The sequence below is a fragment of the Ahaetulla prasina genome, chromosome 6, assembly GCF_028640845.1.
Source record: "Ahaetulla prasina isolate Xishuangbanna chromosome 6, ASM2864084v1, whole genome shotgun sequence".
Classification (NCBI taxonomy): domain Eukaryota; kingdom Metazoa; phylum Chordata; class Lepidosauria; order Squamata; family Colubridae; genus Ahaetulla; species Ahaetulla prasina.
The window spans coordinates 91,652,922-91,725,010 of record NC_080544.1 but is presented as its reverse complement, the minus strand read 5'-3'; the positions used below and the strand labels follow the sequence as shown (position 1 = coordinate 91,725,010).

General features: G+C 38.0%; 1 protein-coding gene across 1 annotated transcript; it reads left to right on the top strand.

The window, feature by feature from the left end:
- Positions 1-26,292: 26,292 nt before the first annotated feature.
- Positions 26,293-69,040, top strand: ZBBX (zinc finger B-box domain containing). Its single transcript, XM_058189032.1, has 19 exons — positions 26,293-26,391; positions 26,871-26,984; positions 32,354-32,441; positions 34,443-34,491; positions 36,972-37,087; positions 37,529-37,624; positions 43,063-43,233; positions 45,091-45,265; positions 46,742-46,862; positions 50,316-50,488; positions 52,323-52,426; positions 53,749-53,831; positions 55,780-55,928; positions 57,869-58,128; positions 61,808-61,967; positions 64,216-64,368; positions 65,407-65,655; positions 67,743-67,863; positions 68,850-69,040. Exons 1-19 carry the CDS (start codon positions 26,324-26,326, stop codon positions 68,920-68,922), a joined length of 2,523 nt encoding a protein of 840 aa, XP_058045015.1. The 5' UTR covers positions 26,293-26,323; the 3' UTR covers positions 68,923-69,040.
- The last annotated feature ends 3,049 nt before the right edge of the window (positions 69,041-72,089 follow it).

Below are 72,089 nucleotides of genomic sequence, written 5' to 3'. Positions count from 1 at the left end.
GAGCAGTGAAGAAACTTACATCATTCATCTAACTTTGAGGGACAGTAAGGAACACTGTTGTTTTCTACTGTTGAATATTAATGAGGGAGAAGTCGTGACGTACGATTTCCCCCTCATTGGTCCAGGCTCCAAGGCGGGAGTGGCTGAAATGCTGGACAGCTCCAGGGATTTAAAAGGAGCTGCTGGTGCATCTGCTGCTTGCTTTTTAAACTGCAAAAATAAACTATTTTACTGCACCGTGCCGTGTCTTGCCTCCTCACTCTGATCCCACATCTAACATCTACTATCAGTCGTTCTTTTTGTCTTTGAATTATTGTTTCTCTGGTTTCACTTGCCTTATGACAGAGCCTACTATAAACAGCCTATCTATTCTTCAAAGTTAGATCATCAACAAATTTCTCTAAATTAATTTGGCCTTTCCCAATCTGGGGCCATCTAGATATTTAGCTCCCACAATTGTTTACCACCAACAAGGAAGAACACTGGGTTGTGCCAAGGGCTTGGCATGGCTTGAAATATCAATGACTAAGTTCTTGTATCATACAAATCCACATGGTGATTAGCTTGCTTTTAATTTGGATTGGTGTGAATTCAGTTATTGTGGTTTCTTCAATAAATCATAACTATGCAATGAAATGGAAACCCAAGCAAGAAGCAGCAGGATTTGCAAGTGAGGAACTATGGGCAATTCCGAAACACAGTACTCAGATATTTTTCTCCTGAATTCCTGTAATATGGATTCCAGGATATAACTTCCATGGAATAAAAATAACTGCAAAAGCAATAGAGGTGAAACATAGATGTGGGTTATAACCAGTGGTGGGATTCAGCCAGTTCGCACCACTTCGGCAGAACCGGTTGTTAACTTTCTGAGCAGTTTGATAAACTGGTTGTTGGAAGAAATCATTAGGCCAGAGAACCGGTTGTTAAATTATTTGAATCCCACCACTGGTTATAACTATGAGGACCCCACTTGCATATTGTGGAAGATTTGATTTTTTAAAAAAATATTTCTTTATAGAGTTTAATAAAACTTTAAACAACCAAGTTGATGTGGGGTCTTTGGTGCTCTCTGAGCTTGGTAATTTTCCTGCAGACATTTCATTACTAAACTTGGTAACATCATCAGTGCTAAGTAATTCACTGATGATGTCACTTTCTTTGTAATGAAACGTCTGCAAGAAAACCACCAGGCTCAGAGAGTACCAAGGACCCCACAGTTCAACCCTGTGCTACAACTATTCTCTTCTATCAGAATCAAATTGATGGCAGCACCTAATTAACCTTCATTGTTTTTCAAAAGTTTAGCAGGGATAGACTTATCTTTAGCACGGATGAATCAGATTGAGAGCTTCACTTGGAGATCAAAAAAACACATTGAAGGAGGTCAAGAAAACAAAGCTCCAAATTGTCGCTATAAAAATACATGGACACATTACTGAAGTCAACAAGCTTCTAGATCCACTTAAGAGGTTTTACATTTAGTACTTAAAACTGGATGTGCTATAATAGTTCAGTTCTTAATCTTCCTGGCTGAATTTATTTGATACAAGATTCTCCACACTTTAATATTTTTGGTTGCCTTATTTTTTCAATAAAGGAACACCAGATAACTTACAGGTTTATTTATAAGGAATGAGGAAGATTAAAAGAAGATGGTAGGATTTTTTTTTAAAGCATTGGTTTTAATGCAGGAGGGTGGTTTTTTTTTTTTTTAAATAAAGGATATACAGTTAGAACTGAATGCTTTGAGCAAACTCTTTATTTCTACACTTTATAATCCTTATCATGAAACCCAATTAAACTACCCCAGCAGGGGAAATTTATAGGAAGCCATAAAGAAAATGTTACTTAACATTGTATGTTGATTAGGCCACCTCTTCTCCAATTGATTTCCAGATAGCCTTATGTTTAATTCTTTCAGATAAGACAGAACTGTACAAAAATATAGATAGTTATCACATGTATATGCCAAGCAGGAATAACTCTTAAAGAAGGAAGATATGTTTAGGAGCAGACATAATATCTTAGCTCTTGCAGCACAGGAAATATTTTATGACCAACTGCTGTGAATGCAGCTCTTTCAGGATATTTGAATTATAGCCTTGCTTTAGGAGATAATCATTTTGCTCTTTCAAATCTGTGTTTGCAAACTAAGCTGGAAAAATCTTTAAAACATACTTAGGAACCCCAGATTCCTGTCTAAAAAGCTGTACATTTCTTTCCTTTCTCCGATGTCATGATATAAAATACCTTGCTAAGCATTTACCATAGCTTCCTGACTGGATTGCATAATGCAAACTTAATCTGAGTGAATTCAAAACACAGAATAATTTATTTATTTTTTATTTTATTTATTTATTTTGTCACAACAGTATATATAACTCTAAGCATGAAAGTAACTATTTAATATATAAGCATATATATAAGCATAAGTATGTAATAACTATATTAATTGGATATAATGAAAGGAAACAATAGGACAGGAACGGAAGGCACGTTTGTGCACTTATGCACGCCCCTTACAGACCTCTTAGGAATGGGGTGAGGTCAAGGGTAGACAGTTTTTGGTTGAAGCTTTGGGAATTTTGAGAAGGGACCACAGAGTCAGGTAGTGTGTTCCAAGCATTAACAACTCTGTTACAGAAGTCATATTTTCTGCAATCAAGATTGAAGCGGCTAACATTAAGTTTAAATCTATTGTTTGCTCTTGTATTGTTGTGATTGAAGCTGAAGTAGTCTTTAACAGGAAGGACATTGCAATAGATGATTCTATGAGTTAAACACAGGTCCTGTCGAAGGAGGCGGAGTTGGATAATAGAGTTGGAAGATACCTTGGAGATCTTTTAGTCCAACCTCCTGCTGGAGCAGGAGATTTTATATAGTTTCAGATAAATGGTTATCTGCATGCTTTTTTTGAAAGCATTCAGTGAGGAAGCACCCACAATTTCTGAAGATAAGCTGTTCCATTAGTCGATTGCTCTCACCATTTGGAAATTTCTCCTTAGTTCTAAATTGCTTCTTTCCTTGGTTAATTTCTAGCCATTGTTTCTCACCTTGCTTTTTGTGCTTGGGAAAATAGTTTGACCTTCTCATCTTTGTAGAAGCCCCTCAAATATTGGAATGTCTGTCATTTGCACCTCTATAACTGTCTGGTTTGGTTCTGCAAGCCAACAAGAAAGACACAGACTTCAGAGGATCATTAGAACTGCAGAAAAAATAATTGCTACTAACCTGCCTTCCATTGAGGTCCTGTATACTGCACGAATCAAGAAGACGGCCGTGAAAATATTTACAGACCCCTCACATCCAGGACATAAACTGTTTAACTCCTACCCTCAAAACGACGCTATAGAGCACTGCACACCGGAACAACTAGACACAAGAACAGTTTTTCCCCGAAGGCCATCACTCTGCTAAACAAATAATTCCCTCAACACTGTCAAACTATTTACTAAATCTGCACTACTATTAATCTTCTCATAGTTCCCATCACCAATCTCTTTCCACTTATGACTGTATGACTGTAACTTTTTGTTGCTATCACTAAGGGTTAAATTGCAACCTATGACCATCATTTGTGTTGTAAATGTTGTACCTTTGATGAAGGTATTTTTTTTCCTTTTCTTTTATGTACACTGAGAGCATATGCACCAAAACAAATTCCTTGTGTGTCCAATCACACTTGGCCAATAAATTCTACTCTATTCTATTCTATTCTAGTCCTTCTTTTCATTAGACTAAAAAGGTAAAGGTTTCCCTCGCACATATGTGCTAGTCGTTGCCAACTCTAGGGGGCGGTGCTCATCTCCGTTTCAAAGCCGAAGAGCCAGCGCCGTCCGAAGACGTCTCCATGGTCATGTGGCCGGCATGACTCAATGCCAACGGCGCACGGAACGCTGTTACCTTCCCACCTAAGGTGATCCCTATTTTTTCTACTTGCATTTTTACATACTCAATTCTTGTAACTTTTCTTTGTATGTTTTAGCCTTCAGCCTCCTAATCATTCTTGTTGCTCTTCTCTGCACTCTTTCCAGAGTCTCAACATATTTTTTATTTTGTGGTGACCAGAATTGGATGCAGTATTCAAAGTGTGGTCTTTGCAAAACAGCACTAGAACTTCACGTCATCTTGATTCTATCCTTCTATTAATGCAGCCTAGAATTGCATTAGCTTTTTTGGCTGCTGCCACACACTCTTAACTCATAAGTATAAGTTATTTAAGAAACATTCAGACAACCACTAAACATCAGTTAAGCACTACATTTTTCCGTACCACTTTGTTGCCATCTAGGATCATCTGGGTTGTTGAAGGGCAAACGGAGATGGTCTAAGAAAATATTTTAAGAATTTTGTAAATAAGTGATATTGATATTTTATATAAATGTCCAATAGAAGATAAAGCAAAGTAAGATCTTTTTTTAAAAAAATATTTTTTATTAAACAGTTTGTCTTTAAAAACAACACAAAAAACAATCACACATGTATAAAAACAAGACATGTCAAGACATAACGTATTAAACATTACATAACATTAATGGTAATTTTACAGTATTTCGTATCAACTACAAAAGCAACGTATTTTGCTTTTGTAGTTCTCTATTCTTTCATTTCTATTTACTATTCAATAGTAGGACAATCATGTTATTCCAACATATATACTGTATATACACATAATATTCATTGTTCTTATCTACACATTTATATTCATTTATATTTACAGCTCTTTATTTAATGTTGTTCAGTTCAAGTAAGCTCTATCAGTGGGTATGAAGCATGTGATTTAAGCATTAGATGTGGGTTGTAATGAAAAAAATAATTTTTTTTCTAGTTTACTTTTATTGCACTTTGCTAAGTGGCAGCCTCTTGCTAACTTTATTTAATAGACTTCTATACCACCCACATTGCTGAGGCAACTAGACGACTTACAGTTATGCAATTAAAATAACATATAAAACATTGCAACAATAAATAACAACCATATATTTAAAAATAAGATAACCTTGGCTAATCTAAAACATTAAGCAACGTCAGCCTTGGTCTCCATAGGATAAGAGTCCTTTAGAAAAATCTAGCCTTGTGGTATAATCTGGGAAGAAAATATTGGAAGAAGACAATGGCAAACTATATTTATAGTTTTAAAAATTGCATAGTTATGTCCTTGTAAGGCAGCAAGAGTTAAACCTGAAACAAAATTTTAATTGTATTGGGAGAGAAGGAACTATTCTAAGATATTTTTATAGTAAAAATAGTTAAGATGGCCTTATGAACTTATAAACTTTGATACATAATATCAAAGAATACTTGGGTATCAGATACAATTGAACAAAGTCATGATTTTCATAGAGATTTCAGACTTTAGTTCCCAGAATTTTGCAATCAGGATGCCAGGGGAAATTTTGGAGTTGAAGTCCACCCATCTTAACCCATAACCATAGACCTACGGTCATAGTGACCGCAACAGTTTTCCAAAATGTTCAGAACACCCCTATTTTTAGAAATGGACCATTCCGGTTGCGAATAGTTTTTGTTTTCCCACCAATAAGAGTGTATGCAGCATCACGCTTATGTCAGTTATTTGGCATTTTGTATTGCGGTATTTGAATTTGAATTTTGGTCATTTTGACTGCAGATCTTTGTTAACGTATTTTTTTTTTATAATGTCAGGGCCAAGTTTTCTGCAAAAAAGAGTGTGATTTGGTGATCCAAACTTCAAAGAAACTGTTCTAAAATGGTATGGAGAAGCAGAGAGTGATATGAGTGAAGTGGAATCAGATTTTGATGAAAATTTTATAATGGACGATGAGGAACCCGAATGGTTGCACAACAGTTGCCCCAGTACCTGGATGAAACTGTCTATCTTGATCCATTCCAGTCCGGTTTCCGGCCTGGTCACAGCACGGAAACAGCCTTGGTCGCGCTGGTTGATGATCTCTTGAGGGCTCGGGACAGAGGTTGTTCCTCTGTCTTGGTCCTATTAGATCTCTCAGCGGCTTTTGATACCATCGATCATGGTATCCTGCTGCGCCGACTCGAGGGACTTGGAGTGAGGGGCACTGTTCATCGGTGGTTCTCCTCCTACCTCTCCGACCGGTCGCAGACGGTGTTGATGGGGGGGACAGAGATCGACCCCAAGGTGCCTCTTATGTGGGGTGCCGCAAGGGTCGGTTCTCTCGCCTCTTCTGTTCAACATCTATATGAAGCCGCTGGGTGAGATCATCCGTGGTCTTGGGGTGAGTTGTCATCTATACGCTGATGATACTCAGCTCTATATTTCCACCCCTAACCACCCCAATGAGGCTGTTGAAGTGATGTTCCAGTACCTGGAGGCCGTACGGGTCTGGATGGGGAGGAACAGACTCAGACTCAATCCCACCAAGACCGAGTGGCTGTGGATGCCGGCGGCCCGGTACAGTCAGCTAATTCCATCACTGACCATTGGGGGCGAACTATTGGCCCCCACGGAAAGGGCTCGTAATCTGGGCGTCCTCCTGGATGCACGGCTGTCTTTAGAAGAACATATGATAGCCGTCACCAGGGGAGCCTTTCATCAGGTTCGCCTGATACGCCAATTACGCCCCTTTCTGGATCGGGCTTCCTTATGCACAGTCGCTCATGCCCTTGTTACATCCCGCCTGGACTACTGTAATGCTCTCTACATGGGGCTCCCCTTGAAGTGTACCCGGAGACTCCAACTGGTCCAGAATGCGGCTGCGCGGGTGATAGAGGGAACACCTTTTGGCTCCCATGTAACACCCCTCCTGCGTAATCTGCACTGGCTCCCAGTGGTCTTCCGGGTTCACTTCAAGGTACTTGTCATCACCTTTAAAACGCTCCATGGCCTAGGGCCGGGATATTTACGGGACCGCCTACTGCCACCATTAGCCTCTCACCGACCAGTGCACTCTCACAGAGAGGGCCTCCTCCGGATACCGTCAGCTAAACAATGTCGGCTGACAACCTCTAGGGGGAGGGCCTTCTCTGTGGGGGCCCCTACCCTCTGGAACGAGCTCTCTCTGGGGCTTCGTCAACTCCCCGATCTCAAGTCCTTCTGCCGCGAGCTGAAGACGTTGCTGTTTCGAAGAGCAGGACTAGCTTGAATGTAGTTTTAAATTGGGATTTTTAAAAAGGGGGTTTAAATGAGGTTTTAAATTTGTATTTAAAAGTTAGAGCATTAATTGAATTTAACTATCTATTCTTTAGCTGTTTTTTATCTATTATATGTTTTCTGTTGTTTTTTGACTGTGAACCGCCCTGAGTCCTTCGGGAGATGGGCGGTATACAAATATAATAAATAAATAAATAAATAAATAAATAAATAAATAAATAAATAAATAAATAAATAAATAAATAAATAAATAAATAAATAAATAAATAAATAAATAAATAAACCCAAAGCTGCCGCCATTTCTGACATCAGCAATGATGAAGCTCCCAATGAAATTGATGACCAAGTACAATCTACACCGTGCATACAAATTCAGATGGTCTTCTGCACTTTTTGGAAGCAATAGATCCAGAACAGAATAGTCACAATATTGTTGTGCAATTACCTGGACTACGGCCAGCAGCTAGAAATCTCCTGCACGATGTGGATTTGATAAAGATCAATACATTTCTTTGGTTTACTCCTTTATACATCAATTTTTAGATCCAACCATGAAAACATTGAATGCCTTTTTGCTACTGAGGTCATTATGACCTCATGTCTGTAATAGCATAGCTGAAATACTACGTCTGTGGTTAAGGGTCAAAGTTGCCAAGGATGAGAAACATTGTGTCAATATTACAAGAAAAATTGTTATGCACATGTGTTGTAATTATCTAGTCCAGACCTCAAGGCCTTTCCTTACTGACAGTTGAGGTTCAAAGCTAGAAGAGTAAGATGTCAGATCCAGTCAGGGTTCATAAATTCCAGGAGGACAGACAAGGCTATGAGTCAAACAAGAGAAGAGTTAGACTGCTGCAGAAGTTGTTAGATGAAACCCAAATTAACCTAGAAATTGTTTCAGCATATAAATGCTAAAAGGAAGAAGCTTACGTCCTGGAAATTTTTACCTCCACCTAAATACAAGCAGCGTTGATCATAGCTATCTAGAGAAACTTGGCTATAAACTTGAGAATGCTAAGTTACTCTAGAACCTTGGACCATTGATTGGACCATTACTTCCAAGTTGATGACTGTTCCCAGGCTACTCTTTTATGGGGCTTATCATCAGGGGTGTGATTCTACCAGTTCAGACCGGTTTGGGTGAACCGGTATCTCTGATAATCAGCTGGGAGTGAACCAGTTCGCTCCGACGATCAGCTGGGCCCGCCTGCCCCTGCACTTTACTTAACTTTATTTCCTTTGTTGGAACCCAGCTGATCGGCACGGCAGAGCGGATTGCCATGCCTCCACTGTTTTACTCACCGGGGCTGCAGTAGAAGGTAAGTTTTAGAGCTTAATTCAAATGCACCACGCACATGGAGCACCTGTGTGGTACGAATGTGCTCAGCGAACTGCTTCTTACACTGGTTGAATCCCACCACTGCTTATCATCTATCTTTCTGTTCTTTGGATCTGTATTCATTAATGACAACATGTCCACAGGTGGGATAGAAAGACCTGAAGGATCATCTTGGTGTGAAAGATTATCCCAAACAAAATCTATGTGGTTGCTAAAAGTTGACACCAAGTTGATGGCACATCACTAATCAATCAATGCTAAAGTATTTTTCATTTTAATATATCTTCTCTGAAATAGTTATTTGTCTGATATATAGAATTTTGTGTTCCGTACCAGGGAATGTAAATATGCATATATGGCTGCACAGAAGGGATACAGCTCCAAGTCCTGCTGTTACAATGAACAAAAATCTCCCACCATAATGTTCCCAATTGACAAGCCAGCAGAAAGCAAATATGAAACATTACATCCCACATGCAGATAAACTGTCAGGCAGGAAGTTTCAAGGACAACTTAGGAAAGGATGCCCTTGTAAGAGGCTTGCCACTGACTGAAAAACAACAACAACAAAATGGCTTTTCATCATGTTGGTTCAATATAGGATGCAGATCCCTTTTATAAAGATCATTTGTGTTGACTTCAAACAGCGTGAAATGGTTATATGAGCCAGCCATCTGTTTGCTGGTTGCAAGCAGGTCAGTAAGTACGAGGTGCAGTGATACTTCCGTTTGCAAGCTTGATGACTTAACTACTCTTTGCCAGAACAGCTTTCAAAGTCTGACATCCATCAGTGCTTGAACATATAATTTTCCAAATAGCTGTCTGCCAGCATTCATGACCATAGCTCTCCATTATTTCAGTAGCTGCACATTTTCCTTTCCTGACTAACAATAAAATGTGATTCATTTCATTGCAAAGCCTGTAACTGTGTGAGGGAGGGGGAACCCACTAATGAAGTAACTGGGAAAATGAAGGACCCAGTGATTATCCTGTATCCTTGAGAACAATGATGGGAAGCCGCCTTTTTTCAACGCATTGATTTCAGCAAATTGAATAAAACATAATAGGCTTGGTTCCTCAACCATGATTTACAAACAGCTGTGACAGGTTTGTATCTCATGCTAAACCATGATATCATTTATCTGACTTTGGGTTATGAATAAACTCAGATGCTGTGGCTTGCTTATGCTTATGCCAGTGTTGACTGAGAAGGCGGTGAAAGAGAAGTTGGGAGCTAGTATCTCCCAGAATAGGAATGCTAAAAATGTAAATAATTACTTATCCCCAGAGCATTAAGTATAAGAAACACAAAAGCAGGGTTTTCTGTTGGGTGGGAAGGGTGAAGGAAAGTGGCACCAAGGTTAAATGTAAAAGGGTATCAGAAGAAGACTTAAACACCTCTGTCAGAGGTCAAGCAACTGTTTGTGATGAGTTCTGTCTGTATAATGAAATGATTTCAGCAACATCTGGGTATGTGCATCTGTATGTGGGAAGGGGGGAAGAAGAGCCAAAATAGCAATAGCACCTAGACTTATATACTGCTTTATGGTGCTTTACAGCCCTCTATAAGAGGTTTACAGAGGCAGCTATGACCTCCAACAATCTGGGTCCTCATTCTATCCACCTTGGAAGGATGGAAGGCTGAGTTGACTTTGAGCCTGGTGAGATTCGAACTGCCAAATTGCAGTCAGCTGGCAGCCAGCAGAAGTAGCCTGCAGTACTGCACTCTAACCACTGTGCCACCGTGGCTCATGGGTGAGATAGTGGAAGGCAGCATTGTGGTCCAAACCATGGATGCTATATCCACTGTAGGAAGCTTCAATCAAATTTAGGTCAGCTAAGAGAGAGGAAGCTTATGACTGTATGTCAGTCATAATTAAAACAAACTATAGCCAGGAATGATGTGAAAATCACAGTTTTTTTTTGGGGGGGGTGTCCTGTTGGAGTTTGCATGGACAATAAGACCTGTAAGTACTTATAGATCTCTCCAGCATCTAATTTTATTATTTTCTATATTCCCCTTCAAGTGGCGATCTGCATATAGAACTATTTTTTTCTGAAGTATAACATACATCTTTCCATTAAATCATTTTTAGAGGCAAAAGCACATATGCCAAGTATAGGACAGTACTTGAGGCTGGGTAGTAACACATAGGGATAAACATTTATTGTCAAAATCACTTCATTAGTTCACCTTGGCTGATCACAAAAACAAGTACAGGTTCGTATGTAGATGGGAGCTGGGAAAATCCAAGACTATGCAAGAGTCTAAAGAAAAGAAGGACCAGAGTGGACATGATAGCAGTATTCCAGTATTTGAGAGGCTGCCACAAAGAAGAGGGGAGAGGGGTCAACTTATTTTCCAAAGCACCAGATGGCAGGACAAGAAACAATGGAAGGAAACTCATCAAGGAAAGAAGCTACCTGAAATTAAGGAGAAAATTCCTAACAGTGAGGATAATTAACCAACGGAACAGCTTGCCATCAGAAGTTGTGGATGCTTTTTAAGAAGAGACTGGACAGTGACTTGCCTGAAATGGTATAGGGTCTCCTGCTTTAGCAGGGGGTTGGACTAGAAGACTTCCAAGGTCCCTTCCAGCTCTATTCTGACTGATTGATTGAAGTAATGTCAAGAAATGCATGTATCCATAAAGTAACTAGTAGTTGAGCTCAGTTTGAGATGTTTTTGCATGACACAATTTTGAGTCAGTCTTCTAGTGAAGACTGTTTTCAATCAGTGCAAAATTTTGGAAGGAGTTTAATGAAGACTGATAGAATTTCTCATTCTATGCACCATTTCTAGATATGTATAAACAATCATTGCATCATAGGAATTCTATGATGCAATGATTGTTTATACATATCTAGAAATGGTGCATAGAATGAGAAATTTGTAGGATTAACAACATTTCAATGGTGTCCTGTTCCCATCACATCTCCTAATGTCTGCCATCATGGGTTTTCTTGAAAAGAACAGAAGCATTACCTCTCCGCACAGCACAATCTAACTAAGGTAATCAGTCTACCCTAATCAGTTCCCCCAGGGATGAAAATCCTCATTCAAACCAACCCAGCTCCTATTATAAACACATTACTGTTGTGTTGCATTGGCTCCCTTCTGGGATCATTAAAAGACAATCATAGTTATCAAAACCTTGGATAGGTTTCAAGGGGTATTATTCCAGGACAACCAAGTTATTAATTTAAAGAAATCTTAAAAGTTAAAACTGAGGGAAACTTGAAAAAACAACAATAACAAAAAAAACCAATCTGCAACCTTTGTATTTTCTCATGGTTTCCTACATAAATATTATCTAGGGGTGATCCTTGCTCATCACCTGAGCTCTGTCACTCCTCATCTCCACTGCCTGCCCTCTCTTCCCTCCTCTCGGTTGTCCTGCCCACATTTTTCCCTGCTGGCAAGCTGTCCCAAGCCTGAGGAACTCGGGGCTGCCTCGTCCTGCTCCTCCCCACATTCCTCCAAAGCCAATGAGGCTGTACCCTCGACCTGCATTGGCCCCAGCTCTGGCTTGTCCTCCTCTGCGGACTCAGGCTCCAATGGGGCCATGACACAACCTTTCACTTTACTAGGGTAAAATGAGAAAAAACATGTTCAAACTTATGATGTAGGCCAATGCCTTATCATGCTGCCTTTGATCTGCAGATCATAATGGTGCCTGGGGCGGATTAATAACAATATCCCAGAGCTCCTTAGCCTTCAGAAAACATTCCATTTTTGCAGCCCAAATAATATAATTCTTCTGTCCCAATCGAGGCAGAGAGATCTCCTTGAAATCAATAGCCATCCTGCAAGTCTTCTAAGCCTTGTTCTCTTTTCCATATAACACAGGCTGTCCTTCAGCTTGATTACAGTTCAGTCTTACTGTGTGTTTGGACTGGCTGGGTGTGCTCTGGGCCCATAAGCTGTCACAGTTTGTAGAGATCCAGCCAGCACACAAGCAAATAATTCAGCAGGATTCATTTATAGAAGAAACTTCTTTAGATACAATAATATAAAACATGATGCATATATACAATACAATACAAGAGAGAAGAAGAAGTAGCAAGTACAAGGACAAGAACAAAAAGCAATCAAGCAAAGACAAACAAACTCTTATATAGAGAGAACAGTTAAGTCACTGCCATGCTCCGAGGCATCTCGCATGGCATCTCACATATCACAGCAAATCCTATGTCTCAGTCACCAAACATTGGCTGACTTGTTATGGCTATTCCAGATCATAAATTCTTATACACTGACAAAACATCTGTGAGATGAGCCCTGTTTTTGTACAGAAATACATCCATATGGTATTTTTGCTTACAGCAGGCAAGTGGTTAATTATACTATTATCTTCTTCTAAGATGTTTTCTGATTTGAACCCTGATGTTTTCTTATAGCTTTCCATAAGTATTAGCAATGTTAATGTGCTTCTCAATTCAGATAAAGTTGGCACAGATCTATCTCCTTTACTACTAGATAACAGAATAATAGAGTTGGAAGGGGCCTTGGAGGTTTCCTGCTCAAGCAGGAGACCCTATACCATTCCAGACAAGTAGTTGTCTAGTCTTTTCTTTACAACCACCAGTGTTGGAGCACCACAACTTCTGGAGGCAAGTTGTTGCACTGATTAATTTTTCTAACTGTCAGGAAATTTCTCCTTATTTCTAGGTTGCTTCTCTTCTTGATTAGTTCATTTTAAAATTTTATTTATTTATTTAATATATATACGGTAAAATGCAAAGAAAAATAGAAATAAGAAATTAAGGGAAGGAAAAAGAGAGGGGTAAAAGAAAATGTGAGGTACAAGGGGAGTGTTGTGACCCAGGTTCCTGGACTCGGACTCCTGGACTCGGATGATTCAGAAAGTGAGGGAGAAGACCTGGCAAGCCCTGCTTCTCTTTAGCCCTCTCCCTCCCTGGCACCCACTCAAAGGGGGGAGGAGGGGCCGGCAAGGCCTGATTCTCTGGAGCCTTCTTCTGATTTGGCAACGCCCCAAGAACAGTTTTGGAGTGATGCAAGACTGCGCAGATGTGACCGGCGCGCGCAGCAGAAGCAGCGTTGGGATAAAGCCAAGTAATGATTGTCATGCAGTGACATCTGCAGAGACTATAAATAGGAGGCGGGACTTCCTGGTTTTTTGTCTTGGACAAAGCAATGAATTTGCGCGGGCAAACAGTATCAATGGAGGGAAGAATATATTCGTGAGTAATTCTGGCCTTATCTGTAATTTCCTCGTTATCTCCAGAAACTTGGCAGGCCCGTGGGTAGACGTGGCCAGGACATTTATCTATGTAAATAAATTAGAAAAGGAGGCCTCTGACTGACTCTTTGCTGGGAGTATTGGGGGGAGGGAAACAGAGCAGGGAGGGAAAAAGGTGTTGACATCTGACTCTTTAGCACAGTACAAGATACAAACACTCCAGCCTCAACTTTTTGCTTTTACACATTAGTATAGAACTATCCATTTCTATAATGACAAATCTATCTAATCGACAAAACCAAAGTCAAAATTTCATTTATTTTCATCCCAAGCACAAAATCCAGAAGTGATATCCAAGTGAAAAATGTAGTTAGATATATTCTCTTCTTTGAATAAAATTAGTTCGCATCCATTGTTTCTAGGTCTGCCTTCAGGTGTTTTCGAGAATAGGTTGAGCCCCACTTCTTTGGGGCAGCTTCTTAAATTTTGGAACACTGCTAGCATGTCACCAATAGTCCTTCTTTTCATTAAAAGAGACATATCCAGCTCCTGCAATCAATATTCATATATTTTAGCCTCCAGTCTCCTAATCATTTTTGTTGCTCTTCTCTGTGTTTGTGCACATGATTGGTTAACATAGTTTTTCTATTGTAAGCTCTGTAAGAAATAGGCTCTGAAAATGCACAGGGATTTGGAACATATTAGAAACAAAAAAAATGGATCTTGCCAGCTTCAAGTCCTAGAAAGGGTAAAATACTTATAAGTTATGGCACAACTCCACCGAATGGATTTCAGCTGAATTTCAAGTCTTTCTTCTTTTGCTAAATGCACTTAACAGGGGGGAGGGGGGGAAAGGAGAACAGCATACGAAGTTTTCAGTAATACAAATACTGTAATAAAATAGGATTGCAGTTGTGAATAAAATGGTGCATAGAATGGGATGGGGCCTGGATCTTAAAGCACAAATCCAGAGTCCTACTGCCCACAAAGCAGTAGAGCAGGGATGTCAAACCCGATTTCATTGAGGGCTGCATCAGGGTTGTGTTTGACCTTGGGGGACTGGGATGGGTGTGGCCAGGGTGGGCATGGCCAGCTCGACATCACTGGTGTCAGGGGGGCCTGTGGTGGCCCGAGCGCTCTGCCAGTGAAAAGGGGCTCCCGAGCTCTGTTTTCAGCTGCAATGGCTTCCTGCAACCTTCTGCCAGTGAAAATAGCATTGGGAGTGCCTTGTGCAGCCCTTGTGAGTTCCATTTTCAGTTGCACTGGCCTCCTGCAATCCTCTGCCAGCAAAAATGGCAGAGGCACTGCGGGCCGGTCCTTCATTATTTCCAGAGCAGCCCCATGGGCGAGATCTAAGCATCCTGTGGACCAGATCTGGGTTTGGCACCCCTGCAGTGGAGGAATAACAGACAGTCAGAGTATCATATTCTAGATTGACATATACTTTGTGATCCATTCTGACTGCCCTGCAGGATCCTTATCAGAATCAAGGAATAATTAACTGTGGATGTACAAAGTTATATTCATAAAGTTACTAAGTTATTGCTTCGACTGCAAAATGTAACTTCTTTTTTGCAACAAGTTACTGTAATTCCCAAAGAGGAAGCCATGGACACTTAGTCAATTCACATTCCAAAACAACCTACTTCACAAGTCAGATCAGAGATTGTTACCAAGGTATAAAAAGGAAAGAAAGAACTGAAATAACCTTATAAACATCTTTCCTACTGCAAAGGTAGACATTTTCAGAGGATTCAGAGATTTTTATTAGAACTGATTATTGATATTCAAAGTGAATAGAAAATGGGAAAGAAAGAAGGAAAGAAAAAGCAAGCAAGCAAACTTCCTGTACGGGCATGCACCTAGAGTTTTTATAGTTTTATAGAGTACTTTTCCCATAATGCTGGGGAAATTGGCAGGAAAGAGGACAAGCTAATCAGAAGCAAAGTTGATTGATTTGAATACAAAAGCAATAGATATACCATGGAAAGACTTAAAAATCCAAGTTGAAAATAGATCAGAATCTATTGGTCGTCAACAATCAAAATTGACTGCGGCATTTAATAATTGAATAATGTGGTGATAAATAATCCTATATATTTTATGTTCTTGAATGTACTAGGGAGGCCCTTGAATGTGTTGAGGTCATCTAGGAAGTTTGCTAACAAAAAGAAATAACATTAAATATGGCACTGGGAGATTCCAAGGTTGGATTGCACCAAGACTTTAAATGTTTCTTAAGGTCACACCAAATAAAGCTGCAGAAGATTATGAATGAAAGATGCATAAGCAAAATTAAAGGGAAATCAGAGTATCAGTTTGCTTTACCAGGAAATGTATACTCTTTATATCTGTAGATGTTTCTGTGTGTGCCCAAACCCAGTTTTTCCCACTTACTGTGGAATAAGGTCCTATGAACAGAAATCACTATAAAAAGAAATGCTTAAAACGTTCTCCTAAACCATAGCCTAAACCATAGCTATTCTCATGTTAAGTTTACTTTTTTTCTGAAACGCACCATTGCTGAGATTTTTTCGGAGTATAATATAAAAGTGGCTTGCCATTACTTTATTCTGGAATTCTTCTTCAACTGCACAATCTAATCTAGAGTCATAGATGATCCAGATGGATACTCTCCTCCCACTGCCTAGATTTAAGATGAGAGAAGACCTGTGCTTACCGATGAATGAGTAGGCTTGTTTTTCTTTGGTTGGATCATTTTGCCTAATACAGTAAGAAGAGTGCAGGGTGCAGAAAAAATAGTTGGGGAAGTAGAATATAGGGAGTCTGGAACACAATCTAACAACCAGCCTGAGCCTCAGTTATAACTGAAACATTAAGGACATGCAGTTTAAAATTTGATGTTTTGAATTTCACAGTTCTAGCTTTCTGTGTGGAAAAAAAGGTACTATAGAAGTTTATTTGTGAACTCTTACTCACACCAACTAAGATGTGTCTCATTTAATATGATTGGCCATCTCAGCAACTGGGCAGCAAACTGCAGCGTAAATCTCTCTGGGTTTCTTTTGACTATAGAAATGTTCTGGGAAAGCTGTCTGCTTGTATTGTTTGGTATAAAAAAGTGTAGTTATTGCTGCTACAATTCATAGGGTTTTTATTCATGCCTTTCATACTCAAGCTCAAGGTGTTTAGCAAAGATATAAACAGAGAGCTTTAAACAAAACCTTTTCTTTTATACGGTGTACATCATATCAGATGCATTGCTATTTTTTATTTTTTTTTGCAAGAGGTGTTCAGGAACTGGAGCTAAAGGGGACAACTCTATATGGAAAGTTTCCAAGCTTTCCCATTTCAAATGAGGTCCCCATCCTGAAAATTACAGTGACACAAGGATGATGATAAAGAAGATTATGATTACAACAAGAACTATCATCTTGTTCCAAAGAATGTATAATCTAAAATGTGATACAGCGCATGGGAAGGAAGCTGAAATCAGAAAAAAAAATCATTAGCCCAGGATAATGTTCATTATAATATAAAATGTGAATGACAGATTTCAGCCAAAGAAAATATATTTATTTGTACATTTTATATGCTAACAGATTTGACATGAAGCAGACTCTAAAGCTTTGCTTTGGCCTATTGTCTAAATATTCTCCAGATGTCTTCTATTGCGGCTTGTTCCAGATTACCAAAGAATGCAATTCTCATGCTTAAGCCTATATTGATTATTTTTTGCATATAGTGGGCACATTACTTGCTGAGTGAAAAAGTATCCAGCTGCTTCCATGCATCCAGCCAAGTAATTACCAGACACAAAATAAATGAGTCAAGTAGACCTTTGTTTAGACCAAAATCTGTTCATGAAAACAAATATATACAGCTAGCACTGTCTTCTTAAGAGATGTCCCTTCATGGGGAATATTGCAGAAAGCAGAGGAAACAAGATTGTACAAAATGAATTTCAGTGAACAGCCTTACGTTAAGAGTAAACAATGTACTTTTCAGTGATATGAAGTCTATTTCTTATTTTAAAATAAAATAAAATGAAAGATACCTTGAATGATATTTACCTTGACTTAGAAAGATGAGCGCTGCAGGAAAAATCCTTCTCACCAATAGTCTTCCTTACACCCAACATCTTAAAGACACTCTGAGATTATATTAAAAAGCAAATAAAAGTTTTTGAAATGATAACTTTTCCTTTGGGAAAAAAAGAAGGCAGCTGAAAGGTAAGTGAATATATTGGTGCATTCACACACTAGAGCCATTTATTAAACTGTGGTTTTCTGAACAAGCATAGGGGGCTGATCTACACAAACTACTTAGCTATAATGGATGGGTTCATATGTTGCTATATCAACAATAAACCACATTGTATTTTAGTGCTGTCGGAAAGAAATATCCATCTGGTTCAGTTCCAAACTGGGAGAAAGACACTGGAAACATGGAGGCTGATGAGAGATGTTTTATTGATGAAGCAGAACCACATGTGATTCTGGGCAGCTGACAAAATGGAGTTGAGAGTGGGGCTTTTTTTACACCTTCTCTGAGTTTTTGAGCTTCCTGTTCCTGTGCAAGAACATATTTTCTATTGGCTGTTGTCAGACTCCCATGGGGGCATGTAGGAGTTATGTAGGGGTCATAGCTGGCTCTATAGGCAAAATACAAATCCTAGGTGTTTGTCTGAGCTAAGTTTGGTTGAAGTTTGAGGTGATGCAATGAAGGGACTTGTGTTCTGAAAGGGTGTTGGGGCAATCCCAACTGTAGCTTAATGACTTTTTCTTGTGTTGGATCTTGGGTGATGGCTGCTTCTAATCCTACCATTCTGCCTTTGTTACAAAATATCCTGCCTTGAATGGACTACCAAAGTTACGACTGTAACTTTGTTGCTGGCAATCCTTATGATTTATATTGATATACCATCAATTGTGTTGTAAATGTTGTACCTTGATGAACGTATCTTTTCTTTTATGTACACTGAGAGCATATGCACCAAGACAAATTCCTGGTGTATCCAATCACACTTGGCCAATAAAATTCTATTCTATTCTAAAAAATCTGTATTTCTAAAAACTACCCCAGTATCTGCTGGGGCTATTAAAAAAAGACTGCTTCCTGCCTCTAAAAATAACATGTTTCTCCATTTCTCCCTTTGGGGAAATACAATACTCTGCCTTTTTTAATATTCCTCAAAATATTTCATTCTTCTAGGAGGGTGGGTGCTGACTTTCTACAGTGCAATATGCAGAGAGGGATTATAAAGACTATGAAATAAATAAATGTACATGTACTTTATAACAAAGTTGAGGATGGGGGAAGACTTGCCTTCCACTCCCCCACCCCCATAGGGCAATTCCTGTTTCATTACAGGAGATTTTGCGTAGTATGAAAGCTGAGAGTGCATTAGGATCAGAAATAGGAGCGTGATTTACACATAAACTTTTATTGGTTTTTATTCTTCTACCGATGCATGCATTGGCAGCCTTCCATGAAATATAAACACCGAATTTCCCAACTGAACAACATCTAGATATTTGGACCAACTTCCAGAATTTTCAGTAATAACTATGGTTATGTTGATGGGAAATTTTGGAGTTCAGTTGCTGCATCTGGAATGTGCTCAATTTGAGAGCATTGCCCTCTTAGAACAATACATAGCGATGAATAGGTACTCAAGGGACATTTTGAGCTATTTGAAGAGTCTTTTCTGAAGAACTAGGTCTCCCAATTGCAGCATATGTTTTTTTTTTCTGCAAAGATTGTCAGTCATGTGTCAGTGTACACTGATATTATAATGAAACTGTGAAAAATATATGTTGTTCCTTTTCTGGGTGGTTTTTACAAGACCCTGGCTTCTGTACAATATAAGAAAACAAAAATTAGTTGCATTGTGTTTTTGTTTGGATTCTTATTTGAACACAGTGCAGAAATCACATTTATTGATAAGAAAATAAAACTCTACATCAGAAATGCCTGCAACTAGAACAATAAACAGCTTTTGAAATTAAAAACTTTCATCTCTTACAAAGAACCCCTGTACTGGAGTAATAAACAGCTACTGGCAGAACACACCAACTCCCTTGTATATTGAGAACTTACATAACAGAGCAGTCATCAGCTTCAGAAAATGAAATAATATTGATCAGAAGCCCTTAACTTTACGGTTTCATCTCCGCAACCACTATCAAATTCCACAGCCCACCTTCCTTGTGACCAGCACTCCTATAAAACACATCCTCTCAAAAAGGCTGTTTCAGATCTTGCCTCACCCTTAATACCAGGGGTGAAATGCTCCCGGTTCGGACTGGATCACCTGATCCGATAGCAATCTTGGCAGGTAGTTTGGAGAACTGGTAGCAATCGCAGTGAGAGGCTTTGCCCACCTGCCCAGCTGTTGTTTTAACCAGGAAGTAATGTGTTTTGTACTCTCTGCACATGCGCAGAAAGATTTTGAAGAGGGTGTGCACATGGGGACACTTCTGAACCAATAAGGAAGGTAAGTAGATTTCACCCTTGCTTAATACTCCTTTGAGTATTTGGGTTTCTTAGCATTTGGTAAGAAATTATTAGAGGTGATTTATATTTAAATATGTGTCTATAAATTGGTATTGATTCCTGGTGACTATCTGGAAACATTCCTGCAGTTTTCAAGTAAAGTTTCAGACATGATTAGCCACCACTTGCTTCCTAGGATTGATAGAGTCTGGCTCAAATAACCCAGCTATCTTTGCGTTCAATGTGGGACTAGAAGTCCCAGTTTCTAGCCTGATGCTTTATCCACTATACCAAACTGGCTCTCACTTAGAGGGTGTTGGAGTTTCTTGCATAAATCAAATCCAGAAGCGCACAAAGAAAACTGAATCATCTGGATTCATTAATTTCTTTATATTCATAATAACACATAAAGTATATTTACAATACCAACAGTTGATTGTTCAGCTCAGATCAGCAGACACATTCACACACAGAGTACAGCAGAGAGACCTAGTTTCACTTTAGCTCTGCACAGACTCAGAAGCTCCAGACTAAGATACACCCTGGCTCCAGTCTGTCTCAGCTCCCAATTGGCTGACTTTGTTACTATGTCCTATTCCAGTTGATGAATATACTCTGACAGAGGGATTTTGCTGGTTTTAAATTAGTAGGAAAATTCACAGCTTGTATCATCATATCAATAATAATATTTATTAATAGTACTTACTAATGCATGTTCAGAGCTCTTAGTTTGTGGCTGGTATTTGTGAAAGGCAGATAGATTAGTCCTTTGACTATATACCTTTCAGCAACCAGACTGCAGTTAGGGATACCAGGTTTATAGCTGTACTTAATCCTCTCCCAACCTGGCACCCTACTGATATGTTAGAATTGTTTTGCTTAGAATTTCCATATAGTATTATTTATGGGAACTGCTAGCTTGGAATCTGGGAATTAAAGCCTCAACACATCTGGAGGGCAACTGGTTGGAGAAAGTTACTGTATTATACCATAGCTTGATATACAGGTATTTGCAAGTTATTTGTATTAAAAAAACACAATACTTCTCTCTCTGTCTTGACCCTCTTCTTTTGAGAAAGTAATACACATGACTCTATTCTTTATTTTATGCTGTAGCTTTCATTCACACCAAAGTTTCATTCAACTTTCAAAGAGTCAACCTAGAAATAAGCAGAAATTTTCTGACAGTGAGAACAATCAACCAATGGAGCAACTTGCCTTCGGAAGTTGTGAAAACCTTCATCACTGGAGGCTTTCAGGAAGAGATTGGACCATCAGAAATGGTATAGGGTCTTCTGCATGGGCAGTGGAGTTGAATTAGATAACCTACAAGGTTCCTTCTAACTTTGTTATTTTCAACTGAAGGCTAAGTAGAAACATAAATGTAGATTGCTAGCATCCTGAGTTTTGAACTCTTTAATTATTTGTTATTCTTATAAAGAAAAACCTTTATTCTCTATACCTCTTTACTGCTTTCTTTGTTAAACTACTAATGAGAAAACAACTTTTCTGAGCTGTAATTTACTTCACTTTAAGGGATGGAGCTCCTGAAAAACATAGCTATTTAGTCAGATGCAGAAACATTTATCTTCTTCTTCTTGTGCCATATTCATCATAGAATAGAATAGAATAGAATTTTATTGGCCAAGTGTGATTGGACACACAAGGAATTTGTTTTGGTGCATATGCTTTCAGTGTACATAAAAGAAAAGAAAAAGAAAAAGAAAGGAAAAAATAAAAAAGAAAAGATACCTTCATCAAGGTACAACATCGGATGTTGGCGATCCTACTGTATAGAAACATCTATACATCTTTCCTATTTCTTCAGTCTGATTCCTTCCAGCTGAGCTGACCCGCAATCTCAGCCATTCTAGTACTGTCTAAATCTCTAAGACAGGGGTCTCCAAACTTGGTCCCTTTAAGACATGTGGACTTCAACTCCCAGAGTTCCTCAGCCAGCAAAGCTGGCTCAGGGACTCTGGGAGTTGAAGTCCACAAGTCTTAAAGGGACCAAGCAGTGGTGGGATTCAGCCAGTTCGCACCACTTCGGGAGAACCGGTTGTTAACTTTCTGAGCAGTTTGGCAAACTGGTTGTTGGAAGAACTCATTAGGGCAGAGAACCGGTTGTTAAATTACTTGAATCCCACCACTGGGACCAAGGTTGGAGACCCCTGCTCTAAAGCAAGGGTATCCATCCAACCTTGACAACTTTAAGACCTGTGGATTTCAACTCCCATAATTTCCCAGTCAGCCAGCTTCCCAACTTTGAGAAATTCTGTATTCTTAGCTGCCATCTAGTGATCCCTTGGATATATGGCGCCCAGCTCCCGAAACAGTTCTGCGCCTGCTGGAAATCAACTCCCGCTGAGCTGGAAAAAGGAGCAAATGCTCGATTTTTTTTTTTAAGGAGAGTAAAAAGAAAAACAAAACCCGCGGTCAGACCCAGGCTGCTTCCCCTACGGTCTCCTAGAATGGAACCTTCCGAGATGGAACGCTCCTGGCGCCGCCCACCCCCACCCCGCTTTTGAAGATGGAAGAGGCCTAAGCGACCGGTTGCCGTGGGAACGGCTAGTTTGTTTTGGCGGGAGCGCGGCTTCGGGAGGCAGAAGGAAGCCAGCTGGGGAAGCCTCCAGGTTCTCGCAGTCCTCGGGATAATTGAGCCGGTGAGGGAAGAGGAAGAGAAGCAGCAGGTGCTGCTCAGGGACCGGCGGGGAAGGGGTTAATTTAAATCAGGGGTCTCCAACCTTGGTCCCTTTAAGACTTGTGGACTTCAACTCCCAGAGTTCCTCAGCCAGCAAAGCTGGCTGAGGAACTCTGGGAGTTGAAGTCCACAAGTCTTAAAGGGACCAAGGTTGGAGACCCCTGATTTAAAGGGCTCTTAGGTAGAGCAGTTAGACCTACCTGTGCTCACCTGCACAAACTGGCTCCTGGATCTGTCATAAAACTTCACCTTTTATCTAGGCTAGGATCGGGTCCTGGGTTATTTGCAGTGCACTTACAGGGGGCATAATACTTTTTTTTTTTTGTGGGTGGGTGGGGGGTGTCCCAATATCCTCACTCCTTTTGTATGCAGGGGCTTCCAACGATGCACAAATCCAGGCGTTGATATTTTCCATCTCACTTTGTTTTTGTATCTCTGCATCATTTATTATTATTACTACTTTTTTTAAAAAAGTGGCTTTCCCCGTTGAATGCATGCCTGTCAGGAAGTCCTCAAGATGCTATCCAGCGCTAGATTTGGTGGCAAAGGGCTTGCTTGTTTTGAATGAAATTGCTAGGGACAGCAGGGAGTTCTAGTTTTGGGGAGATTGGCAGGACTGGGTTGCAATTGGCTTTATAAAAAGTTGTTTGTTTTTTTCTACTGTGGCATAAAAGTCCTGGAACATCTGAGTGGCTTCCTAATCCTATTGCTAACTAGATAGATATAACTGGTGGAAACAGCCAAGTTTGTTTAGGTTCTAGTATTTGTTGGATGGAATTGGGAGTAAAGTATTTTTTTAATATCTTGACTAGAAATGTGCTGTTGGGGTTATATTTTGCAAATTGAAAAGTAGGTAAGATATGGCTTTTCAGAGCAGGTTTCACACCTCTCTTGCTTAACTAAGTACAACATAATCTAATTTTCTTGTTTGAATAATAGATTAACCCTAAGCAAGCTGGGCTAAAATATGGTTAATTGTGTCGGTTAAATATGAACCAGGTATGGGAATCTATCCCGATATCACTTAATTGGAGAATTTTTCTAATCTGTTTGAATAGAATAGAATAGAATAGAATAGAATAGAATAGAATTTTTTATTGGCCAAGTGTGATTGGACACACAAGGAATTTGTCTTGGTGCATATGCTCTCAGTGTATATAAAAGAAAAGATACGTTCATCAAGGTACAACATTTACAACACAATTTATGGTCAGTATATCAATATAAATCATAAGGATTGCCAGCAACAAAGTTACAGTCATACAGTCGTAAGTGGAAAGAGATTGGTGATGGGAACGATGAGAAGATTAATAGTAGTGCAGATTCAGTAAATAGTTTAACAGTGTTAATAGAATTATTTGTTTAGCAGAGTGATGGCCTTCGGGAAAAAACTGTTCTTGTGTCTAGTTGTTCTGGTGTGCAGTGCTCTATAGCGTAGCTGATCCTTTTATGGTGAAAATATTAGGATCTGAGCTGCTGATCTTCCAATTGCAAAGGATACATTTTCCTACTGAATTCATCCCATTCCTCCACCTTCATTTCCCCCTTTAATGAAAAATTCTGTTCAATAAGAAATCCAACGTAATGTCAGTAAGTTTGTATTGATATGGTTAAATCGGTGGTCCTATTCATGTGTAAAGTAATAGCTAGCAAATATTCTTTATAGAATGACTCTGTGATAAAACACCAGTGTGCAAAATTGACTCCAGGCAATATTTCTGCTCTGAGTAATTTCTAGCTACTTTAATGAGTGCTTGGTGCACTGAGGCTGAATATTGTAAACTTCTCCTTGGGGAAAAACAAATATAGTGATTCAACTATGCTTGGAGCATAATATATTTACATAATCTTATTCATAGACTAAATATAAACGTTTTGTTAGGTCAAGTCATCTGGGTTTATCCTGTTGCCCTCCATATGTTTTCAAATTTGCCTGTCAAAAGGTCTGATTTGTACCACCCAGAAAGTAGTAATATGCTTAAACTTATTGTTGGGACAGTTATATTAGTATTAGGGCTATCCTAATTATATTAGTATTAGGGCTATAATAGTATTAGGACAATTATATTAGTATTATGGCTGTAAGACTACTGGATTTGTGTTAAGAACTCCCTACCAATGGAATGAAAGTACAGGGCTGAAAGAATGTGGATTTATTCTTTAAAATGCTTGAGGGCAGGAAAAGGACTAGTGTGTAGAAGCTTTATAGAGGGAAAGCCAAACTTGAGATAATGAAGAATAGAAAACTACAAATAACACTAAACATAAAAACCCTGACTCCTTAATTTTACAACAGAACTTAATGAAAAATAATCCAAATGCTATTTTTTTCCAAAATGCCAAGATGAATATTTAATTCAAGCCTTCACCTCCAGCCAGTCCCAACATCAGTGTAGATTTTAACACTGCAACATATACAATTCAGTGCAATGTTCTCATACTAATTTTATTAGAAACCCCAGAGAAGCCTCTTTTGCTGATTTTTCTACAATTACATATCAAACATCTAGTCTTCATACTCGGTTTTAGACTAATGTAAAACATACTATTAATTATGAAAATTTACCATAATGCTTGTTCTCAGAGTAATTTTTACAGGAAACCTCAAATGTTGATGGTAATATTTAGTGTGTGGATTAGAATCATGGTCAGATTTTAGGTACGGTGATTGTTTTGACTATATTTTAGGGTTAAAATAGAGTCTACTGAAGCCCACTGTGAATTTATCAGAGGGTTGCCAAGTTGGTATTCACTCACTTCACTGTTGAGTTTCAACCTTAATCTGCACCCATGATTACTACAAAACATTTTATATTCCTCCTGAATCCAACCCACAAGCATCACAAAACCTTAGCTTGAAGTTTCCTAAAAGTCCAATACAAATGCTAATAATTAAGAGTCATTTCAAACTTGAATTCCAGATGAAATCTAAGCCAAGGTTGCTATTAAACGTAAGAACTCTCATTGATTCTAACTCATAAGCATAGTATTTATATTGAATTTAAGCATCTGGCTTTTAACTTCCAAGTTGCTAATATAATTATAGTGACCATCATGATGCATTCCTTCTGAACACAAATAGATGGTTAAATTATTCTGTAAACATCAACAATCTGCTATTTTGTAACACATTGCTTGCATCTAGACTTCATTATGCTTAAAATAAGGTATTTGAAATTAAAAGAAGTTAGCCAAGATCTACTTAAATCTCACTGATTTAAATATTTGGAAGCTAAGTCCAAGCCTTTATTTCCAAGCCTTTTACACATAATAATATCCTTGTGTAAAGGTTAGTATTCAGTATTGTTACATCCATTGTCTAATTAATTAACTGGTGAAACTTAACAGTACCTTTAGCTGTCCTTCAGTACTTATTTTCTCTTCTTCCATTTCTAAATATAGATGGAATTGTTAAAGAAACTGTTTTAATATATGTTTTTTTGTCTTGCAAACAGGTTTCAAAACTGTATGATTTGAACACGTCTTTAAACTTTTCTGAATTTGCAATCATGAACATCAATGATTTTGTGATACTCCCTGGTTCGAAAACTGGAGTTTCTGTAAAACTGAAGGAAAAGTAAGTTTCTTTCTCTAATTGACTTTGAAATGCTTGGATAATCTATTGCCTTTTTATATGCATAATTAAATGCAAACTCTTTCTATCCACTAAAGCTGCAATCCTAAAATCACTTACTTGTAGTTAATTTTATTGAAACAAATGAGAGCTTCCACCATGTAAATGTGTTTAGAATTGGGAGCGCTGTTCACATTTATAACGGTTCTTTCTGATGTCCTTTTTCTGTTTTCTGTTTCTTTTCTTTTCTTTATCTTTGTCCTGAATTGGTGGCCTATTCTTAAATAATTCCTTTATCTGCAATGGCACAAACAGAATATCTTTTTTTTAAATTAAAAAGCTAAGCTGTAAATGTACAGTCCAGTTTCAAAAAACTCCATCAAAATACCAATCTGCCATTTTCTGCTGCATTGCATATACTTTAAATAGAGAAAGAAAGTACAGTTTGGTGCCAGTTTTAGAGCTGAATTTAATCTCTCTAGAAGTGTACGGGACCTGCAATTGGAAAAAGTTCAGCTAGAACTTGAAAATAATGAAATGGAGAAGAAACTGAAGCAACTACAATCAAATATGAGCCGAGAGAAACAAGACAGAGGGTAGGTAGAACTTTAATGGCTCTAGTTATTATTTGAAGAGTAGAAGAGCAAACCTTTGGAGGTTACCCAACCAGGGAAAAGTAGTATTCTTTCAGTGTTCAGTGTACTATTTGTTTATATAGTTTTATATATAGTTTTATGTATATAACACACACACAACATATAAACGCATAAAGTATCTCTACTGTATATCATTGTATCTCATCATATCTCTACTGTAGCATGCTTTCTCAATATTCAAGCATATTTTCTCATATTCTCTAGCATACTTTCTCAGGATTCATATATAGTCAACATATCGTACTTTTTGGAGTATAAGACACACTTTTCTTATACACCAAATACAGCCATTTTTGGCCTCTCGAAACCCTACCCCGCATGTCCCATTTTTGCCAAAAACAGGCCCGTTTTTTGCAAAAATGGGGCGTGCAGGAGGCCAGTAGAGTGATCCTGCAGGCTGGGGAGGGCAAAAACACGATGTGGGGGGGGGGTTTGGGAGGTCCATTTTTTGTGAAAACAGGCCCATTTTTTTGCAAAAATGGGGGCATTTTTGCTCTCCCCAGCCCCCAGGAGCACTCTGCAGCCCTCCCAAACACTTTGTAGGCCCCATTTTTTGCAAAAAAAGGGACTGCGGAGGGTTTGGGAGGCCTGCAGAGTGCTCCTAGAGGCTGGGGAGGGCAAAAACTTTTTTTTTCTTGTTTACTTCTTCAAAATCTTGGTGCGTCTTACACTCCGGTGCATCTTATAGTCCGAAAAATACGGTACCTAAAATAATGCACATATATTGTCCCTCCCTCATCTACAGCCATAATAGCTAAGAGCAATATGCAGTAAATATAGACAGAAAATACCATCACTGTCATACTGAAACTTGCATGATTTAAAAAAAAAACAAATGAAAGATACGGTGGTACATATGGGGATTTATGACAATGCTCAAAGTTTTACCCATCACAATGTCCCTTGATCATGTAATTGTAATCTCGGTATTTAGCAGCTGGCCTGTGATTATGATGTTTCAGTGAACTGCAATCATAGGATTGTGATTTCTGATGTTCTGTTCTGGCTTTGGGTCTCTCTTAGAGACCTGAAAGGAACCATATCATGGCTTCTATCATCCGCTGTAAGAGTTCTTATCTATTAACCAGAGGGGCAGAAGTCATGTATGATAAATTGCCACTGCAGGAAGGGAATACCAACCTTTTCTTTTATTTGTGACAAATTGTCTGAAGTGGGCGTACAGGTAATTAATAAATGATATGCATAGACAGGAATATAAATGGATAGAAAGTTCTGACGAGACACTTTTGCCTTAAAAGCAAGAAGGGCTTGAATATTTTAAGGCTGGCAGCACAAGGAAATCTCATCTTATTAGACTAGATATAATGGACTTTGAATGCAAAGGACCACATTTCTTCAGTGATTTATGTAATTTGTAATAATATCATTACACAAATGAGACAAATTATGCTGTTTCATGTCAAGTGACAGAAACGACACACAATTTGTATTGTTGATGTTGTTTTGCAAATAATGATAGAAATTGATGCCAAGTTATGTAATTTTCATTTGCATAATGTCTTTTGTGTCATTTGCTTAATGATGTTTCACCAGTGATGTCAATTAATACAAATGATGTGAATCGCTGCAGTTGAATTTATTGAATATTTAGAAATAACAGACAACTCTCTTACCATTAGTCTGTTAAAGTGAGATTTTGCTGTATTGTAGCAAATTTCGCATTATATTAAAATTGAGTTTAATGACTTCTGAAGTACCTGCCAGTTTTTTTAACCATAAAATAGTACAAAGTAATAATGAAACTGTTTAAAATGACTAATTGTAAGAAAGTGACATTTTCCTCCAGTGAGAATAATAAAAGTTTGTAAGGTTATATTCGTGCACACCCTCTTTCAGAATAATCTTTACATTCCATAATTAAGTTCATAGCAATAGCTCTGTCTAACCACGGTTGGATAATGGCTCTAAGATTGTATATTTTCATTTTCTGTCAATTCTGTATTGTTTTTCCATCCCCAATTAGTGGAAAGCTGCAATGTGTAAGTCATCTGTCTCTCCGCTCCCTTATCTCACTCTACCACCCCACCCGAATTCAGCATGTTCTACCAATTGCTATGTTGATAGAAACTAAGTGTTGTGTCTCTCAATCCAAGCTAGAAAAATGATTTTTAATAGAAAACTACTGTAGCTGGATTTTTATCCCAGTGCCTTCAGCGGAAGCTTCAGAACATTTCTGGATTAGTATATGCTGTATCTTTGCACTAGGCCAAAATATCTAAAAAGGTTAAATTACGGGAACTGGACCAAAGTTCATTAAACTGAGACGTTTCATCCAAGTAACTTCTTCAGTCAAAATGAAAAATTAAAAGTTAGGCAGAGAATCATTGGAATGTACCAACTCTTGCCATATCAATTGCAGGGGTTTCTCCCCAAAATGTACTGCAAATGTAAATGAAGACTCAATCATCCAGGCCAAAAGCATCTAAAAATGGTTAAATCAGGCAATTGGACCAAAGTTTAAGAAATGTCTCAGTTTAATAAACTTTGGTCTAGTTGCCATGATTTAAACTTTTTATATGCTTTTGGCGTGGATGATTGACTCTTCATTTGCATTTACACTCTAGGCCAAAACTTTCTCTGTAGCATTGGAATCTTTTGTGTTTATTTGTTTATTTGTTTTGTTTTCTTCCATTGGGCTTTTGTTGTCAGATTTCAATTTCAAGTGCTGTCAGCTCCTCAACTTCACTTCAATTCCTTGAGAGGTCTTTATTATTTATAAAGTTCTTCTTATATTTTAGTAAAAATTCAGTCCTTATGAACTTTAAGTGCATATGGCTGCATTATAAAAAGCACCATTTGTAATCATTCTTTATTTGAGAGAATCCATTTCAGATGTTGAAATATTCTGCAGACAAAGCACAATCCTTTTATTTGTAACTTTTTTTGGTATAAATTTGAAAACTACTTTATTAACCACTTTGTATTTGTTTTCCTTTCTCAGCGATGTGAGTAATAACCCTAACTTTCTTTCCCAGGATCAGCTTTTTAAGGATATGTGGTCATTAGTGTTCCAGTGTACTTAACAAGATATATAGTTCTGTTTAAGTTTTAAGCGTTACTAATGATCTTGGACCATAGTCATTAATTTTTGTATCTTTTCCCCACAGTCTTTAATACTGCATTCTACTTTCAAACAAGTTTGTGATCTCTCCCTCCCTCCCTTTCTTTTACAGTAAATGATGGCTCTTCAATTTGTCAGTTTGTAATGATTGGTTTTGCTGTTTGCTTGCAAAACAGTGAAGTATCACTAGAACTGGAAGCAGTTATTATTTATTATGGTCATTTTGCCACTACTTAATTGAAAGTACCTGGCAAATGATGCTGTGGGTTTGGTCTATCTAACCTGTAACATTTGGTCCGTAACATTTAGTCTGTTTTTTTAAAAAACAAACTGCAGGTAAGAAATATTAAATATTTGTTCCAGAAAAGAAGCCTAAACTAAGCCTTTACATTAGATTCAAAGTGCTGTAGCTGTTCTTTAATCCTGGGTTACAAAACAAGCAAGAGCTAAGTGGCTGATTGACCATTATTTTTACTTATACTAAACATGATGGAAGCAGATGGCAGGCCCTATTCCTTCTCATTCCCAAACAGCAAGAAGAGGAAAAGTAACAAAATAGGCAGTTAGAGATATTCTTGTTCTAGAACATAGAATACAAAATTATAGGACTGGAAGGCACCTCAAAGGTCTTCTAGTCCAACCTCATGCTCCACGCAGAACAATTTATAATATCCCAATCAAATGGTTGTCCAGTCTATTTTTGAAAACCTCCAGTCATGGAGCACCCACAGCTTCAGGAAGCAAGTTATTCGATTGATTAATTGTTCTTACTGTCAGAAAATTTCTCCTTACTTCTAGGTTGGATCAGCCTTTAACAAGCTTCCACCCATTATTTCTTATCCTGAAAATAATCTGGTGCTTTGGAAAATAATCCTCTCTTCTCTGTAACAACCCCCCCAGTACTGGAAGTTATCATGTCCTCCCTAATCCTTCTCTTCAATAGGCTAGACATACCTATCTTCCTCAACTGTTCATCATATGATTTAGCTTTTTTTTTTTTTTTGCATTTATATCCGGCCCTTCTCCGAAGACTCAGGGTGGCTTACACTATGTCAAGCAATAGTCTTCATCCATTTGTATATTATATACAAAGTCAACTTATTGCCCCCAACAATCTGGGTCCTCATTTTACCTACCTTATAAAGGATGGAAGGCTGAGTCAACCTTGGGCCTGGTGGGACTTGAACCTGCAGTAATTGCAAGCAGCTGCTGTTAATAGCAGACTGTCTTACCAGCCTGAGCCACCAGAGGCCCTTCCAGACCATTTATCATCTTTGTTGCTCTACTCTGCACACTGCCTAGAGTTTGTGTCCAAGAGTATTGTAAATGCTCAGAGTTTCCAGATGTTCTAAAAGATGCTTCAGAATATAGTGGCGGGCACTTGTTTGCAGCATCTTAAAAGAGCCATGACTTTTTGTGGGACGGATTAGGGGACTGGAGGCTAAAACATGAAGAACAATTGCAGGAATTGGATATGTTTAGTTTAATAAAATGAAAGACTAGGGCTGATATGATAGCAGTGTTCCAATATCTAAAGGGCTGCCACAAAGAAGAGAAGGGTCAGCCTATTTTCCAGTGCACCTGAAAACAGAACAAGAAGCAATAAAGGGAAACTAATCAAGGACAGAACCAACATAGAAAAAAGGAGAAATTTCCTATCATGTAGAACAATTAATCAGTGGAACTTCTTGCCTTCAGAAATTCTGGGAGCTCCATCACTAGAGGTTTTTAAGGAGAGATTAGACAGCCATTTGTCTGAAATTGCATAAGGTCTCCTGCTTAAATAGGGGGCTGGATTAGAAGATCTCTAATATCCCTTCCAACTATTATTCTGTTATATTTCTGGGCTTGCAGAGATGCCCCTGGCAGCTGCCTCTAATTCTGGGGGAAAGCGTTGTATTTAATGTGTTGCAAACAGGGGTTATATCCATGGTCTTGTATACTCTAAAGCTCCTTCTTGTGAGGGAATTAACAGTGCTGTATAGTCTTAATAAATGTGTCAAAAATACCAAATTTTCATGTGCTTATGAGAGTTCTTTATTGGGGATTTTATTTAAATGAAAACATTTGAATTATCCTATCTGCAAGTTGGCTGGAATATAAATTTAATAAATAAATTTGTATGTTTGTTTAGCTTTTAGTAAGTGGAAAATGGAGAGCAGAGGCTGCCATATTCCTTATATTTGTTTATGAATGCTCATAAAAAGATTTTTTGATCTCCCTTTAGGCGAACAAATGGGTATCGATGGAAATCAGGTCACGCTAGTCTAAATACACAACCACAAATCTTACAAGACAAAGAAAATGCTATAAAGGTAAGACACTAGGATGTTTAAATAGATTTTATTTAAATGTCTGCAGTAAAGAAGTCTTTTTGTAGGATATCACTGTGGTCAAATTTTTGAAAGTGATCATTGAAACTTTTCTCTGGCTTTTTGATACTACTGTTACAAAGTGGGCCTGAATGGCAGATTTGTCCATATAGAAAAGCTTGTTTTGGATGAATGTGGCATGCCAACTGGTCCTCCAGCTATCTAGGGCAGGGGTCACCAACCTTTCGGACCTCAGGGACCATTAAATTCATAATTTTTAATCCCGTGATCTGATATGATCTGCCTAATGACCGGCTGGGTGGGCATGGCTAGGTGGTCATGTGACTGCGTGGGTGTGGCCAACTTGATATCACTCACACTGAGGGGCACCTCAACAGCCTCTATTCGCACCTCCCCTCCCAGCCACTCCTCTCCTACCCACCTGGGCTCCTTAGGGCCCCAACAGGAAGCAGTTGTTGGAGCTAAGCAGCCACCATGAGAAAGAGTTGGCAAAACAGCTGGCTTAGTTCAAATTGGATCTGACTAAGAAGGAGGCTCAGCAGAAGCATCTCACTGAGGACTATGAGCATAGGCTTTCCAAGCAGAGGGAAGACCTGAGGGAATGCAAGGCCAGGTACCGGCTCCTGGAAGCTCAGCGGGCTGAGATGGTCAGCCAGTTCCAGGCCATGATGCAGTCCCACTGGAATGAGGCCCTCCGGCTTTTTGCCATCAGCTGTGCTTCCCTCCAGCATTCACCCAAAGCCCTACACCAGGAGGCCGAAGCAGACCCTGAGTCAGAATTTCTGCCCCCCTCCGACCCTCACAAAAAGACCCCGAAGGGGGAGATTCTCTGCAGCAGCACAAACATTCATTGCACGTACCTGTCCCAGGGGCCATAGTTTGAGGACCCCTGATTTAGTGCAATATAAAAAATGTAAATGATTTTTCTGCGGACCACCCAAATTTTCTCATGGACCACCAGTGGTCCATGGACCACCAGTTGGTGACCCCTGATCTAGGGAAAAATTATCACAAATTCTAATTCACAGCAGATTTTCATTTGAGTTTTTTTTAGAAATGGCACCCAGATAGATAATACTGATTCCATTAATGTGTTTATTTGCATTTAGAAATATAGAAAATGGACGGCAGAAAAAGACCTAGAGATCCATTGAGTTTGGCAGGTTTTCTGAAAACACACATTCTGGCATAGATAAGATATGTGATTTTAGCTAGGCAAATAGATGAAGAAAATAATTTGTTTTAATTTAAATGTTTCCTTTAAAAATTTATGTCTCCTCACCCCCAAATTTGACATGTTTACAGATTTTTGAAATATTGTTCTAAGTTTTAGTAGTGATATGTTTCACAATTTCTGAGAATCTTCCATTTCTGTGTGTGAATTTCATCATTTCACTATCACTGATCATTTCCTAAAGGTTCCTTGACATTGTTTCTTATTATTTTTGATGTCTTATAGCTTTTTATCATCTCTGGTGATTCTCCTGTTTTAGCACAGCAGTTCTAAGTTTTAAAGTCCACAGAGTATCAAAAAATTTTTTTTTAAAAAATGAGAATGACTGACATTTTAAAAGGAAGAAAAATAAGATAACTATTTATCTTAATTTTAATCAATTCATTGTATTAATTTAATATTCTTGTCTGCAATTCCTTAAGTCAATTTTTCTTGGAAGCACATTGTACCTGAGGATAGCAGCCACTAGATCCTGAGAGAAGGTGCAGTTGATTTAAGCAGTTGCTAAACAAACTGAATGAGCATTCCTACATGATCTAAAACACTTTTTGCCTTCAAATTAGATGTATGGCACAGCCCTATGAAGGACAGTGTTAGGAAACAAAGGGGAAGTTTGGAGAACAAATGGAGAAATCACAGTTTAATAATAATAATAATAATAATAATAATAATAATAATAATAATAATAATAATAATAATAATAATAATAATAATAAGTAGTGATCCTTCCTTCCTTCTTTTTTTATCAGGTTCCTTCAGCCAAAGTAAAATTGAGGCTACTTAAAGAACATATTCCAGGTAACAAGGTATTAACATTGTTGAGATTTGAAAATAATGCAGTAATTCAAATGTTGCAAGTAGAGCTATTTCTTCAGCTTTTGGGAGAATCTTATAGAGGCTGCTTCAAGTAGGTTAAAAGAGTTAACTAGTGACATTGCCTTACCAGATTAATTTTCAAAGTGAGAACAAGTGAGAAATCACCCAACAGAATCAATCCAGAATCAAACCACAATGGTTTCCAAACCGTATTCTATGAATCACTGATAATCCATGAGAACACTGCAGGTTGTAATCCTGCAATTAGAAGTACAATGACTGTGGCAAAAGAAATGACTGTGGCAAATATAGTACCAATAGTAATAGGTGCCTTGAGTGCAATCTCAAAACAACTGGAACACCACCTAAACACTGTTGGCATTGATAAAATCTCCATCAGCCGATTACAAAAGGCAGCTTTACTTGGAATAACTTACATCCTGTGGCAATATCTTTAATACCATCAAACAACATCTGCCTATCTCAATTCCTTGGGAAGGATGTGATAGGTGGATAAAAATGCCAGTCTAAACATCTGCCTGACTACATGATCAGTCATCATAACAACAGATTTATTTAAAAAATATGTTTTAATGTCCTTACTCAAAATCTCATAAGATTTCAGGTGATAACATTAAAACATCTTGTGAGAATTGATAACAAAGTTCTATCAGTTTAATTACACAATAAATTTTGAGGATGCAAAACATTACAGATGGTCCTCCACTTCGGAACACAATTGAGCCTCGAATTTTGGTCATTGAGCACAGTGGTCATTATTTTATTTTATTTATTTTATTTATTAAATTTGTATACCGCCCTTCTCCCGAAGGACTCAGGGCGGTTCACAGCCAAGTAAAATAGACAATATATAAATACAATTTAAAATACACTTAAAAAACTTATTAAAATTGGCCATAATTAAAATTTAAAACTAAAACAAGAAGCCATGTGATCCTTCATTCAATGACCACAATCCCAACTCTCCCAGGTTGCAGTCTTTAAGCAATCTTGTGAGTTGTTAATCAGAGAGCTGGGGAGAGGGCTCATCCTTCCCTGGTAAGATGGGCCAGGGAAAATGACTGCAAGAACAATGGGCTTGCTTGAGTTTTTGGCAGATTTAAGGTCTGTTTCATTAGTTCCTCTCTGGAGCAGAAATCCTGAGATGTGCTAGAGAAACAGACCTCAAATCTGGCGAAATTCTAGCAAACACTATCATTCTGGAAAGCTGAGAATGCTGGAATTTGCTAGTGTTTTCTGTTCTTAAAAGAAAGGCTCTGAATGATGGTGTTCACTAGTATTTTCCCCTATGGAAGGGTAGAAACAGTAGCATCTGTTAAACTCTAGCAAATAGCATTCTGAAAAGCTCTAAATGGTGGCATTCACTAGGGTTTTCACCAGATTTTAAGCTTGTTTCTCCAATGTGGGAGGATTTCTTTTTTCTTCAAGAGGAGGAAAAGTCTCTCAGCATGATGGGGGAACGGACCCCAAATCCAACATGCCTGCCAGCTTCCTCACTGACTTTCTGGGGAAGCCAACAGAAAAGATTGTAAACAGCAATCACATGATTGCAAGGCATTTGGCAACTGGTCATAAATGCAAACAGATTATCATGTACCTGAAACGCAAGCATATGATGGGGATGATGGTGCAACATGTTTACAATGTCTGGCAGTAATTTACAGGCCATAAAACACCCCATCCAAGGCCATCTGTGAACATTTATTAAATAACTCATAGGCCACTTGTATCTAATGTTGGAGTTCTGCTATTATGGGGGAGTGGCCCTGTGCCATAGATCTAGCATATTGCCAACTTTGGTGTATATTGTGTGATCCACAGATGCTTTCAGTGGACAATGTAAAGATCTGCATAAAGGACAACTTGGAATCCAGTGATCAAACAAATTGCAATAGCAATAGCACTTAGACTTATATTTGTAAAGCACTGTAAAGACTTTACAGTGCTTTACAGTCCTCTCTTAAGCAGTTTACAGAGTCAGCATATTGCCCCCAACAATTTGGGTCCTTATTTTACCCATCTCAGAAGGATGGAAGGTTGAGTCAACTTTGAGCCTGGTGAGATTTGAAATGCCAAATTGCAGGCAGCCAGCAGTCAGCAGAAATAGCCTGCAATACTGTACTCTAACCACTGCGCCACCAAAGCTCATATGTCTTGAAAAATAGTCTGAAAATATTTATTATAATATAAGGTTGCCAAGATTAGTACTTTAGTTACTTTGATGTATTTATTACTGTGACATGTATGCTGCTTAATTCTAAATAATATTGAGCAGCTTATGCTAAAAATAAAAACCAAGAACAAATTCATGATAGTAAACAACTGCAGTACCACTAGGGGGAGATAAGTTAGTCCTCTTTACTGCCAAGTTTCTTATTAGTCCCGTTCATTTATCTATGCTTTTTACTTGCTTGCTTTAAAAACACATTTACATTTTGCAGCTCCAGATGCAGCCAAGCAGCCATATGTACATAAAACAGCAAATGATGCAGCCACTGAGAGGCCTAAAGTGAAGGGCAAGGCATGCGGTCAATGTGAGATGAAGATTGCATTGCTAGTAAGTAGGTGGGAACACTATTTGACTGACTCTGGACAATAAATATACATATCAAAAAAGTAAGATGTATCAAGTTTGTTTTGTATTTGATAAAATCCTGCTCTTATTATTGTCTTATAATGGCATACGTTAACAAAATAAACTTACAAGCTAAAAATTCTGTTTACTAAAATGATTATGAAATTAATATAAGTTTTTCTATCCTGAAGAACTTTTGACCTAAATTACTTCGAAAAAGCCTCCTCACTTCAAATAGCTCAGTGGCTTCACAAGTACCATAGCAGCTGGCTTTTTACTGATATTTCTTTGGATCTGTTTTCTTATTTAGTGTAGTATAAGTACACTATAAGTACAATCAGGTAAACTGAAAAATATTGCAGGATCACAAAGGTATGTATTGATGGTATTTGTATCTTAATTTCCTTTTTTTTCCTCCATAAGGTGTGTTTGGAATGTGGAGAAGATTATTGTCCTAGTTGCTTTGCCAGAATACACCAGAAGGGAGCACTGAAACTCCACAGAACAACTTATTTGCAGGTATATTTTCTTTGCAAAGCCTTGTGTAATCATTGCAACCTCTTCTCAGAAGGCATATTACCACTAAATACATGCACAAACAACCACCAAGACAAATTCAGGAGCACTTTTATCTGTGAAATGTAGAAATCCTTTTGGCAGGTTGATGTTCTTATCGTCCATTTACTCTTACCAATGTTATTATGTAGAAACAGCCCTAAATGAGTAAGAAATCCAGAATACATACTTGAAACTCTGTGTAGAGAATTGTGCTCAAAGTCCATAACTCTGTTCGGATAACGCAAATAATTATCATTATCTGCTGATAGCTTATAATGGCTATGACGTTTTTACAGGATGGGTGCATTTATGCAGTAATCTGGTCACATGAGCACTTTGGCAACACAAGCAGCCTTCCTGACTGAAAGCAATAGAACATATTAGGAGTATATCACTTTATATATAAAAGTGGTAGAGTTCACACCATTTTTGTATCTTTTCTAACAAAAGGCCTATAAAATCATTCATTTTGTGTACATCTCTTACTATTCAGTTGGTTCCATTTGGCCTTCCCTTTCAGAGAGAACATCCTTGAGCTATTTTTGATCTCTACAGAGTTTTCCTTCACCATATTTTATGCCCCTATTTCCTGCTGCCATAATGGCATGGGAAAATTGCTTCCCCCATAATGTGTAGTGGAGCCCATAGTGGAGCTATGGAAACAAAGCCAGTCATTTGGGTCCTTTTCACTTAATTATCTCCATCATTCATCCTAGTGGAAGGTTATCTGCTTGGAAGCACATACATGTTAGCCGTTTGCATATCATTCCAAATATTATCATATCTAAGTAGTCTTTAGTATGGTTGATTTAATACATGTAAATGTAAAGTGAGTGGAGAACATTTTGTGTATTAATCAAAACTAGTCACTTAAAAGTGGCCCCTCCGAAGTCCTGCTGTGTTGACTCATCATAACTGCAGTGGGTAGGGTTGTTCTTCAGAGGGATGAGCAAAGAACATTGGGAGAGAGTGCCAAAAACGTAATTTCCCGGCAAGGTCACCCAGGGTACAAAGATTTTCCAATTGCCCTGCTAAAGCAAGGATATATTGGGCAGCAGCGATATAGGAAGATGCCAGAGGCAGATGATCACGTTAGTGATAAAGGTATCAATTCATACTTCGTAGGAGTAGGCAATGACAAACCACTCCTATATTTTTACAAAGAAAGTCACATGAATAGAAAATATAAAAGGGCTTCCAATAATGATGCCTTCAAGCTGATTAGCACTTAACATGCTTCTGAGGAAGAGCTTAGGATAATGGTGTTTAGGATGTGGTTAGATTAAAGCATGGGTGTCCAAACTTGACCCCTTGAAGAATAGTGGACTTCAACTCGCAGAATTCCCCAGCCAGCATGAGCTATAAATATGAGCAAGTTGCTGGCTGGGGAACTCTGGGAGTTAAAGTCCACCACTCTTCAAGGGGCCAAGTTTGGACATCCCTGGATTAAAGCCTTTGGAATGTCTAGTTCCATACAGGAAAATAAAATTCTAAGTTGCAAATGGATATGGAATGTAAGAAGCATAAGCACAGGAAAGCTTAGTACAATGAAAGATGAAATAAAGTGGCCACAAATTGACACCTTAAGCATTATCAAATTGAGAAGGACTGGGATTTAGCATTTAGTCAGAAGATCGATTCACTTGTTACTCAGGACATGAAAAACAAGCAATAGTATTGCTTTTATAACTAGAATTGATGTAGCTACAACAGTTCGTGGATACAACGCATCCAATGACTCAGTAATATCAGACTTCATGGACAACTTTTTAATATAACAATCATTCAAGTTTATGTTGCATCCACACTGCATAGTGGGGAAGAAGAGGAGGTTGATGAATTTTATGAATATATTCAATTTGAAATTGACAGAAAATGCAAGCAAGATGCTCTGTTTGTGATTCAAGATTGAAATGCCAAACATTAAAGAGGAAAAGGTAGTGGAATAGCTTAGGAAACCAAAATGAAACAGGAGATCAACTTGTCAATTCTCCGACAGCTAATACTGTCTTCAAACAACCAAAAGGATACCCTATGCATGTTGTCAGATGGAATATATAGAAATCAAATTGACTATATTCTTGCTAAAAGAAGATGAAAGACCTCAATTATAGCATCAAAGACATGACCAAGTGCCAGCTGGAACAGATCATGAACTTTTTATGTGCAAGTTCTGAGTTAAGTTAAAGAAGACGAAAGCCAACCAGCCTCCACAGCATTATCTTGAGCATATACCCATCATTTTCAAGGCGAATATCAGAAATTGCTTTGAAGTCCTGAACAAGAAGAACTGTGGAATCAACTAAAATCAAATTGGTTGAGAAGAATGTGAAAAGACACTGCCAGAAATAAGATAGAAAGGAAGAGAAGATGACCAGCAGCAAAGTTGATGCACTATTGGGCGATCTGAAAGACCAGATTAGGGACAGATCATTAGGGAAAAATCTACATATGTGGTCACTGAGAGCTGACACAATTGATGCCACATGATAAATTAATCAAAATGGCTGGTGATAGTTTCTGGACAATTAGAAAGAAGATACCTCTTCCCATAACTTATGGTTGACTTATGTATTTTATAGAATTGGCCCAATTTTGTAAAATTGGATTATTAGGGAAGACATTTGAAATAAGAAAATAAACTGGGCCTGTCTTAATTTACCTATAACCGGTCAAATATGGAAGGTTATTTTGGAGTTAGAATGGGGCCAATACTACAAAATTCAATAAAATTGAAACAGATTGAATCATCCTACTTCTAATGAAAATATTTTGGAAACTAGAACACCATGAATTGAGGATTAGTTTCTTGTAAGAAAGAGTTAATGTTTATGAATAAACAATGAAAGAATGAAAAAGGTGAGGCTATAGTTGTGAGCTTAGAGCAAGAAATTAATGTGGCTTCATTCATACATATTGCTAAAGCAGAATTTTTCAAAAAACACGAACAGAACCTACTGGCTTGGCTTATCAATCATACAAAGGCATGTTAGATTTATAAAAGGCACTAACTTAAAAGCAAGCCACATTATGGCTTAATGTTATATCTCAAACTAGCTGTGCTTTCATAATAAAAAAAAAAGTATACATCAGAATAAAAGTAATATTTTTGGAATCAGTACACTTGAATGGTTGTTTTCATTATAATAATTTATTTATTTCTTTTTGCCCATAGGGTGCTGAAGTTAGGAACTCAAATCCTTTTTTCATAGACTTCTTTCTTTTGCTATCTGCCAACTGGCAGCTTTAAACATGCTTTGTTCCCAAATGAAATACGTTTTTGTAACTGATCCTTTCTCTTTGATTCACTTCACAATAAAGTTGGCCATTCTTTGATGAAAATTGATGTTCCTGATATTTTTCTTTTTACTGTAATAGCAGTGACTTGAACAAGTTTATCCAGGAGCCACACTTGCGTGACTTGGGATTGACATGCAGTCACCTGCTCTTTATTGCCAAAACCAAATACTCAAAGAGCAGTTAAAGGTGCTTCCTTGCATCTAGCAAAAAATGAGAACAAATTGTATATACAGGAACAGAATCCAAACATCACCCAACTGAGAAAGTCCAATGTTGAATATAAGAAGCAATGCAATTAAACTGATTGTTAATATTAAAACCTTTCATTCATTGCACCAACCCTCTGGAACAAGCTACCACCTGGTATCCGTCAACTCCCTGATCTTCGGACCTTTCGACGCGAGCTGAAAACATTTCTGTTTCACCGTGCAGGACTGGCCTAGTGGGGTTTTAATAAGGGGTTTTATTGGTTTTAAGTTCTTCAACCAACTCTAAATTTTCCCTTTAAACTGGTTTTAAAAATTGTACTAATTGTTTTTACTTTGGCTGTAAACCGTCCTGAGTCCTTTGGGAGAAGGGCGGTATAGAAATTGAATCAATCAATCAATAAACAAACAAACAAACAAACAAACAAACAAACAAACCCTTACAGATATCTTAGTTAATTTATATATCGTGTTATTTAGTCTCTTGGTTCTAATTGCTAGTAATTTGAAGAATTTATTCAAAACATGGAAGAAAAAAATCTAGTGGTTCAGATATATAATTTGCAAGAGGTATGCTGTAAAAACTTGTTTGTAAAAATGTAGTGTCACTAGAATTGCCTTAAGTATTCTACAATTTTAGGATAAAACATTAGCAATTTTTATAATTAGATTTCCCCCCCTAAAATGTTTAATGCTTTAAGATAATTGTGCTTGTGTCACTGGCTGCTTTCTGTGTATTCTGACCTTCTGTTTTATAGAGTATAGGCCATTTATGCTCCCACTTTCCCTTGCATATTGGTTTCAATTAGTTACATCTTGGTTAAGCAGAGCAAACTGTATTATTTTCTTTGAATAAAAAGCCCAAAACCACAGATTGCCAGAGCTGATTCACAGCATATATAGTTCTTTAATACAGGAATGTTTATTTATAATGATGTATTTTGGGATAAATACTAATTTGAATCTTTCTGTTTGTTTTGTACAATATTTTTAATTATACTATCTATTTCTATTACAGAGAATAATCTGTGTAATATTAAAATGAATAGTATCTTTTAATTCTTAATATTTGAATTACTTGCTTTTTATTGATAGATTTGTATTTTATTTGCTTAATCTTAGTTAAGAATTTGCTATATGTTGTGAATTTAGGCAGCCAAGGCTAATCAATATTTTACATTTGTTTCTTTTAACTCCTCTATAATCCCTTGCATCAGGGTGGAGTTGGGGCAACTGAATGGAGCTGAACATTTACTGGCTGGATGCCCTTCCTGACGGCTATGCAGAGTTTACAGCAAATATTTTCTCTTTGCACCCAGAGAGAGAAATATCTGTTGCTACCTAGGATCGAACTCACTGCCTCCTGAATGTGAGGCAAGAGCTCCATCTCTAGGCCACTACACTGCTTGGCATCGGGGTGGAATCAGGGCGACTGAATGGAGTTGAATATTTACTGGCCGGATGCCCTTCCTGACCCCTATGCAGAGTTTTCAGCAGATATTTTCTCTCTGCATCCAGAGAGAGAAATAATCACAGCCTCCTGAATGTGAGGCGAGAGCTAACGTACATATACCCTAGTTAATTGTGTGAATGAGCATTAGGCAGCCATCTTAATGTGTTAAGGAAGGAAAAAATGGAAATTTTCGAAAATGGCTGAAACCCTGGACAATAACTGTGGATAACAAAGCTAGAAAGGATCCAGAGCTAGAAAGAATGACCATTTAGATAAGAATGCAGGCAAATGAAACGAGAACAGCCAAATATTAATGTGTAAACTGTTTGCTTCTTTGCCTGATATCATCAGAATAGGATGTCTATAGTCATCTGTTGATTTGTATTTGTCATTTATTTTTGTATTTGTTTTGAGTTTAATATATGACTTTTTGTCTATAGGGAAAAGCACGTATCCCAGTTGGAAAACTGGAAGCTGCACAGCAGTTCCTGAAAACTGTCAATCCATCGGAGACTAATGACTTCATAAATAATGGACAGGGGAAAAAAGTGACCAATGCAGTAGAGGATATGGATCCTGTTCCTCCACCTTCACCAAAAATACCAACAGAGGTAGTCTATGATGTTTGCAGCCAGAAAGTTGTGATCTTAAAAATAGAGACACCTCTATGACATAATCATAACCAAAATTCACTTATTTAGGATGTAGTCTAGTCAAAGCAATTTGGGAATTTTTTTTGAAAGAAAATAACTTGCTTTTCTATTTGTTTTTGGACAGTTGAATAATATTAGATATTTGAGTTAATATCTAATATTTTCTTAATTTTCTTTTTAACCCATGCTTCAGGGTTGTCCTGGAAAAAAAAATCCATTTCCCCCCTAAAATTTAATCTGTTAAATTTGGCAAATTGCATATAATGTTTCACATGTTTGGTTCCTTTTTCTCCGTTAATTTTGTCATTGCATTATGACATGTGAATAAATGTAGTCCTCAACTTACAAATATTTGCATAGTGACCATTTGAAGATAAGACAGCACAGGGAAAAAGGTAACTTACAACTACTCGTCACATTTATGTCTGTCATGGCATCCGCATGGTCATATCAAGAATTTTGGGTGCTTGGCAAATGGCAATATATAACAGTTACAGTCTCTCGGGGTCATGTGATTGCCATTGATGACCTTCCCAGTAAAATTCTGACAAGCAGAATGAGTGGGGGAAGCCAGATTTGCTTAACAACAACATGGGTCACATAATTGTAGCGATTTGTTTAATGACTGGCAAAAAAAGATCATAAAATTGAGCATGACCCACTTAACTGCCTTGCTTAACAACAAAAGTTCTAGTTCCAATTATAGTAGTAAGTCAAGGACTAGCTGTGGTACCTTACATATTATTTGTATGTATGTTGTTAACGATGATATAATAATGGCCCAATGTTATAGCTGTGCCAAGCATGAATGAAATACCATATTTTTCCGAGTATAAGACACTACTTTTTTCTTTAAAATATTTACTTGAAAATTGAGGGGCGTCTTATACATAGAAGGCCGAGCGGAGAAGGCTGCACATGCCGGATGAGCCTCTATCTTATATGCAGCTCTGTCGTTCCTCTCTATTGTAGAGAGGTTTCATCTCTAGTGTTCCTGTGACGCATTTCCTGTTTTTGTTGTATTACTCACTCTAACAAGATGGCTTGTAGCGTACAATGGCTTTGTAGTCTGGTTACTACAGGACACTACATGAAACACGGGGGCGTCTTATAGACGGAAATATACGGTACATTGGCACTAGTGACACATCCCTGTTTGAACACAGTAGCTGTGCCCTTTGAAAGATGAAAGTGAGAACTTCCTTGAAAGATCACTCTGGTCATCTGTATTCAAAAATAATTGTTTTCCTAGCAAAGCAGCTGTGTTCATGTATGTACCATGTATCCCCGAAAATAAGACCCTGTCTTATATTTTTTTAAACCCCAAAATAAGCACTTGACCTTATTTAGGAGGAGGTCTTATTATTTTGGGGAGTGTGAAACAAGACGGGGCTCCTCTTGCCATCTTACCTGATTTCCAGTTCTGTCTCCCTAACCTTAACCAGAGAAAATGGTGGGGACCTGCTGCGCATGCATTTAAATATTTTCGGGGACAGTTTATTTTGGGGGAGGGCTTATTTGGGGTGGGGCCTTATTTTTAGCGCATGTGCTCAAAAGCCCGATTGGGCTTATTATCTGGGAAGGTCTTATTTTTGGGGAAATAAGGTAGTTAGAGATAATTTGGAAAACTCCTTTAAGCAGCTGTGCCAAACTGCAAAGGATTGTATTGCCTCAACATTTTGAACAGAGGAATCACTTGTGCCAGTGTGCTCTGCGAAGCATGCTTTTAAACCTGTTTTATACCTGGGCGATGTACTCAGAAACAATTAAATTCATTTAATTCAAGTTAATTTTTCAATTTTAATTCAGATACAGTCTACAGTATCTTCTACTGACAGCTGGACTGAGATTCCAAATGGTGGGTTTTTGCTGCATGGCACCTTTGATGAAAACGAATCTGCAAAGTCTTTTCAAGAAGCTCTGAATCAGTGGAGAAGTGGAAATTGTTCCCAGAAAAGCAAAGAAGAACGTTCCTGCCAGGTTGGGTCAGGTATTGGCTTGCGTTTGTTTTGTACAGCAAAACTTTTTGAAAAACCAGCATAAAAGTTCGACATTATTTTCAATCTAAAAGTAGGAGATGGTTGCATCTTTTCCTGGACATGAAAACAGTAACAAGTTGTCCCATGTTCTTCAAGTGCTATGCTTGTCTTTTTGTCTCTCTTTTGTATGCAATGCAGAATTACCATTCACATATTTAATCAGCCATTCGACTGTTTCACCATTTTTAAAAAATCTGTACCTCTCTTTTGTTGTTCTTCCCGGGGCCACGGGGAGCTTGTTTACCAAGCCTTAATGGAATTTCAGTGCAAAGAGCTTAAGATTTGGCAGTATTGATTTTATGAGTTGCATGTTATTCTAGTGAATATTAATATTCTGGATTATTTTTGAAGGATTTTGTCTAAATATTCCACAGATTCTGTTATTTATTCTACAGGGAATATTGACAATCAGATAAACACGAATGAACGTTCTGTCACGTTTGGTAGATGTGTAATAAAACCACGCCTACACTAATTCAGAAGAATTTTAAAGACTAAATTATAATGGAAACCAGAGCTTTTTCTTTTGGATCTCACGGACAGAAAAACTAGGGGGGAAAAGGTCATTTGTTGCTAAGCGAGACAGCTATTAAGTGCATTTTGCCCCATTCACATAGCAGTTGCTAAGTGAATCACTGCAGTTGTTCAGTTAGGAATATGGCTCTTAAGAGAATTTCACTTCTGCACTGACTTTACTTGTGATCTCATGACCCCAGGACACTGTCATAAATATGAATCAGTTGCCAAATGTCTGAATTTTGATCACATGACCATGGGGATGCTGCAACAGCCATAAGTGTGAAAACCAATCATAAATCACATTTTTCAGTGTCGTTGTAACTTTAAACACTAAATGTTTAAATACACACACACACACACACACACACACACACACACACACACACACACACACAGGTCAACTGCTCAAAACTGAACAAGTTCAACACTACTCACTATGGAGAAATGGTTAGTGAAGATGATAGAACTGCAGAGATGACTAAATTGGCTTCCCTGATTAGAGAAAAAACATTAACTATACAGTATTTATGACTGACTGGAAACCCCTTACAGACTTTTTACAGGTAAAAAAATGCACTTGACAATGATTTTGATGGTTAGAAAAAAACCCCGCTAGATAATAGGAAAACGTGAACTTTTTGTCACCATAGAGTAAGAAATAACCTTGTTCTCATATTTGCTTCAGAAAAAATTGGAAGCTATTTCTATTTCTTTTTATCTTTTTCCCCGGGACTTTTGTCGTCTTCTTTTTTTCTTTCCTTTTTTTCTTTCTTTATACTAGTTTTTGTTAGTTTTTAATCTTCTCTTTAAAACTTTTAATATTTTTTAAAAAATAAAGTTACAATCAGGCAAAATTGGTACCTTCAAATGCCAAAATAATAGCTAACAATTTTCTCTTATTGTTATAGAAAATTCAGGTACATGTCAGGTGCAGACGAGCCCTCCAATTATGAAGAAGTCTATTGAAATTGAATTCAAAGAAGATAGCTTGAACTACATGGAAAGATTATTAATTAAGAAGCATAGAAGGTATTGACTGGATTGCTGCTATATGTGAGGGAAACTGCATTTTCAAATGAATCAAACTATATAATAATACCTTAAAGTATTGCTTTGCAGAAGGATAAGTTATCCCAAATGCTGATTAGGAATGAATTACAGTAATAAATACCAAGGTCTGTTTTTATTACCAGTTATGCAGTTAACAAGCAATTGCAATAGATTTCAGATTCTTCATCAATAGAAGGAAATAATTGGAATGAATGTTAGCATTGTAAACATTATTGTTTGCTACTGAACTAGAATTATTCAGTTGCTTATTTATTTATTTATTTATTGATCAAATTTATATACCGCCCTATCTCCCGAAGGACTCAGGGCGGTGTACAGGCATTTAAAAACATATAAATACAATATAAAAACAATTAAAAAACTTATTCTAAAAAAGCCCGTTAATTTAGAATTAAAAATATAGAATAAAACCCAATTTAAAACCAGTAATTTAAAATCTAGCTCAGTCCTGCACAGTTAAATGAATATGTTTTAAGCCTGCGGCGGAAGGTCCGGAGGTCCGAAAGCTGACGAAGTCCGGGGGGTAGTTCATTCCAGAGGGTGGGAGCCCCCACAGAGAAGGCCCTTCCCCTGGGTGTCGCCAGGCGACATTGCCAGCTGGCGGCACCCTGAGAGACCCTCTCTGTGAGAGCGCACGGTCGGTGAGAGATATTCGGTAGCAGTAGGCGGTCCCGTAAGTAACCCGGCCCAATGCCATGGGCGCTTTAAAGGTGGTCACCAGCACCTTGAAGCGCACCGAAAGCCACAGGTAGCCAGTGCAGTCTGCGCAGGATGGGTGTTATCACGGGAGCCACGAGGGCTCCAGCTATCACCAGCGCAGCCGCATTCTGGACTAACTGCAGCCTCGGATGCCCTTCAAGGAAGCCCCATGTAGAGAGCATTGCAGTAATCCAGGCGAGGCGTCACGAGTGCGTGGTGACCGTGCATAGGGCATCCCGGTCCAGAAAGGCGCAACTGGCGTACCAGGCGAACCTGGTAGAACGCTCTCCTGGAGCGGCCGTCAAATGATCTTCTAAAGACAGCCGTTCATCCAGGAGGCGCCTAAGTTGCGGACTCTTTCCATCGGGGCCAATGACTCGCCACCGATGGTCAGCCGGATTTAGCTGACTGTACCGGGATGCCGGCATCCACAGCCACTCTGTCTTGGAGGGATTGAGCTTGAGCCTATTTCTCCCCATCCAGACCCGTACGGCCTCCAGGCACCGGGACAGCACTTCGAGAGCTTCGTTGGGGTGTTCCGGTGTAGAAAAGTACAGCTGGGTGTCATCCGCATACAGCTGGTACTTCACACCGAAACCACTGATGATCTCACCCAGCGGCTTCATGTAGATGTTAAACAGAAGGGGCGAGAGGATCGACCCCTGCGGCACCCCACAAGTGAGGCGCCCCGGGGCCGACCTCTGCCCCCCTGTCAACACCGACTGCGACCGGTCGGAGAGATAGGAGGAGAACCACCGATAAACGGTGCCTCCCACTCCCAATCCCTCCAACCGGCGCAGCAGGATACCATGGTCGATGGTATCGAAGGCCGCTGAGAGGTCTAATAGGACCAGGGCAGAGGAGCAACCCCTATCCCTGGCCCTCCAGAGATCATCCACCAACGCGACCAAAGCCGTCTCCGTGCTGTAACCGGGCCGAAAACCGGACTGGAACGGGTCTAGAGAGCTTGTGAGCAAATATTGAGGAGAACTGAAAAACAGTGGAACACTCCTCAGTGTAGGTCAGCTGTAGATGGTTGGAACCAAATGTTGTTTTATTACAATTTATTTATTATTATAGTTATCTAATGCAGTTATTTGTATCCTCCTCAAAATGTTCTAAGGGTTTACAACAGTATATTAAAATATCCGAAGAAGCATTAAATCTTTAAAAAGTATTCACTTCTCCAAAAAACTAATGGAAGAGAATCATAGGTTTGAAAAGGATCATGGAAGTCTTCGAGTTCAAACCCATGCTCAAGGCAGGAGTTTATTCCATCCCAAACAAATGAATGTCCAGTCTTTTCTTGAAAACCACTAGCGATGGAGTTCCCACAACTATGGAGGCAAGATGCTTCATTACTAATTGTTCTCACTGTCAGGAAGTTTCTTCTTAGTTCCAGGTTGGATATCTCTCAACTAGTTTTCATCCATTGCTTCCTGTCCTGCCTTCAGATGCTTGGGTAATAAATCAACCCCTCTTCTCTGTGACAGCCCTTCGGGTATTTGAAGATGGCTATCATGTCACCCTAACCCTCCTCTTTGTTAGGCTAAATATACCTTGTTCCCTTAACCATTCATTGTATAATTTAGCCTCCAGACCCCTTATTATCTTTATTGCTCTTCTCTGTACTCTTCTTTGGGCCTCAGAATCTTTTTTTTGTATCTTAGTAACCAGAACTGGATGCAGTATGCCACGTGTGCAGAATAGATGGGTATTATTATTTTTCGTGTTCTTGATGCTATCCCTGTATTGATGCATCCTAGAATTGCATTGGATCTCCTTCTTAAAGGATAAAAAGATGGAGACTAACTAGCTCCACAGGAAAAGCTGTTCCAAAGTAAGGGAACTACGCCATTTTCCACATCCCTATACCCTTGATCCCACTACAGGGAGTATCATAGCATCCTCTCCTGGCTGTGTCATGTCAGGCGGGCAGATTCAACCTAGAGAAGGCAATCCCAAATAGAGCAAATGCTGAAACCCAATAGGATTTTATAATCAACAACTAGCATCTTAAATTGGGCTTGCAAGTTTATTGGCAACCAGTAGAATAGCAATAGCACTTAAACTTACAGTATATACTGCTTCACAGTTTTTTACAGCCCTCTCTAAGCAGTTTACAGAGTCAGGATATATCCCCCAACAATCTGGGTCCTCATTTTACCGACCTCAGAAGGATGGAAGGCTGCGTCAACCTTGAGCCTGGTGAGATTTGAACTGCCAAACTGTTGGCAGCCGGCAGTCAGCAGAATTAGTTGTAGTGCTGCATTCTAAACACTGCGCCATTGTAGCTCTCAAATTAGGTGTGATTCTACTGACACTGGTCAGCAGGTAAGCAACTGCATTCTGTGCAATCTGCGACTTCCAGGTCATATTCATGGACAACTCCATGTACACCCCTTAGATCAGGTGCTGAAATTAGTTATAGTCTCATGACCACAACATCTACGAATTCCAGCAGGTATCATTGAGTCCACCAAAGTATTATGCACTTTATTTTTCTTCCACAGTATTTATTTTATTTATTTATTTATTTATTTATTTTATTAGATTTTTATACCGCCCTTCTCCTGAAGGACTCAGGGCGGTGTACAGCCAAAAATTTAAAAACCCACAATATTCACATTTAAAACAGAATCCTATTAATGGAATGTAGAATCCTATTAATGGAATGTTTAAAAGCACTACCTTCCTTATTTTCATTTCTAGAGCTCCAATTGATCAATTGTCACATAACATTATAATGGATGAACTAAAATTCAAGGAATCATCGTCAAATGAAATTCCTGATACTTGGAACAGAGAAAAGGAAGAGGAGGGAAAGGGGGAGGAGGAGGAGGAGGAGGAAGAGGAAGAAGACATAATAAATGCTCGTGAAATAGGTTAGTTGGCTTTTCATACATCACTGTGTATGGCTAAGACAAAACAATTTCAAGAATTCAGTTAGTAAATTAGCTTTGGGGGAAGTGAAATCAGGTATTAGTTGATTCCAACACGTGTCAGGGCAATGCTTAAATACAACCAGATATTATTGCTGCACCAAACCCAAAACAAAGATTTGCAATAGTGTAGAAAATAGAAATATTTTATTGTGAAAAAGGAAGCTACAATCATTGAACCCTTTCTCATTACTTAAAAATCTGATCTCAGTGAATCCCAAATGGTACAATTATAAAGAAAACTATAGTTGGGATTTCTAAATATTGGTTGGGCTTATTATACAAGGGTCTTTATTTTTCTTTGCCCCTTAACAAGCATAAAGACAAAGGCAGAATCTTCCTTAATTTGGAAGCCTAGCTAAAAAAAAAAAATCAGCAGAAAAGCTAGCTGATATCTTTTTTCATCCCAAATCCATTCAATTAAAAGAAAGCTGCAGTACTGCACTTTACTGCCCTCTGCTGAATGGAGAGCTAGGGATCTAGTCAAGTTATCTATATATTCTTTGGTCAGGATGGAAAATACCTTTCTCCAGAAGTAAAATCCAGCAGGTACTGATAGGTGCTGAAGAACCGGTAGTGGAAATTTTGAGCAGTTCAGAGAACCAGTAGCGGAAATTTTGAATAGTTTGGAGAACCAGCAAATACTACCTCTGGCTGACCCCAAAGTGGGCTGGGAATGGCGATTTTGCAGTATCCTTCCCCTGGAGTGGAGAGGGAATGGAGATTTTGCAGTATCCTTCCCCTGCCACGCCCACCAAGCCACGGCCACCAAGCCACACCACGGCCACCAAGCCACATCCACAGAACCGGTAGTAAAAAAAATTGGATTTCACCACTGCCTTTCTCCCCTTTTAGCATAATCAAAAGTCTGCAAGACTGAAGCCTCAATCTTCAGAGAATCCATCTCACCAGAGGCAAAAGAATGTCTTTGAAAAGCAGGGAGAAAGAATTTTGGATGCCTAGCAAAACATTGTTCTTCAGATACTGGCACAATTTAATGCCATTCCTACAATTTTGCCCCCCCCCCAAAAAAAAGCTCCTTACTGTATTACGGTAATTTACTATTAACAGTTGGTATTTTACATAGAGAATATTTCATTCATTAAAATGATTTCCTGCCTTTTTCTGTACCAGAACTCAAAAGCTCCATACATTGGAATATCAGTTTGTCTTCTAATCAGGCTAAGTAAGACAGCTGTGTTTTCATAGCAAGTTATTTGTAAAAAAAATAATAAAGCCGGGTTATAAACAAATAAATAGAATTAAATAAATAATATGGATTAAATATTATTTAATATTGGCGAATGTACCCAAGCACCTTCCCTGTGACTCATATCTGTTTTCACTATAAATGGATCAGCCTTCATTAGAAGTAAGTAGGAATGGTCATAGTTCTTATTCAGCTAAACAGAATATTTAAATCATTTTATATACATTTATAATTGCTAATAAGATTACTTTCATTAAAATCAGAAGAATATATTCTAAATATAGAAAAAACATAGAATTGTCATTTTACTGATGTTGTTTTCCATATTCTTTCATTATTCATATGTCCACATTATTCTCTCGTTCATATAGTTTAAACTTATCATTTTCAATAAAGATACATCTTCTAATTTTAAATGTATTATGTTAAATATTTAAAACATTCATTCTGAGGCAAGAAAACCATATTTTTTTTCAATAAGCACATATTGTTACTCTTGTCATGCAGAAATTTTTATTATCAATCTTAAAAACTGGTTGATGGCAAAATTTAATTTTTTACTTCCAGCTATAGAAATGAAAAAGTATTGGGCAGATGTTTTGGAACAAGAAGAGCCTGGAACTGTTCTTACAAGCTCTGAGCCTTCTTTGAAAATCAAGATCCTTGATGATGTGAGTATATAATGACTGGTTAGTTTTCTTTTAATTTGGTCACTTATATATATTAGTTGGGTCACTTATATACTACAAAAGTGTATAATATATTCTTATGTTAATTATTTAACAACCTATTTAACTAAGTAACATCTGTCGCTATGGCCACAACACGGTCGAATGGGACATGCATAGTAAGTTTTTGTTTTGTTGCTGTTGTTCAGTTGCTAACTTTTGTGTCCTGGAATTTTTCCAAATTCATGTTCATTGCATCCATGACATTATCTAAACACCTCATCCTTTGCTGTCCCCTTCTCCTTTTGCCCTCAATCTTACAAACCTTTTTTTTTTGGTTGTTTAGTGAAGGAAAAAGATCATGCAGAGCCAAATTAATCTAGCAGTAAGCAAAGTTAAGCAGAACACAGTTTAATAAAGTTAATTGTACTACAGGTAGTCCTTGCTTAGTGATAGCAATTAGCACCTGAATTTCCATTGCTAAGCAGTGTGGCTGCAAAGCACATTACATCACTGTGCCTCTTAGCGATAGCCATTCCAGCAGTTCCCACATCATTAGGTGAACCATTGTGAGTCATTAAGCAACAACCTGATGTGACCCCCAACTTTTGACTTTCTGTCAGCTTCCCTATTGACTTTGCTTGTGGGAAGCCAAGGTTCCCACAAGAAAATTGCAAATTACAATAAAGGAAAGCTGAGATTATTGGAAATTCAGACTGGTTGCCCAGCACCCACAATCATGTGACCACCAGGGTGCTGTGATAACTGGAACTTTGAGGATAGATATAAGGATGAAAATATGTAGTGTAATTAAGAACGTCATTTGGATATATCATCAAATGTTACTTCCATGGTCTACAATAGACTACAGAATCCCCTGGTATTTCCACTTCTAGTCCACACATTAAACAGTTAAAGCTGGAACAATTAAAGGCCATTTCTGTTGGGGATGTATATACCACAGTATTGTTTCCAGAGGATCTGGAATGTTTTATGCTTTTTGATATATAAAGTTAGATAATATTGAACATTTTATTAAACTCTCCATAGTCATCATCCTTTATATACTGTTCATGTTTTTTTGCTTTGCTTTTGTCTGCTTTTTTTTCGTTTTTGCCAGCTGTTTTAATGTTTGCTAATGTTTGATAAATAAACATCAAACCACATGTTTTTAAACTTTACTGAATAGACTCTGTGCTTAGTGCAAACTAATAATTTACCCATCGCAATTTTCCAACAAATACAAAGTCCAATTATTTTATAATGTAATTTTTAAGATAAAATATAATATAAAATATAAAATCTATGTATTTATTTTTTATAAGGCTTGTAAAGAAGAGACAGAAGAAGAAGAATCCACTAATTTTATAGTAATGGAAGCTGGGTCTGATGAGCTGATATATTATGGGTAATTATTTCAACATAATTATGAACTGTGCATTTGTGAAAGAGCCAGGTTGCACCTTAAGCGTTGATAAATATTCCGAGAATACCAACAGATCTTGAATGAGTCTCCAAGATGGGTTACATGCTATGATATTGAAGAAGCTGCTGAAGATGTGGCCAAAAAGTCTTTGAGAAATTTTGGAGAATAGATGATCTACCAGATTACTGGAGAAAGGCAATGTCTCAGTTTTTGAAAAAGGAAGGAAGGAGGACCTGGGGAACTACAGACCTATCAACACGACAACGATACCTTGGGAGATCCTAGGGTAGCTCATAAAGCGATCAGTCTGTAAGCATCTTGAAAACAGTGCATTGATTACTAGAACACGGGTTAGTCAAAAAACAAATGTGGTCTGAATAATAGCTCATTTAAAAAAAAAGATAATAGATTGTAGGCATGCTATGAACATGGTATTTCATGACTTATGAAAACATTTGCCATAATTATTGACAACATTCTGCTAAAAAGGCAATAGAAATAAATGGCATATTTATTAAATGGATTCACAGCTATCGTAAAGAGAACAAGTATATTTTTTAATCGTATTGCAGGCTTTGGTCTTTGATCCAGTAGCCTCATACTTTTTCATTGAGGGGTTGAATAAAGGTTGGAAAGACTACTACCAGATGTGCAGATTTCACAAATTAAATGGGCTAGCTTATACTCTATGTCAGGGCTGTCAAACTTGCAGCCCATGGGCCAGATGCGTCATGCGCTGGCCACGCCCACACCTGGTTAACGAAGGGGAAAAAGTCACAATACATCGCATGATGCCGTGATGATGTGAGTTTGACACCCCTGCTCTAGGTAATCTTCATATGAATAGGCTTTCATTCTGAAGCTTATATGCTAAATTATAGGGGTGCAAATGTAAAAAAAAACCCTGCATGGCCCTACTATTGATCTAGTGCAGTGGTAGTCAACCTGGTCCCTACCGCCCACTAGTGGGCATTCCAGCTTTCATGGTGGGTGGTAGGAGTTTTGTTCAATTCTGAAGCACTTTCCTTTTTTTTAATTTAATTGACTTTAAAAAAAAAAATCGTAGCATTATTTAAAAACATTTTCATTAGGTTTTCATAAAATTCCCTGTGACAATTTAAATTTCTGAAAATATACTATTTGTATCACCCGCGCATAAGTTTAGTTCACGTTACGTAAGTGAAACTAAATGGTGCTTTTGTATGCGACTGCAAACAAAAGAGCCTCAACCCAGAATAGCTTACGCATCTCCCCCCACACCACCCAGCTGTAACAGACAAGCAGAGCTGGTAGCCGGCGCCCCCCACCCCAAACCCAATCCACAATGCGCGAGAAGCATGCACAGATGACGATACACAGCGCATTACTGTGGAACCGGTGGGCGGTTAGAAAATTTTACTACTAACAGAGATACAAAAGTGGGCGGTAGGTATAAAAAGGTTGACTACCCCTGATCTAGTGCATGGATCTGTTTTCATGAGTTATTTAGGAAAGGAACATCCATTTGTAAAAGCCTCAGTATTCTCTCAGTTTCAGGCTCTAAACTAAAACATAGATAAGTCGCTTTAGCCCCTTCACATTAAACAACCATATTTAATTTTAAAAAATCCCATGATTTCAGAATAATTAATATAATTATTTATTTTGTTTTCTAAAAACATAATTTATTTCTATGCTACTTTTTAAAACAAAATATGAAACAGCTTATTAGAATGACAGTGCAAAATAATGGTTTATTCCAATTCAGATAATTGCAAGCAATTCATTTTCAAATACCTTCAGTATGAAATCACCAAGAAATCGCCATTTATAGGTTGCAGTTTCAGCATTTGTTAAAAAATGTATGTTTAACTCATAGAAACCTGTAGGATGATGCCATAACATGATAGTTTGATCATTTTAAATTCTATTTTTTCCCTTTTATCTCAAGTAGTACTATGTCAAAAACTCAGAAGACTGAACCAGATGTTTTTCTGCCTCCCTCCATCAATATGACTACAAGGTCACCTCTTTCTTCTGTAGTTGACAGAGAAAAGGGCTTAACTTTTCTTTGTAACAGACATGAAGAAACTCCTAAAAGTAAGCTTATAACATTTTCCTCTCCTGTTAAAGTAGACTTGTGTCAACATTGTTCTAGCCTCGTTCACAAACTTCAGAGGCAGCCTTGCTAACAGCTTCGGTATTTTTCTCAAGGGTATATTTTCAGAAAAACTGCTAATATGCTCACTAGACCACTGGAATGCTGATACATTTTTAATATAAGTACCTTTTAGTTCTTGCTTCACTTAATAGGATAGACCAGACTAAAAAGACAATGTCATATATGTCTAAAACTATTTTTATTAAAATAGAATAACAGAGTTGGAAGGGACCTTGGAGATCTTCTATTCCAACCCCCTACTTAGGCAGGAAACTCTACACCACTTCAGACAAATGGTTATCCAACATCATCTTAAAAACCTCCGGTGTTGGAGCATTTATACCTTCTGGAGGCAAGTTGTTCCACTAATTAATTGTTCTAATTGTCAGGAAATTTCTCCTTAGTTCTAGGCTGCTTCTCTCCTTGATTAGTAATAATAATAATAATAATAATAATATCAGAGTTGGAAGGGACCTTGGAGGTCTTCTAGTCCAATCCCCTGCCCAGATAGGAAACCCTACACCATTTCAGACAAATGGCTATCCAACATTTTCTTAAAAATTTCCAGTTTTGGCGCATTTACAACTTCTGCAGGCAAGTCGTTCACTGATTAATTGTTCTAACTCTCAGGAAATTTCTCCTTAGTTCTAGGTTGCTTCTCTCCTTGATCAGTTTCCACCCATTGCTTCTTGTTCTACCCTCAGGTGCTTTGGAGACTAGCTTGACTCCCTCTTCTTTGTGGCAACTCCTGAGATATTGGAACACTGCTATCACGTCTCCCCTGGTTCTTCTTTTCATTAAACTAGACAAACCAGTTCCTGCAACCCTTCTTTATATGTTTTAGCCTCCAGTCCCCTAATCATCTTTGTTGCTCTTCTTTGCACTCTTTCTAGAGTCTCAACTTCTTTTTTACATCGTGGTGACCAAAATTAGATGCAGTATTCCAAGTGTGGCCTTACCAAGGCATTATAAAGTGGCATTAACGCTTCATGTGATCTTGATTCTATCCCTCTGTTTATGCAGCCCAGAACTGTGTTGGCTTTTTAGAATAGCTGAAGTAGCAGAATCTTTCAAATATGTACATGCTTCCCTCCTCCCTCACTTTATTTTTGTGTGAATAAGGGATATGTCAAGTGCAGAAGACCAGTCCACACATGAAGGTTCAGTTAAGCTGATTTGTTGCTAAATAGACGATGCACATGAATCTTCTCAGTTAATGGTCAGCACCTGGTTTGAGTTAAATAAGAATCAATGGTACACAAGGAGGGTTGTCTTACTTCTCTTGTGGCTACATAGGCTGATCCCTTTTTTCACTCCCCTCCCTCCAGGTTCTGCCATGCCCTCTCCTACACGAGAGACCTGAGATGTTTGCTCAAATTAGTTTGTTGGAATAGAGTCATTCAACAGGCTTGTCTGATTGTTGCCACAGGGGAAGATCATTCCATTGTCCTCCAAGGCCATTCTTTATGCCTTCTACATTTTCAATCATATATAAAACATTTTCTACTTGGGTACATGGCTAGAGGAGAAACCTATATGGATTTAATAATTTAGTATTCAGAATAGCTAGAGGACAAGGTGAAATGTGGCGAGGGATAAATGAAACATGGAAAATTGTACAGGGAATACCCTTGGCTTTTTTTGCCCCTGATTAACCTTAATTAATAAGCTTTTGAATTTTAAATACTAAAATAATATCAGCAGGAAGGTAGCAATACAACAGTTTCAGCCTGCATTTGATATATCAGTCTGAGAAGCAGCTCTGAATAAAGCTTCTTGGTGTTTCATGTGAGCTGATAGAACTCGAGGGCTAATTATTTGAGTGGCTACGTGCAGCGATTTAAACTGACAAGATCTTTTTTCCCTCTCAATTCTTTAGCAAGAACATCTTCCCAGTTTGAAAGAGCTGACGTTGCTGGTAGTTGTTCCTGTAGAGAAGAAATGACTCCCAACTCCTTATCTGAAAGAGCAATAACAAAAGACAAGAGCGGTAAAATCAAAAAGAAAAGCTTTTGCATGTCAAATGAGCAGACACCCAGTCCTGCCAGCAAATCTTTCCCAGCAATGGAGTTAGTTAAAGAAAACAATGTGTCTCAAGGCGTGCATGATGCTTCACCAGTTATTCCGGAATATTCTTTGGTACTACTACTACATTTTATTACTACTACTGTTGTTTTAGCTTGGGAGGGATTTGTCTCATTATTTATTGAACTAATTTTTAGAGTGTCAGTCAGAATTGTTTCTGGTTGTATGGTACACTGTACTTTCAGGCTGTCACTCAAATTGAAATCCTTTATGTGTTGGTGGAATTCTTGAATCCATGAGATCTATGAAGAGGGGGGAGGAAGGAGAGGATACAGAGAACAAAACATAGTCCCGAATTTCAGCAGTGATCTTATATGCAAGGGGAAGCAAAGTTACTAAGATATATGTTGTCTCTCTCTTCATGATTATTAATAGCATTTCCTGCCTTTTTTCCCTTCCTTTAGCTTCTTTCAGGGGAAATAGTTTCCAATCACAAATTGACTTTCTAAGAGGTCTCCAAAGCGTCCACAATAAATAAATTAATCTGTTTACCTGGCATGCACAGAAACCACAGTCCAAGGTTGTTCTGTGAAGATTTTACAATAGGAAATCTTCAGCAGTCAGGAATGGGAATAGGGCTGCCATTCATGCTTCCAATTTCCCCTTCTGTAATTATTCTGAGGGAAAAAAGATTCCACATTATTATTGGTTGGCGCTGGGGAGGAAGGGAGACCGATATATTTCCTCCTGTGTCCCACTTGTTTGCACAGTGACAGTTTGAAAAGATCTTTGGTGTTCCTGCAGTTGGTTTTCTTTCGGCGATTTATTCAGCAAGTACATGGCCGTGTCTAGGACGATTCTTTGAACATTAAGATGCAGCTGACGCAGATGTGTGAATCTTTACTGGGTTGACAATTGTGTTCCTCTTGTAAAAAATCCTCCTTAAGGTCACACAGGCCAATCCAAAGCCATCACGACACTTTCCCATAGCCATACTTTAGATGTCTATCTTAAGGGACATCTGACCTTTAATGGACTTTTCTGACCTTGAAGACTTTTTTTTCACTTCTAAAAAACTCACCCTAAGTACATTTCATTATCCCTTCTTTCAGAATATTCGGAACTGCCTATTTAGAGAGTAAAATATTAGATTTCACCTGGCTGTTTTTAATATTTTACAAACTTAATTTTCTTATGCTGTATCCCTTAATTGTTTTATAATAGCCTCAAAGAAGATTTGTTATTGCTTGACTGTTTCAAATATTTAATATAACACTGGCCTTAAGCATCTACTTAATGTTCCTCCTTTAAATGTATTTTTTTTTAAAAAAGAAACCACATTAGTAGATCTGTCTGCTGATCCTGTGTGTCTATGTAAAATTTGCTTCCAGCATTTGCACTGACAAATGAGGCCGTTTGGTTTGCTGGACAGCAGCATTTACATTTGTTGTTTCTAACTGTACTATAGCTGTGACATTCCATTTCTGTATACCTTTAAAAATGTCTATTTTATCTTATTCATCATTTTATTCCTGTGGAACCAAGCAAATTTCAGTATATGCAAATCCACTTACATTTCCCAGGCTGCATGAAGAAATCCAAAATAATGCACATGGATAACTTCAGCATTTTAATTCAGTTTATAGTATTAAATAAATACTATTTATTTATTTATTTATAGTATTTATTTTTAAATATAGTTATTCCTACATACCATATTGGTTCTATATAGAGATGGAGCTTAATGAAAATAAGAATTGGCTGCAAAAATATTTGATTAATATTTGGCAATCTAGAAACAAGTTCCACTCCATGTAAGAAATCTACTGTATTTTTTGGCGTATAAGTCACACTTTTTTCCCTCCTGAAGGCTAAAAATTTGGGTGCATCTTATACTCCAAATGTAGCTTTTTTGAAGCTTTTTTTCAGCCCTAAGGAGGCGCTGGCAAGTGAAGCAATCTCCCTCCGACTCTCAGCTGTGCTTTAGAAGCTTTTTTTCAGTGAAGCGATCTTCCCTGCTTTGCCTGCTCCCTCCGACTTTCAGCTGTGAAGTGTTTTTTCAGCCCTAACGAGTCGCTAGCGAGTGAAGTGATCTCCGTGGTTTGTCTGCTTTTCTCATTGCTTCTCTCTCCAAAGATCAGTTGTGCTTTAGAAGCTGTTTTTTTATCCCCAAGCAGGGGGTAAAAACCAGCAAACTAATGTGCTGAAGCTGATCAGACTAAGGACGCTAGCTAGATGAATACCTGGTAGGCAGATTTTGTTTTCCTATTTTCCTCCCCAAAAACTAAGCTGTGTCTTATACTCTTATACAGTTATTTTGAACAGGCAAGACAGGACAGCAATATCACTACTGAATGCATTATACTTACATTGGTTTCCTAATACTCTACTTTCACTTCTGGGCAGGGTGATGAACTATCCTAGTACTTTTGGGAAAATCTCCGGGTATAGGACGTAGCTTAACTAAAACAAAATCAAAACATCCCCCTCCCCCTCCCCTAAGACCTAATATCAGCAATAAAACTCAATCTATAATTTCATTGCTTACCTGGAAACTTTGTTGTTGTTGTTAGTTGCAAAGTCGTGTTCGAGCCATCGTGACCCCATGGACAATATTCCTGCAGGCCTTCCTGTCCTATACGATCCCCTGGAGTCCATTTAAGTTCATGCCGACTGCTTCAGTGACTCCATCCAGGCACCTCATACTCTGTCTTCCCCTTCTTCTTTTGCCCTCAATCTTTCCCAGCATTAGGCTCTTCTCCAGTGAGTCCTTCCTTCTCATTAGGTGGCCAAAATATTTGAGTTTCATCTTTAGGATCTGGCCTTCTAAAGAGCAGTCAGGGTTGATCTCTAGGACTGACTGGTTTGATCGCCTTGCAGTCCAAGGGACTCACAGGAGTCTTCTCCAGCACCATATTCAAAGGCCTCAATTCTTTGGCACTCAGCCTTTCTTATGGTCCAACTTTCACAGCCATACATTGCAACTGGGAAAACCATAGCCTTGACTATACACACTTTTGTTGGCAAGGTGATGTCTCTGCTTTTTAGTATGCTTTCTAGATTTGCCATAGCTTTCCTCCCCAGGAGCAAGCGTCTTTTAATTTCTTGGCTGCAGTCCCCATCTGCGGTGATCTTGGAGCCCAGGAAAATAAAATCTGTCACTACCTCCATTTCTTCCCCATCTATTTGCCATTTTATTAATGTTGAGTTTCAAGCCAACTTTTGTACTCTCCTTTGGGTGCATCAAGAGGTTCTTTAGTTCCTCTTCACTTTCTGCCATTAGAGTGGTATCATCTGCATAGCTGAGGTTATTGATATTTCTCCCAGCAATTTTAATTCCAACTTTCGATTCATCCAGCCCCGTCTTTCTCATGATGTGCTCTGCATATAAGGTAAATAGGCAGAGTGACAGTATACAGCCTTGCTGGACTCCTTTCCCAATTTTGAACCAATCAGTGGTTCCGTGTCCAGTTCTCACTGTTGCTTCTTGACCTGCATATAGGTTTCTCAAGAGACAAATAAGATGGTCTGATATTCCCATCTCTTTAAGAACTTGCCACAATTGGTCTGATATTCCCATCTCTTTAAGAACTTGCCACAATTTGTTGTGATCTACAGAGTCAAAGGCATAAGGATAGACAATAAATGATGATAGTCCTAATTATTCTGCCTATGTCAAGTTACTCTGGATTTTAGATGTTTTAAATGGATTATTCTATACATGAGCTCCTATGGAGGGATTCAAGACAACACTTAGTGTTATTTTTCTAGTCTTTTTTTTTTGTCATTCTAGTTGTCACAGGTAGCCCTAAGAAAGAAACCTGTTTGTAACCCATACCAAGGACTTGAAGAATTTTTTACAATGGGTTCAAATTGCCTGCAATTTAAGATGGAATCCATTCCTTCATCATACAAGGCCCAAGATTCTCCAAAGAACATCATTTCATTTTCAGGTAGTCCTGCATAAGAACATTTCTCTAGTGATGTTTCTGCTTATTGAGAACATTTTCAATGCATGGTGGTTTCTCTTTCATTTTTAAATAAAACAATTTTTTCTTAAGTGTCAGAACTGTAGCATTATGCACAAGCAAATGTTGGCTTCAGTTGGTGTAAATGTTATAACTAAAAGACACAGAAATAGTGCACCATTTTTTTAAAAAAAATTGGCATTCTCTTATGCCATATGTAGCTACTAAGCAATGTCACATTACACTTATTGTGGGAAATATAATTATGTAAGTATTTGATTTTTTTATTTCTTATGGTTGAGGGAACTTGATTATCAAGAGAGCTCTTTGGGAAATCATTAATTAATCATGTAGTGATAACTGACTTGCTTAATAAACAACCTAGTCGCTAATGAAAAAGCTAGACATTGTCTGAAAACAGTTTTCCATTTTACTTTTGTTGGCTGGTAAAGTAAATGTTTTGAGTTCATCTTCCCAGATCATTCAGGTTTTAACCTTGGAATGTTTATCATCTTGGGGTTGCAGATGGGGTCAAGCTTACTTTCCACCAAATCTGTCCAGAGAAAAGGCTATGAATTAAAGGTCTTTCAAAGGTTCCAGTTGGTGACACAGTATGACAGCAAGACAGTGTCAGCTCAAGTCTCAAGAGCTTTCACTGAAATTCATTTTCAGCTCAAGGTGAAACACAATAAAAGACAGGCACATAATAAAATAAGTGTAAAAGTATTTTTTTTAAATAAAATCAAGGAAACCGTAAAGCAATTAGCAGCTAACATTTCATAGCATGATGGAGGATCCAGGTATTTTCTTATATCTATAGCTATCTATAACAATATAGCTATCTATAAGGTACCACCAGAGAAGACAGCATCCTGGTTGCAATGACAATTAGAATTATTAACAATTGGAAGAATTAAACATGATTGCTGTTGGGTGTACAATGGATATTTTAATGGCACATGTGAAAGTCTGAACAGAAACAAGTTTACCTTTCATATGGGAGGCTTATCTATGTATGTTACTTATTGCCCCAGTAGTTCCCCACTTCAGGACAAAGTAAATAGAGTCCTATGTGGACACTGTTACCCACACTTTATTTTCGTACAGACAGAGGTACAGAACTAATGTAGCATAGCGTACCATATGAATTGCTATCCATAAAGGTTTTTCTTAGCTCTGTCAGTCCTTGCTTCTTGTTCCATGTACTAATGGCCTATTGTAGAAAGCTACCTAAGTTCAGAATGAAATGTTCAGTGGTTGCACAGAAAATAAAACAAATAGGCAGAGAGAAATTCAAATCATGGGTTTGAATTCTGAATAAGACTGTTTGGACTTTTGTCTTACTACCGTGTTTTCCCGAAAATAAGAAACCCTGAAATAAGTGCTTAGCCTTATTGCCACGCGCTCAAAAGCCCGATTGGGCTTATTATCAGGGGATGTCTTATTTTGGGGGACACAGGGAAACTGTGCTAAATAGAAAGTAATGATGTAAATATTTGCAGTCACTTTATTTTGTGGCTAAGAGCTGATGAGAACTTTTTTTTGATCTGCCTACTTTTACTATGTAGTAGATCTATACATTGATTATTTTTAATTAGATCTCCATATTAGCAACAGCTCATTATACTTTTTTAGACAAATTGATGAATGTAAGTCTGTATTTAATTTAATAAGCCTATGACGCCTTTCACTTTTCCTTTTTTCAGTGTTTTATTACAGAAAGAAAATGAGCCTGAATCAAGACATTGCCTTTAATAGTTTGTTTTATTAAAATTTGCCCTTGCCAATTTAAACTGGCTGCTACCAATTAATCAACTTCAAGATCTAGATAAATGATTTAATTAATGCAAGCTTGGTCTTCTAACCAATTTTTTTTCCTGTTGTTTGGTACATAAGTTTCCCATCTTTGTTTTCTCACAGAATAGACTACAGATTTACTGCTTGCATGCTTTTAAGAGCAGTTGGGTAGGAAGTAAGAAACTGAAAAATCTTCACCTGCTTAATTTCTCCAGGTCAGGTTGCTATTGAAAATGTAAGATGAAGAGAGAGAGAGAGAGAGAGAGAGAGAGAGAATTCTTTTAATATATTGTTCAAGTTCTGAGAAAGGGTAGTTGAAGATTTAAATAGTTACTTAATGGTGTATGCATTTAAAGCAATGGCTGTTGACCAGTATATATTTTTTTTAATATAAAATATCTGATTGTCTTAATTAGATCTGTTTTTTCATCTTCAGGACCTGAGCAGTGGACAAGGCACTTGAGTCTAGGGGAATGTGCTGATGAATGTGTAGTACAAGAAATAATGAACAGTGAGCTTGGTAGACCATTAAGTAGACAGGGAAGGCAAACTCCACGTACTAGACTTTCTCAGCCAAATTTATCCATTGGTGAGTTCTTTCCAAAACTAATTGGGCACTGACAGCAGTAATTTAACCTCCCTGCATAATTCCTTCCCAACACTGTAACCGGCAAACGAAAATCAGTTGCAGTATTTCAGTTCGTTGAACATTATTATGTGTTTTACTCATTGACTGATGTTAGATATAGTGTGAAGAATTAAAGTCGGCAGTTGAGATTTTTTATGTACTGCGTCTATGATGGACAGTCATATATCATTTTCCCAAAAAACTATTTTGTTGGTAATAGAACTGCTGCTGCATTGTCTTTTTTAAAAAAAAATAATTCTGTAATAGTAGTCTCCATAATTGCATTTCTGCATACTCATTCCCCTTTCTGGCTTTCTGCTTGATGTAGCATGTATAGAGCTATGGTTTAATAAAAGTTTTATTTATCTGGCTTACTATATGAGCAAGTAGCTCATTTGTGAATCAGGGGAGAAGAAGCAATATTTTTCATTCTTTGTTATTCAGGACTTACAAAATGATAAAATAATGTATACTAATAGCAACCCCATCCTCAAAGTTTTGATCTTCATGCAACTAGAATCTTTCAGAAAGAAGAGGGATAGTACTATCATAAAGGTTTGCAGAAATACAATATAACTAAAATTGCTCAAAGAATAGATTAATAGCTGCAGAATTCAGATTGACTACTGTGGAGGAGAGACTGGAAAATAAAAAAGGGAATAAAATACAATATCCGGGGTGGGGGGAAGCATACAATCCACATTACAAAAACATGTCCCATGTACATTTTCTAATATCAATTATAGTTGAAATGTTATCATGAAAGGAAAAATATTATAGAATAAGAAATCATAATTTTCCACTGTGTTTATTGTTACTTTAAACCAGTATTGGTCTCCTTAAAGATGTGCGGACACCAACTTCTACACATCTTTAAGCTGCCAAGATTGAGAAATACTGCCTTTAACAGTCATGATCCCCAATATGATACTTTACCATACATACGAGTTCTCTCAATGCAGTGCCCAAAACAGATACATTTCTCTTTTTTTGTTTCAGATAATGCTTCCTCAAGACCCTTTTCTGCAAATATTCCCCTTTGCAAAATCGTTAAACACCATCCTCGCCCATCTTCAGTCATTGAGACAGGATCCAAACATTTAAATACACAACCTTTATCTCGAGCTGCTTTTGAAATTTCAGAAATTTCAGGCATTGATGTCACTGAGAATGATGATCCTTCTTTTGAGGATTACACCAGTCAACAAACCCTAACAGATTTAGATCATGAATTAAAGAGTATTTCAGGTAATTGTGCCAGTTCATCAAAGTTGTTTGGCAAAACAATGTAATTTGTTTAAGCTTAAGTATCCTTGTAAGGTGTGTATTTTTTGCACATATTTGTATGTTACTTTTTCTAAATTTTTGGATTATTCACAATAAAATGGAAACATCTGCAGTTTTATTTATTCTATCCTATCATTAGCTAAAGAATGGAAGATGTAAATAAGTAGTCAAGATGTAGCATTCTTCTGCAGTATCTGTTTCTAATACTTGGAACATTCCTTTGGATATAAATACAAAGCCTTATTGATCAAATTATAGTTCAGCTTGACTGAATTTATTCTAGGGATCATTTTCTCTTTTTTGTTGTTTTAAAAGAAGAAAAGTGATTTTAAAGGAAAAATGTTGGATTGGAAAGCCATTGATCGATGTTTGGGTATAGAAGGATTGGTTAACATAGTAGATTTTTTTAATGGGTCAGACGGTCATATGATGAGTCTCATTTCCTTCCACAAAGGAGGACTAGGAAATAGAACCCAAGCTATCTGACTGGAATAACTTTATTGAAGTGCAGAAGAAATCATCTATGGGAACGCTGCTTGTCAAAGGTTTAGCAGAGCAGGGAGCAGAAAGCAAAGTTTGGGATTAATGAAATGACTTGGAGTAGAAAGAAGTGAGGAAGGATGGATTAGTAAGCAAAGAGATAAATTTATATAATAGGCATAAATAAATAATCCATTGTTTAGTACACTAGCTTTTGGTTCCTCTCTGCTTTCAGCAAACAGAAATTGTGTTTATTTATTAGGGAGTAGATGTTAAAAAAGTAAAAGAGAAAGTTTCCCCTGTCCTGTCATGTCTGACTATAGGGAATGATGCTCATCTCTGTTTGCTAGCAGAGGAAGCCAGTGTTGTCCGAAGATGCTTCCACTGCCATGACTCATGAGGCTCATGAAACGCTGTTACCTTCCCACCAAATTGGTACCTTTTAGTTCAAAAGCATTGGCATGCTTTTGAACTGCTAGGTTGTCAGGAGCTGGGACAAAAATGTGAGCTCACCCCATGACTCGGTACTTGGGTCTCAAGCTGCCAACCTTCTAGTTGACAAGCCGAGCATCTTAACTGCTAAGTGACGGGGTCCTGTAAAAGTAGATGGTAAAGGTAAAGGTTCCCCCACACATGGGTGCTAGTTTTTTCTGGCTCTAGGGGCGGTGCTTATCTCCGTTTCTAAGCTGAAGAGCCAGCGCTGTCTGAAGATGTCTCCATGGTCATGTGGCCGGCATGACTAAATGCTGAAGGCATACAGAGCGCTGTTACCTTCCCACCAAAGTGGTCCCTATTTTTCTACTTGCATTTTTTTTGTGCTTTCAAACTGCTAGGTTGGCAGAAGCTGGACAAGTAACAGGAGCTCATCCAGTTACGTGGCGCTAGGGATTCGAACTGCTGAACCGCCAACCTTTCGATCAACAAGCTCAGCTAATGAGCCACCGTGTCCCTTAACAGTAGATGTTACAAGCACATAATTTAGATTATAATTTTTCAGTAGAATTATAAATCCTAAACATGATGTTTTGAGCAATTCATTTGTCTACGACATTGTCAATGGCTAAATCAAAAGAAATAGACTATTTTGCATCAAGTTGAGGGTGCATCCTCAACAGCCTTCAGAATATGCAATCCTTACCAATAGCACAGCAACTTTTTTCCAACTTAATTAAGTTCCTTATTAATTAATGTGGCAGATTGAGAGAATGTAAGATGTGTTGAATCATTTGGTAGAAACCATGTGTGATATGATACATTTTCTTTTCATTTATTAATGCTATTTGCTTCCAGTAGAGCATAGTAGTCCTGACCTGGCACGGTGTGATAGTTTATATTACAGATTATAGCAGAGTCACCTAAATAAGTACATATCTATATTACACTGAAGAGTTTTCACCAATATTTTGAACAAAAGTATTTTCTTCTTTTTTCAAAATGTGTAATATATTTTGTATGTAAGATAAATGTCAGAGCTGGTTGTTTTTCCTTACATTTTGTAAATATTTCAGACATCTAAGAATTTCCATTGCATGTAATTTAAATATATATTTATATATTGAACATTTCAGATTCCTGGGAAAATCTCAATGGTTTAAACTGTGGAGACTTCAACAGACATTCAAAAATCACATATCGGGATTTGCATAACAACCATGAATTAAAAGACTGTAGTCAAGGTGATGCTGTAAGGTTAGTTAATCCTGACTTTTATTAAGCTTTGAGAACACTTCTCTGTACATCTCAGTATCCCTTGCTTTGTGAATAAAGGCAATTTTCTTATATAAAATATTCCATACCTTTCTTTGAATAATTTTCTGTAAACAATGTAGAAGAATGATTGTTAGAAGATGCCTTCATGTAGCTTAATGTGTTTTTCCTAATTATTTGCTAATATAATTTGTTTCCCAATTATTAGCTCATTTGAAAAAATGTTTAATTATACATGATTTGAAAACATTAGATTTTCTCTGTTTCTAATAATAATGGCATCTTGCCTCAAGTAAGAAGTCTGCAAATATTTTTTTTTCATTTTTTTCTCCTACTCCCTTCCTATGTTATCTAGTTTAGCCATTTCCACCAGGATGTCATCAGAGCTTCTTATGGTTTTAAATTCAATCTTATATCTGCATGTCAATTGTCACAGACCATTACAACAGAGCTAACCTATACTTAATGGCAGTCGAGACTTTGTTTTCTTCAACAGATAGTCCTCAACCTAAGACCACAACTGAGCCCAAAATTTATGTTGTTAAGTGAGAAATTTATTAAGTGAGTTTTGCCCTGTTTTATTATTTTTCTTGCCAAATGTGTTAAGTGAATCACTGCAGTTGTTAAATTAGTAACACGGTTGTTAAATTAATCTGGTTTCCATTGGTTTCATGACCCTGTAACCATCATGAATGTGAGTCAGTTGTCAAGCTTCCACATGTAAATAACATGACCATGGGGATATTGCAACGGTCATGAGTGTGAAAAATGGTCATAAGTATTTTTTTTCTGTGCCGTAACTTCGAATGGTAACTTTGAACGGTCATTAAGTGAACTGTTGTAAGTTGAGGACTACCTGTAACCTCTTTTTTCAATATCTTGTGTGGTTGTGACTGAACAGCTTCAATTTGAATTCATTTCAATTTAAAATTCAATTCAAAATTATAATTTCTTTTTTATTGTTTTAGCTTCTATGATGAACATTATACAGATGATGAGGAAGACAAGATGGACAGACAACAGGTGATAGAATTGCAATGAAAAAGAATCCAACCTGATATGATCATCTATTTCAGCCTTCTAACCAATCTAAAATGCTTGTCCCAAGTATGGTGGATCAACTAAACTCATAAGGAAGTAAATAAATAAATTAAATACACATTGATACTAAAAGATAAACGAAGAACAATGCAGTTGGGGTTTTCTTCCTGTCTTTTTCTGTAAGAGAATTTAATTTACATTTGCCTTAAGTGTTTCAATGAGGCAAGTAGTCAGCTTCATTCAGAAATGTTGTTTATAAAACTTTCTAGTTCTTCAAAACTCAACTTAAGGGTGAATGACCAAGCCCTCCAAACTGAATTGTTAACTAGTGCACATCTTGCTTATGATTGTAGCTTACCTGGATATCCACAAAGGAAAGGATGTTATGAATACTTCTCTTAGGTTCAGGATTTGCCATCGTTCTGCCTATTTGCTATCGTACTGCCTATTCTGGAGATAGTGGCAAAATTTAGGACAGTGATGGTGAACCTGAGACACATAGGTCAAAGTTTAATGACATCATGACATTTTGGGTGACATGCCAGTGTTCACCAACACCCAACAGCTATTCTCAAAAATCACATGATTTTTGGAGACTGCAAAGGGCCAGGCAAAAATGGGGTATGCTCTCACATGGCCTCTAGAGCAATGGTTCTCAACCTTTATAGTGCTGCGACCCCTTTAATACAATTCCCCACGATGTGGTGACCCCAACCATAAAATTATTTTCATTTTGAATTTATCGCGCCTGAAGCCGTAATGGCTAGCGATCTGAACTGCTTGCGATTGCCTTGAGGACAGAGGCATCAAAGCGGAGACTCCTCCCCTATTAAGTTTATTGCGCCTGAAGCCAGATTAGGCTAGCGATTGGGAGTGATTGCAGCTGGCTTGAGAGAGAGACATCAGAGCAAAGATTTCTCTTTTTTTTAATTCATTGCTAACGATTTGAAGAGCCTCCAGCTGGCTTGTGGAGTCAACCATTGGAGCGCGATTCTTCGACTCGCAAGTATACTTCCCATATTTCCGATGGTCTTAGGCGACCCCTGGCAAATCGTCATTCGACCCCCAACGGGGTCCCGAGCCACAGGTTGAGAACCACTGCTCTAGAGCCTTCAAAAATTACATAAGAAAGGAACTTTCTGCTCCAGGAACGAAGGCCTCTGTTCTGTCCCCCACACCTCAGTCCGGGAGGCATGAGAAATGACTCAATTAGCCAGCAATTGAGTCCACGGCAGCTATCAGCTCTGGCAGCAACCCAGCAAGCGTCTGCCAAGGTTTTTCTGTTATCTTTCTTGATGCCGGCGTGTCAACCAGGAAGTCAGGAATAAACAGCACTTCAGCTCAAGTTCTCTCTAGGCAGTTTGTTTTGTTCATCACGAAGTAGTATAGCAGCCCCTCCTGCTTTTATACCCTGTGGGGTGTGGCTCCATGACTCAGCACTTTCTAGGCCTGCTCCACCCCTGCTTCTGTTGTTCCCGCCTCTCTTGTCTACGAAACCTGAGATCTAACCAGGACTGATTGTCCACAGCTGGGTCTGGAAGCATTTCCTGGGTGGGGGGAGATACAGGAGGCAGAGGCCTCGTCACTTCTTCCACCTGGCCTGCCTCTGGCTCCCGGAGCTGAGCCAGGGAAGCCGGCCCTGCAGAAGGGAGCCCTGACAGCCCTTCCCCCTCACTCTCTGAGTCACTTTCTGGCAGGGGGCCAGGCCTGGGGGGGGGGCTGGAGCCACAACAGCCTCGTATAACTTGAGGCTGTCTCGGATAGGCTGAAGAGGCCTGTCAGCAGAAGGAGAACACTGTCTGAAGGTAAATGGTATGCAGTAATTCTGGGGATCACAAACGTGATTGGCCTATTTTTTTAAAAAATAAATGAATATGTAAAGATTTTTTTTCTCTCACTTTGTTTGGAGAAAGGGTGTGTGTGACATGCTGTCAAGTTATGCATTTTCTAAATATTTGACACGTCATGCCCAAAAGGTTCACCATCACTGATGTAGGAACTGAATCAATTTATTGCCAGTTTTGATGTACTGTCTCACTTAGCAACAAAAATTTGGGACTCAATTGTAGTTGTAAGTTGAGGACTATCTTTAAAACCTATATATCTAAGATAACTATATGTCTTCTCACATGGCCTGACATTTTTATTATTGCTCATTAAGCATTTATTCGTGACAGCTACATTTTACTATTTGGGAAGCAATGCAATAGGGTTTTTAAGTCATAAACTACAAAGAGATTGTGGTCTGCATGCAAGTAGATTCTTATTTTCAGATGGGGTTAGTCTTTACACACTACGTGCAGGCTACTGGTATGTAAGCAGCTAATTGGTCAACCATTGTGTGGGTTTCAGTTGCTGCATCTTTATAATTAATGAAGCTAAAGTTTGCTGGGCATTCCCACTAGTGAAATGAGAGAATAACAAACCTCCTCAGGTCTACATATACATAGGTATTTAAAAGCTGCATGCATTTTTAAAAAATTCATGGATTAAAATCCCTACAAAAATGTGGCCTATTAAGAAGCCTTCTTTATCAACTCTAAGAGCCTCTCCCATATTTTAACTTCCAAATCTTTTTTTAAAGAATAGAATAGAATAGAATAGAATAGAATAGAATAGAATAGAATAGAATAGAATAGAATAGAATAGAATAGAATAGAATTTTTATTGGCCAAGTGTGATTGGACACACAAGGAATTTGTTTTGGTGCATATGCTCTCAGTGTAGGTAAAAGAAAAAGGAAAGAAAAAAAAATACATCAAAGGTACAACATTTACAACACAAATGATGGTCATAGGTTACAATTTAACCCTTAATGATAGCAACAAAAAGTTACAGTCATACAGTCATAAGTGGAAAGAGATTGGTGATGAAAACGATGAGAAGATTAATAGTAGTGTAGATTTAGTAAATAGTTTGACAGTGTTGAGGGAATTATTTGTTTAGCAGAGTGATGGCCTTCGGGAAAAAACTCTTCTTGTGTCTAATTGTTCTGGTGTGCAATGCTCTGTAGCGTCGTTTTGATAGTAGGAGTTGAAACATTTTATGTCCAGGATGTGAGGGATCTGTAAATATTTTAAAGTGTATTGCTCTTTGTCTCACCTCTAATTTGTAATGTATATTATCTCAAGACCTTCACTCAATAAGTTGTTGTAAATAAGACCGCC

Bases quoted from the DNA above. Each gene is read 5' to 3' on its own strand.
- ZBBX (XM_058189032.1), top strand. From the start codon at position 26,324: ATGAACATCAATGATTTTGTGATACTCCCTGGTTCGAAAACTGGAGTT. The intron at 32,442-34,442 runs GTAAGACACTAG...TTTTTTTATCAG, and splicing joins ACAAAGAAAATGCTATAAAG to GTTCCTTCAGCCAAAGTAAA. The intron at 46,863-50,315 runs GTATTGACTGGA...TTTCATTTCTAG, and splicing joins TTAATTAAGAAGCATAGAAG to AGCTCCAATTGATCAATTGT.